The 57,000-nt window shown below is 40.7% G+C and overlaps 1 protein-coding gene across 1 annotated transcript; it reads left to right on the top strand.

Moving 5' to 3' along the window:
• Window positions 1-919: 919 nt before the first annotated feature.
• Window positions 920-50,220, top strand: PNPT1 (polyribonucleotide nucleotidyltransferase 1). Its single transcript, XM_075203846.1, has 28 exons — window positions 920-1,177; window positions 2,165-2,225; window positions 2,543-2,617; window positions 3,287-3,392; window positions 4,226-4,275; window positions 4,439-4,502; window positions 4,990-5,037; window positions 14,302-14,415; window positions 15,876-16,062; window positions 17,771-17,822; window positions 18,643-18,700; window positions 19,553-19,649; window positions 19,749-19,851; window positions 20,067-20,137; window positions 28,196-28,232; window positions 29,894-29,960; window positions 30,219-30,308; window positions 31,027-31,080; window positions 32,300-32,409; window positions 37,056-37,127; window positions 37,211-37,274; window positions 37,784-37,867; window positions 39,593-39,676; window positions 41,375-41,481; window positions 41,570-41,625; window positions 42,013-42,091; window positions 44,091-44,138; window positions 49,968-50,220. Exons 1-28 carry the CDS (start codon window positions 1,008-1,010, stop codon window positions 50,112-50,114), a joined length of 2,355 nt encoding a protein of 784 aa, XP_075059947.1. The 5' UTR covers window positions 920-1,007; the 3' UTR covers window positions 50,115-50,220.
• The last annotated feature ends 6,780 nt before the right edge of the window (window positions 50,221-57,000 follow it).

The following is a 57,000-nucleotide window of genomic DNA, read 5'->3' as shown; positions in this document are numbered from 1 at the left end:
CTGTGAACAAATGACACAAATAAGCTTTTATACATGATACTCCTCCCCCAGCCTTAGCTTGATGGACAGGTGACACACCCACCTTCTCTTTAAGAGAAAACGCCCATCACTGGCTCTGCTTGAACTAACAGACACACCCTGTCTGTTTGCTGAGAGGAAGCAGCTTTCAAATCATGTAAGTTAACCAACTTTAAACTACACATAAGTCTTTACTTGGTCTAACCTGAATCTAGGTGCATAACTGCGCCAATGTGTTACTCTGCTTGTATGTTTTCTTTGCATCTTGTCAGATAAATGCCTCCCTTTGTTACAATTTATATATATATATATATATATATATTGTGAAAAAGTACACCATTCGCAGGAATTGGACACGGGTATGCTGAACCATTTAGCTGTTTATTAGCAGTTGTCTTCCTGCCTGTTCTCATAGGGAAACTGTGGCAAATATATATATATATATATATATATATATATATATATATATATATATATATATATATATGTGTGTGTGTGTGTCTATAATTACAATAAATATTTGATACTATTTGAATGTTGAACAATAATATTTACACTATATAGTAAATCAGTTTGACATGCTGCACTGTTTATCTTTTGTATTATGTTGTCCCTGTTCAATGTATCAACATATTTTGTACTACCTTGTATATGACAATAGTTCCTTCTATAAATACTCTCTTCACCCACCACATTTAAGGCGACAATTTAGGATTTTCATGACACATTTCCTGTTCCAAGACTGCTTGAAATACTTTACTTTGTGTCTATAACAGACTTACCAGAATCTTCTCACCGCGCCCTCTAGCGGCTGCACAAGCGCATCGCCAGCAGACGATGACGTCACAAGTCGCTCTGTGTAACCTCTACAGACTCCTCCCACAAACCTCTGAATCGAAACCGGCTTTTCGCGCAGCGGCTGTAGTGACGAATGTGGCGGCAGCAGCCAATCAGCGCCCAGGTTCTTTGGAGGGTGGTAGACAGCTGTCATGGCCGCCTCCTTGAGAAGTCGGTCTGAAGTGATGAGCGGGTTACTGTATAAGACGTGGGGCTCAGCGCGGTGTCGGATTAGACGCTTTCCCCTGCCCTGGTCTCGTGTAGCACTGACTGGCAGCTGCAGAGCAGCCAGCGGCTCTGTGTGTGTAGAGCTGTGTGGCAGGTAATTCATTGCAGGAGGATCTGGGGACACACGTGTGACCCAAGGAGTGGGGCTGTTAACCCTTAGCTCTGTCCTACTGACATTTCTGTACTGACCTATGTTATTAACACTTTACTACAGTAGTGTAATAATAGTAGTACCACTAGCAGCACCCAAAACAGTCATTATAGATAGGCTAAGGTTTACAAAACATAGGTTCCAGTATTACTGGCGTAGTGTATTGTTGGGAGGATATCCGATTTTATGCTCTTCTATTTTAGTTTGTATATGGTTATATATATTTATTTTTTTAATCGAGACTTAAAATCATTAATACAATATTCCTGTGTGTATTGTGGTGCTATAAAGGTGTCTGATTTTCCTGACATCTAAATTATTATTTTTTTTCTTCTTGCTGGTGGGTAACAATTGCAGTATTTTCCCCAGAAAATTTTGCCAGACAATTTTGCCAGCCGGGTGGCGATAAGAAGAAGCTGGGTGGGGGCAGTGTAATAGTTCACAATAATAATAAAAGGAAACAAATGTTGGATGTTATTGCCAACAGCTATTATTTATATAGACTCTGGAGATTGTTGTCCCCTTGCTGGCTGGACACACTCTTTTATTTATAAAAAAAAAATTTGTGCCTGGTAGCCAAACCTCTGACTGCCTGGACTGGTGGTCAGTGGTCTAACACACACTGCTGGCTACAGTGCTCACACAGTGCTTATTGTAATAGGATAAACAATGGTTTACTCTATTATGATAGGATTCCTTCAGAGTCAAAGAGCCAGGTGGCAAGTAAATACAGCTGAGTGGAGCGTTGGTGCACTGCGCAGACATGTTCCCACGAACTGTGTGTGCATGGGATGCTGGGATTAAGGAAGCAAATGATGACAGAAATGCAATAATCTAAAGGAATATCGGAGGCATGTCCTAGTATGTGATTACAGAAAGTCTGGCACTCCTTGAGTTGATATACACATGTTAACTTTCTTTTGTTAATAGAAAGTTGGAAATTGCTTCAGGGAAACTTGCCCGATTTGCTGATGGGTGTGCCGTAGTGAAGGTAAGAAAGAAAATGGGTTGACTTCAAGATATAATATAAATTAATAAAAACCTTGTATAAAAGCTAACAAAAAACATGTCTATCAAGTTCATTCATGGACCACATATATGGAATTCTGCAGAAAACTTTTGCTTTGCCTCTTTTTCTATTATTTAGATATCTTTGCTGTAAATGAATGTCTAACACTTTTTTATTTTATTTTTGAAAAGCATGTTTATGTTGTGTATATGTTATGTAAAATATGTAAATAATTTAATTTCTGTTTTATGAACGTCAGGTTGAATAGTTGTTTGACAGGATGATTTTTTTTTATCAAGTTAGGTGATACATCAGTGATGGTAACTGCTGTGAGTAAAACAAAGCCTTCTCCATCTCAGTTCATGCCGTTAGTGGTAAGTGAGATTTACACCTTCCAGTTTTACATATTTCAGTGTACTTCAGCTATTGCCACTATTAAAGCTAGTTGTCAGCATAAATTCTCCATTGTTGTATCCATCTTGACCAATTATCCTCTGGAAGGCAGAGGATACCAGCATTTTCTCAGTCAGGATACATGGGAGGAATTCAATGGGCCACATTACTCGTGAAAGTAATGTGGCCCGTGTAGTATTTGTGTTACTACGGTAATAGTGTGCATTATTACTGTTAGTACGGTAATTTCAACGCTGATTTTTGCTTGCAGTTATGTGAGCCGCAAGCAGAAATCTGCGTTAAAATTACTGCACTGTCGGTAATAGTGCGCGGGCCACTATACTTCCACGAGTAACATGGCCTGTTGAATTCCCCCGTTGCTGTAAAAAGTAACGCGGGCCGCGCACTGTTACTGTTGTTACAGTAATAGTGTGCTTAAATACCATTATTACGGTAGTTTCAACGCTGGCTTTTTGCTCGCAGCTCCTATAGCTTGCCTACCTTAGTGATAAGGATTTCATGAAAGCTGCTTTATTTATGCTGTGGTAGTGTTTTGAATGATCATATTCTAAAATATTGAAAATTCTAATGCTGTTCCTTGATTTATCAGTAATTTTACAAATTGCCAATATCTCAATCTGTTTTTCTAGGTAGATTATAGACAAAAAGCTGCTGCTGCAGGAAGAATACCTACAAATCATCTAAGAAGAGAACTTGGGCCTACTCCCCATGAAATTCTTACCAGCAGAATAATAGGTGATTTACAAATAAGCTACTTCTGCAATTCATCAGAAGTGTCAATATTATTAAAGTAAACATTGCACAGTAGTTTCAACAGTTAAGGATGTGGAGCACCTGTTTTTTACAGATTTTTCTTGGGGTCCCTCTTACTAGTCTTGCACTCATCAACTGTACGTGCCCCACCAGTTCACCACTGTGCTACCCCCAGTTTTATTGAAATTGCTCTAACCACCCCCCCCCCTCACGCACACACCCACACCCACAGTCCAATATATCCAAGTGACAGTTTTGATAAACTATTTTGATAGTTTCACCATCATGTCCTTAGACTATATCCCCTCCAGCTATTCCTCAAGTCTCACTCTAGTTTGTAAAAGAGACAGATCACTGCTTTACTGTCATGTACATTCCCCACTGTTTTCAGGCGTTGCAGTGTCGACCGCCGATAGGTCTAAAAATTCAATTAATGTAGAATTACAGAGGGTGCTCCCTAGGGTAAGTTTATTTGACCGTGGCTGGATTACAAAGTTTAAGGGGCGTGGCCCATTGTCAGGCGAATTCCCTGGAATATAGTGTTTTGTTTCCCATCCGCATGTTTCTCCACTTACCTGATTTTGTGGTGGTTTGGTATTTCTATCTGCATTTCTTGTGACATCTGATAAGAAGCTCCCTACAGCGTGTCCATGTACCTGTTTGTAATTATTTATATCCTATGTCTGTCTCTTTACCCATTTGTATAGTGCTGCATAATGTGTGACAATTTTACAGTACAGATGGGATTTTTCAGTACTTTCTATAGGTGACTAACAGTACATAATGACTAACCTAAAATATTTTTGTGTTTACAGATCGGTCTCTCCGGCCCTTGTTTCCCTCTGGATACTTTTATGATACACAAGTGAGTGTTGAATGTGTGTTATAAAGTTAGTGCTAAAACTAATGCCTACCTAAGTGAATGTTCAATAGAACATTTTATATGTTTGCATTCATAATTGTTCATCTGGATATATGTGTCAATTAATACATTTGCAATATTTTCTTTTCTTTCTTCCCATTTTTAGATCCTCTGTAATTTACTAGCAGTGGATGGAGTTAATGAGCCTGATGTGTTGGCCATAAATGGAGGTACTACTGATTACCCTACTGTTCTAAATACTTCATGCTGATATTGGAGTGTGGTTTTTACCCCACTGGTGACCTGCCAATCCCATATTGTTGATCTGCATGTAAAATACATAGGAGAAAAGGGGGGAAGCAAAGATATTGTTGCTGAAAGTAATGGCTTAAATTGTTACTCTGCACAGTGTAGCATTTCATTCCCACCAGTGTTAACATTAGCATAGGATGGATGAATGCAGCTTTAAGCTCTACTTCTATTACTGAACTGCTCCTCCATTGCTTGAATGAAGATTGGCTGGATTGCATAACGGTTGATATATTTGGCCAAGTTGCATCATCTTGTATTGGTGGTTGTTATTGCATTCATGCTCTCTTAATAAGCTTATACTGTCTACTTTTTATGCAATATACGCAAATTGTCTTTTGCCTGTTGCTTCCATATTTGAACTACATTTTTTTATACATTATTTGAATGTTCTATTTCTTGTTTTAGCCTCTGCTGCACTTGCAGTGTCAGACATACCATGGAATGGACCGGTTGGTAAGTAAAGGTTATAATGAACATGACTAATTGAATAACTTGTCTAGAACTAGTAAAAATAAATCATTGAATTACTTACAATACAATACTAGAGCATGCTTAGAAAAGAAAGAGGCTGGGTTGTCCGAAGTAGGTTAGCATCTTTTAACTTAAATACTACCACTTTTTATTCCTTTATTCTTTCTGTGTGATGAGAGGAGGATGTCAGAACTTTGAAACTAGGGTAACTGTGTATATCCAATACAATACAAGCAATGGTAAAGAATATAACCTGTTATAAGATGTACTTTTACATATTCTTAAGTGCTGCCAAGTAGGGGGTCACAGATATAAAGGTACCCCTATTATTGGTACCAAGGGGATGGTTCAGCATTGTAACTGCAAAAACTATATTGGAATTTGTCAGTGAGCCTGAACACAGAGAAGCTCATGGCAATATCCCATAGATTGTACGTTTGCGAGCAGGGCCTTCTCGCCACTTTGTCTGTTTACCCAGTTTGTTTATTACTGTGTTTGTCCCCAATTGTAAAGCGCTATGGAATTGCTGGCGCTTTATAAGTAAATGTTGATGATGAGTTAGTCTTTTTTTTTTTCCCGGCTAAACGCAACGAAGGATGTTATCTGGATCACCACTTTCCAAAGGGGGAGGGCGCTCCACTGTGAGCCTGTCTTGGTGTGCAGTTAGATATCTCTTATGGAATTCCCCAGTGTTAATGTACTGTGTTGAAATTGATTTGAATCTTAATATTTAACAGCAGGAGGTAGTTCTAACCTTGGGAGCAATGCTTTGTCTCATATTAAGTGTGTCATGACTTTTTTTACATGTTCATGTGTCTTGAACAAGAGAGAGCATTTTCCTCTGAATTCCAGGGAAGAAATGAGCTACACATGATCACCTTCGATGTGTTCATTGGCCCAGTCATATCCCATTCTGATTGGCTAGCTCTAGCATGCTACCCCTCTAAGACATTTGGCTACTCAAACACCCATCAGGGTTGGTGCAGATTTCAAATACTATATAAATGATTTTATGGTAGGGGTGGGACAGGCTAAGGTTTATCCAAAAGTTGATTTCAGCTGCAGTGTTCCCCCTGGAAATGTCGCCAGCCGAGTGGCATTAAGAAGTAGCCGGGTGGGGGCAGTTGTAATACTTTGCAATAATATTGAAACATTTTGGAGATTGCCCACACCTGCTAGCACTGGTTAGGCTGGTGGTCAGTGATCAAACACACCCTGCTGGCTGTAGTGCTCACATAGTGCCTGTTATAATAGGAGAAGCAATGATTTATTCTATATAATAGGTCTCTGTTGGGCTCCAAGAGCCGAGTGGCAAGTAAACACAGCTGGGTGGAGCCACCGGAAAATAAGTGCTGGGAAGAACACTGAGCTGGAAGACATTGAGCTTAGTCCCTACCACGTAGGGTAGAGGAGTGAAGAGGGTCCTGAATTGTAATAACTGGAAAAGAAAGGATGCTGGAGAAATATAAGAGGTTGTTTTCTTGCAGTGTGGTCAACTCCCTGGTATTGTTGCGTATTTGCTATTATTTTGTGGTATGTACACACACCGTATCACCCATAAGTTTGGACACCCCTGACTGAATGCTTGTTTCTTGTAATCTTAAAGACATTTTGATCCTCTCTCATGTGGATCATCGTAGGAAAGACAGTCCAAGCGTTACCTGTGCTGCACAGAGGCGCAGGGACAGGTCTCCCCTTTACCTCTTGTGGTACATCTTGTTTGGCTCCGGAGACTTACTGTATAAAATATGTAGTCTTATCAAATATATTCTTCCATTTTCTTCTTCTTCTAGTATGTGTTTTTTTGCAATATTTCTCTACAGCAGAGGTTCTCATGTTGGATAGTTTGGAGTATGTTTCCACTTCTATTGCATCACATGTATTTGCCCTGTACAATATGGTAGAAAGTGACCATTTGATTTGTTTTATGGTTAATTAATAAAAACAAACAATAACATTGTTGGAGTTCAGTCTCTAGAGCCATATAAATATATTTAGTCTACAAATGAAGTGATCTCAAACACCAGTCAACTGTCATCATGGCTATTGACCAAATATCTATCATTTCCGCCCTTGCATGTTTTGGCACATTCACTCTCGGGTGCGATCGAGAATTAAAATACACATTTTAAATTTCACTTGTTTGGGGTTTTACATGTGGTTTGTGCATTTTGTTTATTTAGCTGCCAGGTTACTATTGGCGTACACTAAGTTAATGGGTGGGTCTTGGTGACCTTTATTGGAAATGAGAATGTGATGTGGCTTGAGAGAAAGATATTTATTTTAGCTACAAAATGTTGCATGTGCCACGTTTGGATCGAGCACACCAACAATACTGCTCAGGTTCCAGAGTAACGCGCGTTACCGTGGACCGGAAACCTAATTGAATATGCCCCCAGATGTTACAAGCCTCTATACAGAGAGACGATTGAAGCATTAGATTCATTATTGCAGAAAGTGGAAGGTCTTTTGGACATTCTAAAACTCCTGCCATTTAACTATTTTATATTTGAAAGGGATCACTTTCTACATCTTTCTGGTTCGTCGGTAGCTTCATATTCTGCCAATTGTTATATGTTTAATTGTAAACTAGTTTTTGAGAAGACAGACATCAAAGCTTATGGTTTTTTTTCTTTACAGATGGTATATCGATGATAGATATATAGTTTTGTTGATGTTGATTTTTTTTTTTTGGGACCAGGTAGGAAAAAACAAAAATGGTATTACAATTGAGAGCGTTATGCTTTGTGTAGAAGCCTACAATGTCAATGGAGGGGCTATCCCTGTACCCCACAGAGCAACACGTATTGGTGAAACAATTATTTACTTCAATGGGCGCTACACATTATCAACATAATAGGCGCCGAGGACCCATGAAATTATCAAGTGAATTCATATATCGGTGCATGCATTTTCATCCAGACGGATACCTCAGAACATGTGAAAAAATGGTGCATATATATATATATATATATATATATATATATATATATATATATATATATATATTTTATTATTATTATTATTATTATTATTATTATTATTATTAATATTTATTTATAAGGCGCTACAAGGCATCCGCAGCGCCGTACAGAGACAAACAAAATCACAATACAATGGGAGACAGCACAGTACAGTAAACACAGCAACTCAGTACGCTCAATGCACAGCTAGAGAGGGCGGGGAAGGGGGAGGGAGGATCCGAAAATGACGGGGCCCAAGAAGGGGGGCGTGGAAGACAGGGAGACCCCCAGGGGGGAGGAGGGAGCGAAAGTGGATGTGGGGTGGAGGACCTTTGAGGAGGAGGGCTAAGTAGCTGGAGAGCAGAGTTAGAAGTGGTGGAAACAGGAGGAGAGATGGCCCTGCTCAGAGGAGCGTACAATCTAAGGGGAGGGGTGGACAGACAGAGAGACGCAGGGGAGAGAGGGAGAGTAGGGGGACAGAGGCAGAAGATAAGGTAGGAAGTTAAGTGGGAGACAGAAAGGCTTTAAGAAAAAGGTGGGTTTTTAGGGCCCGTTTGAAGCTGGATAGATTAGGGGAAGTTCTGATGGAGGGAGGGAGCTTGTTCCAGTGGAGGGGGGCAGCGCGGGCGAAGTCTTGGATACGCGCGTGGGAGGAGGTTATAAGGGGGGAAGAGAGGCGACGGTCAGAGGCAGAACGGAGAGGGCGGGATGGAGCATGAATAGAGAGGAGGGTGGAGATGTAGGGCGCAGTGGAGTTGGCGAGGAGCTTAAAGAGGATTCTGAAGGGGAATGGGAGCCAGTGAAGGGCTAGGTAGAGGGGGGAGACAAAAGAGGAGCGGCGATATAATATATATTATATATATTATATATATATATAATATAAATATCAAACATATAATTAAAATTAAGTGAATATAAATAACAATTCTTATTGATCACCATTCATAGGAGAAGACTAACCTAAAGAAGATAAGAAATACATAAGCCTACAGGCAAAAGTGGTCATAATACATTCATTATAAGTAACCCAAGATAATAATCATGTGACCAAAATGAATCAATCACAGGCCATCCTTGCAGAATGTGAGCAGCAGATATGCAGGAATCGGATGTTGTGGTCACATGACCTAAATCTTCTAATTAATATTCCTCCTGTTAAGCTTGTAAAGTTAAATAAAGAGGGCATGTAAAAAGATAATACTATACATAAATTATATTAGGTGGTACAAAGCCCCGTCACGGTTCACAAAATGAACATATTACCGGTAGATAGTTTGACAATTATAGAAAAAAAGAAGTGCTGAGACTAAGTCCTCTATAAACAACAAAGGGTTGCTAGGCAACTACAAACCAATAGGGATTCCTGTCCCGAGGATGGCAAAAAATAAACAATACACAAAATTCAAAATGCATTTGAAATCCAGACTGTGAATTTGGGTTCAAAAAACAATATGCACAAAAAATGAAATATCCATAAACAAAATTATATAATGAAATAAACACTGGAAAGCAGAACTCCTGGAAAAGGAAAGAGCGATGTGCTATAAAAACCATTTGAGCTCAGAATTTAAACCATTAGGGACCAGGGCGTTAAGTCTAAAAATCCATTCCATCTTTGACTTGGATAACCAAGTGGCAATATCCCTACTTCTCCATTGCGACTTTATTTTCTCAATACCACAAAAGAAGATTAGAGATTTAGAGAAAGAAGATGAGTCGTAAGACTTTTTTAAAGTTCTAAGGTGCTCGGACATACGAATTTTTAAATGTCTGGAGATACATCCAACATAGCATTTTTCCACCGGTACATTACAAGATACACAACGTTCTTGGAGTGGCAAGTAATGAACTGAATGATTTTGTATTAATGATTCTGGATATCAAACTTCACTACTTCTTTTTTCTTAACCTTATTAGAGAGAGTAGTTTTGCACAAATGACAAGAACCACATTTGTGGAAACCTTTGGTGCCAATTACACCACCTTTTCGTTTATCAGGTAAGGCACCTTTCACAACCTTATCTTTTAGAATTCTTAACTTTCTAAAAATAAATCTAGGTGTGTCTAGGAGATGTGGCCCTAAAACATTCTTTCTTTAAGATGTTCCAATATTTGGAGCTACATCTTGTAATGAATGCCCATTGAAAGATATCTGACCTTATTTCATTATTTTTACTTTTCTTTATTCTTCCCATTAAGAATTAATAATCTATCCATTTTTGCTACCTGATCCCTAGCTTTACTTATTACCATCACTAAATATCTCTTCTTTCTGAATTGCAGAGACATGTTATTAATCTGTGTAGACAAGATAGTCTTCTGTACAGTTCCTTCTCAAGCAAACAAATTGACCCAAAGGTATATTATTGAGCCAATTAGAATGATGTTTACTAGTCGCAGGCATGAATGTTAGAATCAGTAGGTTTGCAAAAAGTTTTAATTTGAATCTTACTGTCTTGCATATAAATGGTCAAATCAAGAAAGTTGACATTAACGGGACAAATATCAAACGATAAGTCTATATTGTAAGTATTCTGATTTTAAATAAATGCAAAATGACCTCTCCATATAAACTTAATATCAACACTAACACATTATCAGCAAACCAGGTTTGCCCCAAATGAGTTATTCTCCCAAACTCCTTGTTCTTCCCAATATGCCATAAACAAGTTGGCATAACTTGAGGCGAGCCTGGATCCCATTGCTGTACCCATTATCTGTAAGAAGAACTGATTATCAAAACAAAAATAATTATTAGTCAGAATAAATAAAATGTCCCCCGATTAAGAAATCTCTCAGATCCTTCTTTACATCTTCTTTCTCCAAAAAATATTAACTTGCGTTAAGCCCAAATCATGTTTAATGATGGTATACAAAGGCTGAACCTCAGCTGTAACGAAAATACAACTCTGCTCCCATGTGAGACATTGCAATTTAGTCAGGATATCTGATGTATCTTTCAAATAAGACCTCCTATTGATGACCAATGATTGTAAATGGAGATCAATAAAATTAGAGAGATTGGACATAATAGAATTACTTCCGGCTCCAATCAGTATGGCGGGAGGATTATTAACATACTTATGTATTTTAGGTCATAGGTATAGGGTAGGGTTGAAGACTTTTAAATATTCAAAAACTCAGCCTCTACTTCAGCTATAACTCTGAGTTCTCTATATTTGTCAATAAAGACTTCCATTTTCCACTGAATAGTATCTAGGGTGTCTGGTTTAATTTCTTTGTTGGTATTAACATCTTTCAGCAATCAATACACTTCTTCCTGACTCACTACACTATATATATTGTATCTTTTTTTTTTTTTTCTTTTAACATGTTGTGAGGTCTCTGGATGAAATTACATAGAATATACATGGATTGATATATGAATTCTTTTGAAAGTTCAATAAGTTTGTGTGTCCTCAATGGCTATTGTATTGATATTGTATTGCGCCCCTCGAGGTGATTGTTTCAGTTATACAGGTAGGAAGAAACTACTTTTGATTGCAGACAATAACAATTCGCACCCTCCTGTCAAGCTTACAGTGCGCAACAGTGCCAAAGAAATACATTTTCTTGACTTTTTTTTTTATTATATCTGTGAATAATGGCACGTTGTACACTGATTTATATTCAAAACTGACTGATGTCAACAATTTTTTGCACTTTTCAAGTTTTCACCTAGCTCCTCTCAAAAGTCCCGTCGTGATCACTGTTCATTAGAGCTTGCAGACTTTAAATTGATGGAAGATTTGCAAGATGTGGGTTCCAAATTTATTACAAAGCGCTACGGCGAAAATTTTGGACGTGATTAATGAGAGAGCTCAAATTCTTAGAGCCTTGCAGCTTACACTGTAAGATCCAAAAAATAAGAATGTACAAAGTGGTTTTTTGGAGTATTCCTTCCTATACAGAAAGATCCAAGACTATTTCCAGATTAATAAAAAAGAATGGCCTCTTCTACTCTAAAGTCTTTGAATTCATGTAGAGCCATGCTGTGTTACAAAAGAGTGAGAAATTCAAGGACATGGTAGTCCATCCATTAGCTGACATGACATGGGCAGCACGATGGCTCAATGGTTAGCACTCCTGCCTCACAACTCTGGGGTTATGAGTTTGATTCCCAACCAGGGCCTTATCTGTCTGGAGTTTGTATGTTCTCGCCGTGTTTGTGTGGGTTTTCTCCGGGTGCTTCAGTTTCCTCCCACACTCCAATCACATACTAGTGCGTTGGCTGCAGTGCTTCGGAATTTGTGGCGCTATATAAATAAATGATGATGATTATGTCTGAGGGCACTTTCCTAATTGAGGGACCAAACATTAAGTGAAGAGGATATTTTTAATGTATCCAATGTACCACCTGCACATTTTGGCTTGTTAGGTATATTATTATGCATCTGTTGTCTCACAAAAAATATATATATTGTAACAAAGGGAGGCATTTATCTGACAAGATGCAGAGAAAACATACAAGCAGAATAAAACATTGGCGCAGTTATGCACCTAGATTGAGGTTAAACCAGGTCAAGACTTATGTATAGTTTAAAGTTTGGTTTACTTACATGATTTGAAAGCTGCTTCCTCTCAGCAAACAGACAGGGTGGGTCTGTTAGTGCAAACAGAGCCAGTGATGGGCGTTTCCTCTTACAGAGAAGGTGGGTGTGTCACCTGTCCATCAAGCTAAGGCTGGGGGAGGAATATCATGTATAAAAGCTTGTTTGTATCATTTGTTCAGGAAGACCAACGCTGGTGGAGCTGGCTGGTCTATGTCTAGCTAGTGTTTAGGGTCTCCATAGTTGCTGTGAAATTCATACGGTGTCAAATACATTTTAACCATCCTGACAATAAAGCTGCATAAAAAGAAGTTGTTCGCGGGCTCTTGCCACAATATTTTAAGCATTATTTATCTTTACCACCAAGTTGTTTATGTCATACTTTTCCCATGTGGCAAAATTTATGTAGACCAGACCGTAAGGAATCTTACGGCCCTATATCATTCTGCAATTGAAAAAGCTTTTCGTTTGGGACTAAGGGATTTGCCAGTTGCTCATCACTTTGTCTAGGAGATGCACAAGGACAATTCTGTCAGATTCATAGTTATTGACCAAATTCCATTGCTCCTTTAGAGGAGGGGATACAAAAAATTCAGAGATGTGTGTCAAATGGATGCATGAACTTGAGTTGTTGCTGCTTAGGGGTCTCAGTGGTCCTTTATTACATTTGTTTTATTTAAATTACATTGTCTTCCATCTCTATGGCATTGGTTTTAGCATTTCTTTTGTATGTCATGACCTTTTTGATTATGCCAACATGTTTATTTAGTCATTAAGCATTTAAGTGGGTACGTTTTCTAGGTTGCCTAGGTCTCTCTGTCTCTATTAGACGTACTATTTTTTGTTCTCTATTAAAGAAATAATTTGCTTTAATCGAGATGTGTCCCTGGTCGTAGTGAGGGGAGGTGATATGATGCTGGGTTTTTGCCCAGGGACAGCACTGCAGTTGAAAGACAGGCACCCACGACATAAATGCTTCTCGTACACTCTAATGTAAGAATACGCCCCTCTTGATTACATCATCACGGTGAGTGGGGGGGATAGGAGTGCATCTGCCCATTTGCAGTGTTTCATCGGTTTAATACATAAACAAGGTGGATCTGTGAACTTTGTGATACATTTTACACCGTTGCTTTTCTGCATCGATTTATAGGACCCTTCATTTACTACACTTTGATTTTCATTTTGCTGACTATGCTGTTTTCTCAGTCTATGACGTCCTGTCACCTCTTTGCAACCTGACACTGACCCTGTCACCTGCAGCCCTGCTCTTGACACAAGTGAACAGGTCACTGTCTCCCATAAGATCAGCATCAGGGGCGGGCTGGACAGGGGGTTCAGAATCACGGCTGTTAGGGCCGGCCGCCCCCCGGAAGTAATATAAATGTGATGCGGCCGCTTGTGCCCCCCGGGCTGACGTCCGTCAGCCTGCGACTGATCATCATATTCATTTCCTGCTGCTGTGAGCTTTCTGATTAAGTACAGGGTGTTTCCCTTATTATAGGAGAGATAAAATGCCAAGAAAATATATACACATACACAGTCTAATATAATACATATGTGTTTCTTGCCTTGGTAATCTTGGGTATATGTAATGTACATGTACCCTATGTAAGCTCTTGCACTTGGGTGATATACAGCTACATTATTTAAATACGTAATTCGTGTTTTTTTTTCTGTGAGAACAATTGTGGTGGTTAATGTTTTATATTTGTTTGTTCTCCCTCCTTCAGCTGCTGTTAGAATTGGTCTGGTTGATGGAGAATTTATTGTTAATCCCACCAGAAAAGAGATGTTAACGAGTTCACTAAACTTGGTAGTCACTGGAAAGCCCCAAAGCCAAGTAGGTAAGTAGAGGCTTGTTTTCTATGAACGTATAGCTTACTAGAATGTTTATTACTTATTTTTGCATAGATTTAGTTTCTAATCAGTACATTTTGGTGTTTATTGGTTTTTACTGTGTAAAGCCAGACTCCACTATGTCAGCTGTACATCATTTATATCATATATGGAATATTTTTCTTCAACACATCTGCTTCTCTTTTCCCTTTACTTTCCTTGTACACTCGTTTTAGGTTCCTAATAAGCCCAGTTGGTGGTCTAATTGGATCCTCATAGGATCATTCTTGTCTTCTTATTTAAATCCTTGAGTAGCTTTAACCATGGTTGGCACCTGGTCCCGTACTTTGATAGACTCTGCCTCTCATTCATTTTGTCTTGTGAAGACTATACTTTTGTCACACAGAAATCATCTTGGCCTCATTTTTTTTTATCTTTATACATTTGGTATAACCTATATCTTTGCTTGTTGTGGTGTGTTCATTTAACATTTTTATTTAACATATAAGTTTCTATATATTTTTTAAAATTGTGACACACACACGAATCTCTCTCTCCCAGAGGACAGAGCTTTAATATGCTGTTTAAAACATTAGTGGTATTGAAGTGTTTTTTTTTTTTTTGTTTTTGTTTTTTTTAATTATTTGTAGATTGAGGGAGTGCCTGCTCTGTGAGCTATGTTAACAAATAGTGTTTTTCCCCTTATTAAGTGCCTAAAAACTTTTTGTTGCATAACACATTTCATGTAGAATTTTTCATCAGCATTTGACCCAAGCATCAAATGAAAAGTCAGCAACATTTTAAGTAACTGTATAAAACTTTAAAGTGAATATACAACATGATTGTACATAGTATGTCTCTTAACTTAATTGTGATATTAATGTATTTGCCAACCTAACTATATAATTGTGCACAGAGTTAAAATGATTCAGTTGAGTCTGTAATACATATGCTGCAAGAGGAAAGTGTCAAACTGTGTCTTCATTCTGAAGACAAAAGTTGCCTTTCGTGCTTGGTCTAGTGAATGTTTCCACTCTCACAAATCAGAGCATAGCTTTGTTTTACTGTAGTCTAGCATCTGCCGCAACATGGAAGTGCAGTTAATAGGAGCATATAAATACAGGTAAATGTGCCTATTTGATTTTTTTGCACCTTTGTAATGTTTACATTGGCAGCCACAGGATTATATGTATGTGTGTCACAGACGATTGGATGGCTGTTACCGGCATCCAAATGTCTTGTATGAAAGAAGAGTGAATGGTTACCATGTACTGGGGGAGCAACTACACTTTCCTAAACAAAAGCTCTGGTGTTCTGCTAGTTGGGGGAATTGAGGTCTTACTTGCAGAATGTATTTGTGGCTTTAGGTCTTCTTAAATCGAATTAAGTGCCTAGAAAGTATCCGTTATTCAGCAACACTAGTTTATTCTCCTACCTGTACAGTGATTGCTCCTCTATTCTCTTGCAGTCATGCTTGAAGGTGCAGCAGAAAATGTGTTACAACAGGATATTTGTCACGCTGTTAAACTGGCAGTGAAGCAAACAAATCAGATAATTCAGGTTATAGAGGAACTAGCAAGAAAGCACGGGAAAGAAAAACGAGTTGTGGAGAAAATCTTTTCGCCTCCTTGTGAGATTGTAGAGGTTTCAAAAAGGTGAGTAGCAAGCAATCCTAATTGTACCCAAGAGATATTACCTACACCTATTACCTATAGAGTTTTGAAAAAAAATAGAATGTTAAATCTGCACTCCACAAAGTAATAGAACTTTTTTTCAAGAGATTGTAGCTTGTGATTGGTCCTTCTGGCCCTTCTCCCAAAACTCCACCATTTAAAGCCCTAGGAAAAGTGAGTGCCTGTACCAGCCCCCGCGGCTACGGGTAGGGACAATTTATACCTAGGTAGTAGTGCAGCTTTAATATTATAGCCTGAGTAAAAGCCTTATTACAATGTGTCTTATTAACACACACACATGCACATTGAGAGAAAGCCGCTATAAACCCGTACTCCTCAATCTCTTCATAAATGCTTTATGCAAAATAGCTGGTGTGATCAGAAGTTCTAACCCCATTTTAGCATTCAGAGCCAAAGTACTAAAGGCTGCCAGTCTAAGGTGACACAATTGTTCTCAGGAGCACACAACTCGCACTCCTGCCCATACATAGATAGTTCACACTCGTTGGATTATTCTATGGGCAATTAACATATAATTTGCATTATATATAAAATTATATGTTCTATTATACTATATTAATTATACATAAGTTCACTACATGCGTATACTGCCCTTGAATTAATAAGGAGATGAAAATAGAGATTACATTCCCATTGTTTTAAAAATTGTTTTATTAGAGGTATATGAGATGTATATACACTTATTTACGCCTTTTCTGATCTAATTAACTATAAGAAGTGGCATATCATATTAGTTAGCTAACCTTAAGTTTAATTTCTAAATATCAGTCTTGTCTTGCACTCCTATTTTTCCAATTCACACTCGTTAATACTCGTGAATATTCATAGCTGCTTTGAAGATTGCTAACAGGCATGTAAAAAGGAGAAGAAACTATACAGCTGACCAGACAGTAAATGTAAACATATGTTTAGGTCTTCTCAGATATGTTAAGTGTGCAGTTGTGTGTTGGTGACAGGAGTGATTTAAAGTTAACAAATACGTTTTATATAAAGGACTAGGCACACTTTATGCATGTTTTGTTGTGTAAAAACGTTGCTCTGGTCTTGACCTCAACATATACATCAGATACAGTTTGTACAGGATGAATTAATAGAAAGCACCATTGACATTGGAATAATACAGCAATAAGTCCATTGTAGTTGAAGTCACCAGTAAATAGGTTAACATTGATGTTTTGGCTTCAAAGCAAACCCTTTATTCCTTTATCCATATTATCCTTTTAAGTAAGCTTCTTTAAAATATAGGTCTACAAGCCTCTTAAATGTAATGATTTGTGCATGTCTTTCTGAACTACAGCATATGATTCTCCACTAGGTGGTGCTCAGTATTTACAGAGTAAATAATTGTGATACTGTTCTAATTACAAAACCATGTTTGCATTGTTAATGTAAGGTATGGGTCAACTTTGCTTAAACAATGGACTGCTTTGTTAGCAATTTGGTGCATAGGTTGTTTTTTGCTTGTTTGGGGTTTTTTTGGGGGGGGGGGGCTGTTTTTTTTTTATCTCCCCATTATGTATGATCACTGTATATAACCTGTAGCTCAACCGAAAAGAACCTACATCACCATCTAATCTACAAAGGTTTGTGTTTCTTTAAAATGTAAATAAATGTAAAACTCTTGAGTTATTTTTTTGCTTTTTGTTTTCTCCTTCCCCCTACTGGGCAGTCTTGCATCTGAGAAGATATATGCAGTCTTTTCTGATTTCACCCATGACAAAGTAAGTTTCTGGTAAAATTCTCCAAATTTAAATCGATAAGTCATTTTATCGTAAGAACTCTTAACTGGTTTCATTTTATTTTTCATGTAGTCTAATAACTAAATACAATACTTTTTGTTTGCCTTGCCCCCAAACACACTCCCTATTCTTAAATAAATAATAATAAAAAAAAGCACAATAAAATGTCAACCACTTTTTGATCTGTGTTGCACAATGTGCACCTAATGGGAAGTGGCCGGCATTGCGTCTGCTATACCATAGTCCTGCAGTGGTTATTATAGTCGGAATGTTCGATGTATGGCAGTATTTTAATATGTTTAAGTATGATTCACGTACTCTACTTGAGCAACTATTTCACAAGATATTTTGTTATGATACATTGTACGTTGATCAAATGACACAGATTTGTGTCATGGAATACTTATTTTTCCTCATGCCCTCAGACCTGCCCCTTTCATTGCCACAAATCATTTACGCTAAACTCGCTTTAAATTTCCCCATGTGCCTTCACTCACTGAGAGTACCTGTGACCTGCTAGTACCCTAACTAATTGGTCACTAATTAAATTATGTACATTTTATTTATAGCAGCATAAAAATAGCTTGCATTTCTCAATCATAACTCTAGGTCCTGTAACTGATCCTTCCTCCAGTATAGTATCTATGAATCCTTGTAGTATATTGTGTGCTCTGAATGGCTGTGTGTGGACAAGCGTTTACAGTCTACAGCGCCCCTAGTTTAAATTCAATCAAAATCTGATTATTTACAAACTATGATTGTGTAGAATGACTTATCTTTACCATATATATATATTTTCTAGATCTCTAGAGATGAAGCTATAAACAAGATTAGGCTTCAAACAGAGGAAGTATTAAGAGGTAATATTGCAATGTTTGTTTTTCACCCCAATTTGATCAACGTATACAAAGTGTTTTGGGTTGATTTTTGTTAGTGTCACTGCTAGTAGACGGAAATCATACTTTGAGATTCATGCGCATATTCTGCTAGAGTATTTTTAATTTTTTCTTAGTCGTCATATTCCATATTTGAATCCTGTAAGCAATTTGATCTTTTGATTCTTGCTTGTATTTTTGTGTAGTGCTAATAAATTGATACTGATTTTTGCTGCCTAGAGTTTGATCTGATTTACATGCTAACCCCTGAATCAAGGTCAGAAGTATCTATAATTGGGGTTTTAATGTTTAGCCTTGTCACTGTTTGCCCTTTTATAGGGACCAGACATTCCCGTATAAGAAAAAAATGGTCAGCACAACCAATACATAGGAGGAAGGTTAATTAAAAGGCAACTATTCTTTAAGAGAAATACAATAAAATATAGGAAATGTTTTGGTACTGTTTTATTTACTGTGCTAGTCACCTTCACACAGCAAGGACAGCTATCTTGTGGGCTTAACCATTATTCATGTCTGTGCATCCTATCCATTCATTAAGAACTAGTGACATCACTAGATAGTTTATAGCTGAATATTCCTTAGACATTGGTTCAGAGTTCGTTGGTAAGCTGCATGAACATTAGTCCATCATAATGGATTCTGCCCAAACCCTTTCTACTACACTCAAAATCCATTTGAACATATAGATGTTCTAAGAATTGGTTGCTCATAGTAAATCGACAAACTTCACTTCTACCAAACTCTCTAGTAATTTATGCAATTTGTTGTTGAACAGCCACTCACACTGTGCAATCCTATCATCCTGTTCTCTTTCAGAAAAATTCCCCAATGCAGATCAATTTGAAATAATCGAGTCTTTCAATGCTGTCTCAAAAGAAGTTTTTAGGAACATAATTTTGAATGAACATAGAAGGTAATGTATCTGCATTTATTGTCAGTCTTGTAACAAAAAATATAGTGTTTTCTTAAAAAATAAAAAATAAATATTTTTAATTTGGTCTTTTTACTGAAGGTGTGATGGTAGAGACTTAACATCTCTCCGAAATATCAATTGTGAAGTTGACCTTTTAAAACCTCTCCATGGATCTGCTTTATTTCAAAGAGGCCAAACACAGGTAACCTTTTAATGTACTTCATACATGACCTCTCTCCCTCCACCCTTTTAGTTTTTTGTGTGTGTCAATACTACAAGTTTTGGTACGTTTCTGCAAAAGATGGATTGATTATATTTTAAGTTTAAAGTATCTCTTGTGAATGTGAATTATACCCCTTTAAACAGTTGCCAGGGTTAGAATCCTAACTAAAATATGTTGATTTCATCTTTGGTTAGGTTCTTTGTACTGTTACGTTTGACTCCATTGAATCAAGTTTGAAAGCTGATCACATTACAACAGCGTTAAGGTATGTGTTTTCAGTGACCACCTCCCCCCCCCATTCCACCTCGTGTTGCTATGTAAAAAGTGTCATTTAATATGTTTATAGGTTTAAAAGATAATTTCACCCAAAACAAAAATGTAGTTTTGCGTGCCATTATGTGGTACAAATTAAAGAGGAAAATCCCACTTTCCCTTATTCTCAGATTAAGCAGGACACTTGCTTGCTGCTTTAGCTGTTCCGAGGAGGAGTTCCTCTCTGTTGATTGGGCAAGTTTTTTTTTTTCAATTCACCAGAATAAGATACTCTTGGGGGAGTGACTTACAAATGCTAGCAGTTTGGAAGAGCCAATCTGAACAGAATAAAATTACTTGGTCGGGACTGTTGAGCTTCACAGGATCCACCACATCGGCCAGTCAGGGGGACCCCATGATCTTATTTTAGAAGATGGGACCTAATTTTACAAACTTACAAAACTACTTTTTTTTTTTTTTTTAATTGGGTCGAATTATCCTTTTAGGATTCAAATTCATATTGTACTTAATGTAAAACTAAAACAACCTACATTATCACCTTTGTCTGCACATAATGTATCCATGCAGGATACAAAGTAGACACTTGGATGCTGACAAATGCTTACTGCCCAAATTTAACAACAACTCCACTATTAACTTTCGTCCTTATTAAACTTACAAGTTATAGTACATATCTGCTCTTTCCACCATGTAAATAAAAATGTTCAAATGTATGTCTTCATGATATACCAGATTCCATCAGTGTTGATGTTAGGTGTACATGTGCAGCATAGAAATCTCTGAAGGCTGCAGACATGCAGAGCTTTCAATAATGTACAAGTAGTGGATAACAGATGGGGAAACACCAAGCGTATTGAAAGCAAGAGCTTCCACACAGGTGTGGCTAATTGGTAACATCCCAACATGTTCAGGGTCATGTACAGAATTTATTGGACTTCCTTTGATGCCTATAATTGTGGATCATATGGCTTCAAAAGGAGACCTCAGTGACTTTGAAAGTGGGGTGATTGTTGGAGCGTGTTTGGCAGGTGCTTCAGTGACAAAGATGGCTCAACTTGCTAATGTCTTAGAAGAAATGGTGTCTAAGGTAATTTCATGATTAAACTCCCAGGATGGGATATATCCATGCATTAATTTGAAGTGCAAGGACAAACGCATTAGCAATTTCAAATGTCAAACTGCAGTTTTAAGCCGTAAAACTGGTCTGGCAACAACTCACTGGCATTGTTCGTTTGCCAGTTCAGTGTTGCAAAGACAAGGGACTACCGAGCAGCGGAGTTAGGTGATATGCCTTCACCATGTTATCAACAAACAGATGAGTTCATGCATGACGCCAAGTTAAAGAACTCTATAGCTTTTGAGTGGTTGTTCCCACCAGTGAATGATTCTCTTGGTTCAGTAATTTTGGGGATCACATTTTCCTGGCATGGTTTAAGTGCAGTCATTCCCAGGTGATTGCTGATTGCATCTTAATGGTTCTAAGTGATCGTCTTCACTCCCTGTTGCAGAATTTTTGTCCTGCTGGGGGTGTTTTCTGGAATTATGTGTGGTAGCCCAATGGTTTCATGAGCAAGACACTGATGTTATACATATGTCATAGCCTTCTCAGCAACCATATCTGAACCAGATCATTTATGGGATTTAGGGAGACGATGCCTGAGACCGTATTTTCACCACAGTCAGTTGAGTGCACAAAAAGAATGTTGCTGAACCCTCATGTACAATTCTAGACATTGGTAAACTCAATGCCACAGTGAATGCAGACAGTAATGGATGGATATAGTGGTCCAAAGCTGTAATAAGTGACTTTACATTGATGTTTATACTTCTTTTTGTCTACTACCTGTACATAACCATATGCTGAATTCACTGAATTGCATGATATTTTATGATTGGAGCTTGGTACCATATGATTTCTATTTTAAAATATACATAACATTTTGTTTTTAGAGTGAAGTATTGTACTTGAATCTCTGCACCACCAAAAATAAACAAATGGCTTTTACACCACACAAAAAAATTCCCTGTACCCAGTAGTTTTGTGTGTTAACTGCATACATTTCTTGGAAGAGCTGATCTATGCTAGAAAGTGGTTGCTGGTAACGAGATGTGCGTAGATGGTGACAAATCACTATGAGCGAGTCACACATTTGACATTTATATTGCCCTGCTACTGTTATTTTTAAAGTGATGAATGTGAGATAGTTTTGTAATTGCTGCAAATGGAGTGAGTGGGTGCTTTCAAGCTGTGCAAGATGTGCGTGTGTCACATTTCCTTTTAAAGAAAAAACACATTTGCTCCCAATATGCCTGGAACCTATGCCCTCATAAACTGTGCACAGATTTCTCTAAAAGTATGCTTTGCCCTACCATCACCCTGAAACATATTAGAAATCTCACTGAGACTTAGTAGTCCTGTTAGCTTTTCTGTGTTTAAGATCTTCTAGTTAAAATACATATTGAAGACTGCTACTGCTTTCATTAATCTGAATCCGGTTATCCCAGTTATCCCCATAAGCCTTCCTCTTGCATCAGTCCATAACATACTTCTCTATTGTACACAGTTTCATCCTCCCTTGCTTACCTAATCCTTATATACCTACAGCATCTCATTTCCTTTCCTCTTAGTATTACCCCAGTATCAGACCTCCCCTTTTCCTTACTGGTTACCAAGCTGTCCTGACACATCTCCCCGTGATCCACCTGGGTTCCTTTTAATCTATGTGCATCATTTTGTTTATAGCATTCACTTCAACTAACCTCCTCCTTGGTCTGTATTGCCTTTATTGTACAGAAATGCTAAACCTTTTATGTCTTATTCTGTATAAATGCTAATGACTTTCTGTTATGCTTCTACCGAGTGTCTTACCTGGACACGCTCACTGACAGCACCTGCAGTGTTTCAGTGCTGACAGGCGGCTTCATGAAGCCGCTGTCACACTGACAGCCTCCGGAAATACCAGTGTTGCCTTGACAGGCATAGAGCTCCAGTATTGGGAGCGATGGCAGCCGCCATCTTGCTGGGTCATACCAAGCCTCCCTCCCACTTAGAGAGAGGAGGGGGGAATCTTGTTAAGCTGCAAAAACTTCGGTCAGGAGAACGGAGGATACACAATGCGGTGGCCTGTTTAAAATAGAAAACAGCCACTGATTCCAGGAACAGGGGCAGGAAACTCGGGGGGGCGGAGCTGAGGTGTATAGAGCTCCCCCACCTCTACTTGCGTACTTGGACTCTCCCAATATGCACGCCAAAAGATTGCCCGGGAATACAGCAGACTCTCCTCAGCCTGACATTGGGAACACTGCTGACTGACTCTTCTGCATATCTGGCTTAGCTGGAAGGCTGAGTGATAATATTATATACCTTTGTATTGTTTATAGGGATATATTGTTAATGTGTTGCAAGCGATTAAAAAAATATTGTATTTTACTTAGCCAACTTTCATCTTTTTATATTGCTTGTTACAAATTACAACTTTGACTATTTGTAACTATTTGAAGCCTATATCTTTTGTGACAGAATTCCTATTTCATTGTGTTTTCCCTTTAAAAATGTCTGCTAAGGGGAAAGCATCACTTACAAAATATTTCACTTGTTCAAAATGTAAAATTAAGTTGCCAATTGGAGAAAAGGACATGGTTGCACTTTGTGCTGATTGGGATGTGGGGACACACACTACCCAGGCCCAGATTAATGTACTTCCACTACCGGAGAAACTGGCATGGGCATCTTCTCTGGCGCAGTATGTTACTACACTGGTCCAACTGCTTACTAAGCCTTTCGGGGCTAACAGCGGTTTCTGCTGTTCTCCCCGCAGCTTCAGTCGAAACTGTCCTCCCTGCGACAGTAGGGATGCCAGTGACTGCCGGGACATCTGAAGTGGCTCTGGCGGGTCCATCATCCTCTCTCACTAATCCAGGCCTTCCTCTGGACAACCAGCTTGGTCTTCATCCTAGGTCAGAGGGCTAGATTGATTAAACCATTTTCTAGAAGCACCTATACTTTCTAGAAATAAGAGGCTTCGGTCTACAAATCTTCTCCTATCCCTTTGTGATTCTGAGAGATCATCAGAAGAGGAGGGTGAGCCTATTATTGAGATTCTGCACAGGTCACGGACCTGGAAGAATCCCCTAGATATCAGGGCATTGACAATCTGGTCTTGGGAGTCAGACAAGCCCTGGACCTTATGGATTTTCTTCGGATCAGGGTCTTTTAAAAAAATATAAAAAATAAAAAATGAGAAGACGCGCATTCCGTTTTCCACTGTCAGTGGAATTAACAGACATCGCAGAAGCAGCTTGGAAACAACCGGACCGGAAGTTTACTATTACAAGGAGATTCCTTACCCTGTACCCGTTACAGGAAGATGATCTGGCCCACTGGGAACAGATCCCAAAAGTTGACAATCCGGTTGCTCGCTTAGCTCCTCACACTATACTTCCGGTGCTGGGAACAGCGACCCTGCAGGATGCCACTGACCGCAAGTTTGAGGGTCATTTAAAATCAATCTATGTAATGGCAGGCACCTCTTTGAGACCCATGTTTTCATCAGTGTGGGTTGCTAGAGCGATGAAAGCCTGGGCAGAACAGTTAGCCGAGGAACTGCAGAATTCAGAATTGCTTCCCCTTGCCCTGCATCTAAAGGAGGCGTCTGGATACTTATATGCGGCGGGCCAAAATGCGGCCTCTATTTCGTTCTCCATAACGGCTTCGGCGGTGGCTACTAGAAGGACCCTATGGCTGTGGTCCTGGGACGCAGATACAGAATCTGGTAGCAGGGGACACGCTTACTAGGTCCTCCCTCCCTACAAGACGCCCATCTGCCAAAGTTCTGTAAAAAAATGGCATCCTGACTGTCTTACACCCCTTCTTGCGACAGCAGGAGTGGGAGGGTGATTGAGTCTGTTCAGGAAACAGCGGATTGCGTCCTTCCAGACGTTTTTATTCGTGGGATGATGACAAGAGGGTACATGATGGACCTGTCAGGTCCAGCCCCTCGTCGCTTCATTGCAACATCTTTACCCCGCGATCCAGAAAGAAGACAAGCGATGCGACTCTGTGTTGCTTCTCTTCTTTCTGCAGGAGTCATTTTCATGGTACCAGATAACCAGAAAAGACAAGGGCTCTATTCAAACCTATGTCTGGTCCCAAAGCCGGCTGGATCATTCTGACCCGTTTTAAATTTAAAAATGTTAAATCTACACCTACAGGTGGACAGATTTCACATGGAGTCCCTCCGATCAGTAATCAATGGATTGGAGACAGACAAATTTTTAGCATCAATAGATATAAAGGATGCTTACCTTCACGTCCCCATTTGGGAGGGACATCAGTCACTTCTCAGATTTACGGTAAGATTGGCCCACTACCAATTCCGGGCACTCCCCAATGACCTTTCCACAGCGCCCAGAGTGTTCACAAGAATCATGTCCGTAATGGTGCCGTGTCTGCTTCCCAGAGGAGTCAAAATATTACCTTATTTAGGCAATCTCCTCATCAAGGCCACATCAGCGAATCTGTTACAACAGCACTTGACTATTACCATCAGGATTCTGGAGCACCATGGATGGTTAATAAACCTAAAAAAATCACAGTTGGTTCCCTGGTAGCAGATGACCTTCCTGGGGCTCATCATGGACACCAGAGAACAAAAGGTGTTTCTCCCGGAGGACAAGGCCAGGTCGTGACGGGAAGGAACTACACAGGTCTTGGCAACTCCCAGTCCAACCATTCACTTATGCATGCGTCTCCTAGGGAAGATGGTGTCGACCTTTGAGACAGTTCCTTACTGTCGGTTCCATTTCCAGTGGCATCTCTTAACGAAGTGTTCAGGCTCCCATCTGCAGTTAGAATGCCAGAGGGATCCGCTTGTGTTCTAAAGCGAGGTGTGTCTTCAGTGGTGGTTGGGCCAGGATCACCTGGGGGTTGGCAGGTCCTTTGTCCCATGGTCCTGGATAATACTGACCACAGACGAAAGCTTGAGGGGGTGGGGGGCTGTGGCCCTTCACTTACGACTTCAAGACTTTTGGTCGACTCAGAATTCTTCCCTGTCTATCAACATTCTTGTGTTGAAGGCCATGCTAATTGCTCTTCGGGGTGCCCAGACCATGTTTCAGGAATTACCTTTCAGGTTCCAATCCGACAATGCCACAGCAGTGGCTTATGTCAGCAGACAGGGCAAAACCAGAAGTGCAGGAGCAATGGCAATGACAGAACAGATCTTCGCCTGGGCAGTGTTCATCCCAGGCATCCAGAACTGATTATCTAAGCCGTCATCCGGTGATGCCGGGGGACTGGTCACTCCATCCGGAGGTCTTCTAGTCGCTGATCCTGAGATGGGGTCACCTGGACCTGGACCTGGACCTAATGGCGTCGAGGCACAACAGGAAGGTCCCAAGATTCTGCGCAAGGGCAAGGGACCACCTGGCGGTAGCCCTCGACATCATGACAATGCCCTGGGACTTCCGGTTGGGATATCTATCCCCCCACCCTATTCACAAGATTCACCGCTTCCTCAGACGAGCAAGGCAAGGGGGACTCCCATTGATACTGGTGCCTCCTGCCTGGCTGCGGAGAGTATGGTATGTTGACATTATCTCAATGGCAGTAGGTCAAGGAGTGTGTCTACCACTGCTAGACGACCCCTTTCTCCAGCATCTAATCCGACATCAGGACTTGTCTCAGCTGACTTTAAAGGCATGACTGTTGAAGCCAGCCTTTGGCGGTCTAGAGGATTCTCTCTTAGAGTCGTGAACACGCTCTTGCGAGCTCACAAGCCAGTTTTGGCTCGTATCTACCACCACATCTGGTGTACTTATATCAGGTGGTGTGAGAATCGACCCTGCCATACGTCGTCCTTTCATCCTCCCCCGTTTCCTGGCATTCCTCCAGGTTGGCCTGGATGCAGGTCTCCGTTTGGGCTCTTTAAAAGTACAAATATCAGCCCTTTCGGTTTTCTTTCACCTTCGATTGGCGGACATACCGAATATTCGGACGTTTCTGCAGGGAGTCTTACATATCTGACCGCCTTATGTCCCACCTATGGCACCATGGGACCTCAACCTTGTACTTGATATGCTGAAGGTGCCTCCTTTTGAACCATTACATTCAGCAGATCTAAGGTTCTTAACGTGAAAAGTAGCGTTCCTTCTGGCGATTGCATCAGCTCGCAGAGTGTTGGAATTAGGAGCCCTTTCTTGTCATCAGCCATATTTGGTTTTTCACGAGGACAGAGCAGTTCTACGGACAATTCCTTTGTTTGTACCGAAGGTGGTTTGGGCATTTCACATGAACCAAGAGATTGTGGTTCCAGTGTTTTAGGCGGGGGCATCGTCTTTCGGACAAAATTTGATGAAGTGTTTAGATGTGGTCAGGGCTCTCCGAATTTATGTGAGGAGGACCTCCCACATTCGACGCACAGATTCTTTATGCTTTTTGATTCACATAAACAAGGATAGCTAGCCTCAAAGCAGTCCATCGCTAGATGGATTACTGCAACCATTAGGCAGGCTTATGTCAGTGTTGACCGAACTGTGCCAGGTCGACTTACTGCCCATTTCACCCGTTTGGTGGGGGCGTCTTGGGCAGTGAGAAATAGGGCCTCAGTGGACCAGCTCTGCAGAGCAACCACCTGGTCCTAGGTCCATACTTTTACAAAATTCTGTCCATTCCATGTTTTTGCGTCTACAGATGCCAATTTTGGCCGTGGTGCTTTAGGTGCTGGCCTGTCTGAGCGGTCCTACTCTTAGAGGGGCTACTTTAGAACATCCCCATGGTAGCGGTGTCCCCCAGATGGAATCAGAGTAACGGATTTATCATAACTATAAAAATCCTCTTTTATTTGTATATACTAGTATTGTGCAATGACAGAATGCATGTCCACCTTGAATACCATAGAGCAAGCTCATTTACAACTGGATCACTAAGGAATTTAATAGTTGACTTGAATCATACATGTGTTGGAAAATGTCTTGCATTGAATGGAGATAACATGTAAATGATGTGATTGTTCATTCGGTCTCACACATATTCTATTTTTACTTTCTCTAGTGGTGTGAAAGATAAGAACTTCATGCTGCATTATGAGGTGAGACTGGAAGAAGACCTGACATTTACTGAACCTATCCCTAACACCATAACCAAGTTATTTCAACATAGAATTTGTGTCATCCTCTCTCTACACCTCAAACAATTAGAATATGGTGCCAATCTGCCGCTACTTTCTGGATACTCTTGGAAATTTGGTCCATTTTCTTTGATATTAAAGATACCACAAAGGAATAATAAGTATAGGTTAATCTATTGGAAATATTAAGGGATGGATGTATAAAAATACAGGTACAGCCTCTATTATAGAAGCATGCTTTTTTATTTTTTATAATTTGGAACACAGTGTCTAATATGTACTAAAATGTATTTGTTACCCTGGTTTTTCCCTCCTGATTAAACGGTTTAGCAGAACTCCTCATAATATCTATAGGAAGAAACACTTGTGATCATGTCTATATGTATAAAATTAAAAAATATATAAAAAATCACTGAGCACAAGCCATAATTTAACTTGTGGTGTGATAATCCATTCCGAATACAACAGTTTAAGAGTGTGATCTAAGGCATATTTGTGACAACAATGTTGTGTAGCCAGGGCTAGTAAAGTCTGAAAATAGGACAGAACAGGAAAATAAGTGAAAGACACAGGTCCTTAAGTTTGTTAGTAGCCTGCGCAGAGGAATAATATAAAGATATCTCTAGCAACTAAACAAAATTGAGCACAGAAAATGTTTGTCCATTTTATTGATTTCTGTAAGCATCAGCAGTGGCTGAAATTTTGTCATAGGAAAGTCTCTACAAATGTAGACAAGCCCATAACTAGGGTGTTGTACAGTGACAGGACAGTCATCTAGAGAGTCATTTAGATTCCAGCCTGCATGGGGAAGGTTTGGAAAAATTCAGTGCTTACAGCATTCATTGGGGGGTAGTGCAGTATAGGTCAGCCAGCCATTGATGGCTGTTAACTCTCTTCCCCAAGAAGCTTAATATATGAAAACCCGCTCTGCTCCGAAAACAGATTATCACGTTAGTATGTTAGCGGATGTTTTATTGTAATGCAATCAAATGTGCTTAATGGTCCTTTTAACATCTCTAGTTAATGCACTGGCAGCGGATTCGATTGTTTTGATTATATTAGCTTTGGATACAATTGAAAGACAATTTAAAGCACTAATATCTCTTATTTGATTGTGCCTATTACATGGGAATGTAGAAGTAAGATATAGTAAAATGTGAGCATGTCACCAGGGGCAACATATTGGGATTTATTTAAAAGGTTAGGCTTTAGTGAGGCATGTTCTGATAAGTTTACTCTGCATCTATTTACCAAGCTGCCACATTGTAATGTACCCAGTATGCTACACATGCTCTAACCGGTTTGTCAGGGCTATTGACCACTGGTAGGGCTGATATAGATGAGGGAGTCTGGTAACTCATTCAACTCCCCTGAGTTAACCTTCCCGGGTTTCTTACTGGTTTCGAGCAATGAGAAACACAATGAGGACTGGCGGAGGGTAGACTCTGCAAGCAGACTATGTACCACCCTTTTAAAGAAATTAGTGAATGTTCTGCAACGTAAATATTATTATTCAATTATATAGTAATGTAGATTAGAAAAATATAAGGGGATATAAAAGTATGCACAAAAAGATGCAGGTATTTGCTTCATTCTGTCATACTGTGTTTTGTCACTTTCAGTTTCCCCCATATGCAACAAATGAGATTGGCAAGGTTGTGGGAATGAACAGGAGAGAACTTGGTCATGGTAAGTAACGCTAGATACAAAACTTTGTTTATACTGATGTCTGTTGAAGGGGTCAGATGTACTAATATATGCTAAAGGCGAGTAGTCAAGGCTCCGTGTGTATGTGGTATCCAGTTTCTACCTAATTGTAGCCTAACGCGACTCATTATGCACATGGGCATCTGCAGCACATTAATGTGGTCATGTATCGGTAAGATGTAATTCTTGCATTTCTGTGTAGTCCATTAATAATAATGAGGTTTATATGGTTGTTTATAGGTGCTCTAGCAGAAAAAGCTTTAAAAGCTGTAATACCTAAAGATTTTCCCTTCACAATAAGAGTGACTGCAGAAGTATTAGAGTCTAATGGTAAGTTACATTGCAATAATAAATTAACTATTTAAACTTTGTTGTTTTTATACAGTTTGCAAAGCTTAATGTGGCTACATACTGCTGTCAGTACTAGGGAAATGGCCTGATATTGCGCCATGTGGCATGCACATGATCCCCTGTAGCTGGATCTCCTTCACACTACATACAGGTGTAAAATGGATAAGATATGTTTTAATGAATTTAAAAATAGGAACACTCTCATTTGGGTTTGGGAGTCAGAGCATAGCGGTGCCGGAGATCCCCGCTTCTGATGGTGTTTGGTCGCCATATTTTGAGCCTGCACTTACCTCCAGTGGCACCAGACAGGTTCTGTTGCAACTGGTAGGCACCCGGCCCCATGTGATTCCCGGGGGGCAAAGTGCCGCAATGGAGCTTAGAGAGCTCCGACTGCCAACACTTCAGGACTGCGCCAGAGGACCTGAAAGTTTGTCTGGATGAGAGATCTAAAGGGAGCTCTGGCTGTAAAGTGAATATAAGTAAAAATGAAATTACCATCTCATATTTGTAGATATACATACCCTTCTAAAGAAGCTGAAATTGTAATCAGCATTTTAAAGTTTCCCTCCCACCCATTTTCTGATAAATGTGAAAAATGTGTTTGATAAAATGGGAACCATTAACTAATTTATTTGTCTCTTATACATTTCTGTCTGTATAGGGTTTCATTATTTATATCGTATTGTTTATATATTAGGTTCCTCGTCCATGGCGTCTGCTTGTGGTGGCTCTTTGTCATTAATGGATGCAGGTAATATGTGTAATAATTTAATTAGCAACATTTCAGAGGCTTGTATACTAAATTAAGGCTCAAATGGAGATATAGATATTATATTTATATATATATATATATATATATATATATATATATATATATATATATATATATATATATATATAATCTATAATATAAATGTCTAGTGGCGTGTGTTAGTCTGTCTGTGTGTGTGTGTGTAAAAAATAAAACGAAGCTGCAGCGCCACCTGCTGGGCGGAGTTATACACTGACCTACTAAATTCTTAGTGTGTGTGTGGGAAAAAAAATTCAGAAAGGGCTGAAATTTGGTATACTAAGATGTTTTTAATTTGTTACTTGTTAAAAGTGTTTATAAAGATTTTTTAAAAAATATATATATATTTCTTGAAGGAGAAGTGACAGTTGGGAGTGGTTGGTGGTTGCCGGGGGTGACAGTGGGAAGTGGTTGGTGGTTGCCGGGGGTGACAGTGGGAAGTGGTTGGTGGTTGCCGGGGGTGACAGAGTAAGAGGAGTGTGATACTCAGGTCCGCTGAGAGAGATCCCTGTGTCTGGATAGACATCTGGATAGATGTGGCAATGAAAATGAAGGATGAGGTGATGGAGAAGAATGATGAGGTGGTGACATGTGGACAAAACCACGTTAAAAAAGGGCGCTTACGTCGGGAAGTAACGCTCTTCCCCTGAGGAGGCCTGGGCTATGGCCCAAATGCATGACAAGAACCTTTTTAACACCTTAAGTAGCTTGATTTGACTAGAATGCATGAGTATCATGCACGGGTTAACTTGTATGTGTGTATATATATGTATGTGTGTATGTATATATGTGTATATATATGTATATGTGTGTATATGTATATCTATATATATATATAATTTATTTATTTATGGCTATGGTGACAGCACCAGGGACCCTGAGCCCCGCATCCTCACTCTCCAGCTTCTGTAAGAACTATGCAGAGACAGGAGGTGCCGTGTGTACTTATTGTAAGTTTTATATTTTGTGTGATAACTTTTCATACCGCTAAAACCTTTTAATATGGTGACACAGAAAATTGATTAAGGGCTCTCTGCAAAAGTATAATTTCCAAGACAAATAAATGGAGAATGACTATCTGGACAAATGTAATTAAAATGGGTAGTTAGATTTCAAAAACTGTGTGTTAGGGGTAACAGATTTATTTTCATTATGATTTTATTATTTCTCGAATTGCTAGGAGTACCTATTTCTGCTCCTGTCGCTGGTGTTGCAATTGGATTAGTGACAAAATACAACTCTTCAAAGAGAGATGAAATTGAGGATTACTGCATACTTACTGATATATTAGTAAGTGTGATATTTTTTTTCCCGTAGCTCGTATTTAGTGAAAGCAAATGTTTGAATATTTCCTTTGTACAAAATATTTTTTCATGATTGTGTCAGGATGGGCTTACTCTGCAACCTGTCTGGTGAAAGGGTTTTACTGCTTTGTCTTAGGGGTCCTCTTACCTATCTGTACCGCTGGGATACTGTTCACATGGTGCCTTTTTAATACACAGGTTGGCAGGGAATAATCCATTAACCTGTCTTTCTCCTTCATCCTATCTGGGGGACACTGCTCCCATGGGGTTGTATGAGGGATCAGGGAGTAGGCACTCAAATAGTTAACTAATTTAACTTCCTGCTGACAGGCTATATCCCCTCTGTAACCCCCTGCAAACCTCAGTGTCTTTTGAGTGCCAGAGGAGTAGAACCTCTGGTGTACTCTTCTTGCAAAGATAGGCTTTTTGTTTAGCTGATAGTTTATTTGTTTTTAATAGCGGTGCTGGAACAAGCACGCTACTCACATTTTTCAGCTGAGTAGTAGCAGTCATACTCTCCCCTACAGATGCTGTCGGTTAAAAAAAGGTATTTATCGGAAGTATAAAAATTCTCTTTTTTTTAACCAGTCCAGGTTGATTTACTTGTCAGTGGCAATGGATGTGTTTTTTAGTTTTGTTTTTTTCCTTATCTGTCCACACACTGACGGGGAGAGGAGGGGCCCAGCATGGAAATCTATCATTAAATCTCTGATACAAAGTATCTTTCAGGAGAATTGCTCCCCAAGTTTAGAGCTCCCTCCAAGCTGAAGTCTGTTCCAGATGGATGGTAGCCAGATCTCAGGGCTGCAGTCTCCCTGTTGCTGCTACTGAAGTCCGCCAGGCTCCATTGTGGCCCTTTGTCTTCATTTTAATACAGGAGGTGCCATAACAAGCCACTCTAGTGCCACTGTTCTGCTGACAAATTTAACTATAAAAGTCCTGTAGCACATTTGGGATTGGGGAGAGCTAAACCATTATCTACAACCTGTAAGAAAATGTTTAACTTGCTAAGCCTCATACATTATATGAATTTGCCCAAGACATGCAGTTACAGGCATGAACTCTACAGGCTTGTACTATGTTCTGTTTTGTTTAAAGACATCCTGCTCTGTTTACATAACACTTCCTTCTGTTTCCTCCCACGGCTTCTGGCTCGATATTTGTGCTGACATTTCCACTACAGAATGTGTTTATCTCTAGATGCCATTTGTATTTCTGTGTGCTTTAATTCAAATTTTATCTTCTGGTGTACTTGTCTTCTTCTGAGGCAGCAAAATGATGTACTTTTACATATTGATGTGAGATCTATATTCTATTATACATTGAGTAGCCACAACTTCTATACCATCTGTCTAATACTGTTTAAATCCCCTTTGTGCTGCCAAAACAGCTGTGACCCATCGAGGCATGGACTCCACAAGACCTTTGAAGGTGCCCTGTGGTTTCTGGCACCAAGACGTTAGCAGCAGATCCTTTAAACCCTGTAAGTTGCGAGGTGGGACCTCCATGGTTCCGACTTGTTTTTCCAGCACAACCCATAGATACTTGTTTCGACTGAGACCCGGGGAATTTGGAGGCCAAGTCAACACCTTAAACTCTTTGTCATTGTCCTCCAACCACTCCAAAACAATTTTTGCAGTGTGGCAGGGTGCTTTATCCTGCTGAAAGAAGACACTGCAATCGGGAAGTACCGTTGCCCTGAAGTGGTGTACTTGGTCCTCAACAATGTTTAGGTAGGTGGTACATGTCAAAGTAACATCCACATGAATGCCCGGACCCAAGGTTTCTCAGCAGAAAATTGTCCAGAGCATCACACTGCCTCTGTCGGCTTGCCTTCTTCCCATTGTACACCCTGGTGCCATCTCTTCCCAAGGTAATTGACACACATGCCTGGGAGTCCACCTGATGTAAAAGAGAATGTGATTCATCAGACCAGGCCACCTTCTTCCATTGCTCCATGGTCCAGTTCTAGCGCTCACGTGCCCATTGTAGGCACTTTCGGCAATGGACAGGATTCAGTATGGCCACTCTAACCAATCTACCGCTATGCAGGCTCATGCACAGCAAGCTGTGATGCACTGTGTGATCTGACACCTTTTCTATCATAGCCAGCTTTAACTTTTTCAGTAATTTGTGATACAGTAGCTCTTCTGTGGGATTGGACTGGGCAAACAAGCCTTCACTCCCTGCGTGCATCAGTGAGCCTTGGGCGTGTATGACCTTTACACCGTTTCACCCAGTGTCCCTCCTTGGACCACTTTTAGTAGGTACTAACCACTATATACCAGGAACACCCCACAAGACCTGCCATTTTGGAAATATTTTGACCCAGTCATCTAACCATCACAATTTGGCCCTTGTCAAAGTCGCTCAGATTCTTTTGCTTTCTCATTTATTTTTCCTGCATCAAACACATTAAGTTCAAGAACTGACTGTTCACTTGCTGCCTAATATATTCCACCAATGACAGGTGTCATTGTGACGAGATAATCAATGTTGTTCATTAAACTTGTTTTAATTTTGTGGCTGATTTGTGTATACTGTTCTGCTTGCTATATTGCATTCAACACCTGTCTTATGGCCCGTAGATTCAAATGTCATCTTCTATGTTGCCTTCACGAATGATGTCTACTTGAACCACAAGTAGTGAAAACCATTTATTGCTTTATACAAGCTATGTACAGCATGGTGGCTAAGTGGTTAGCACTTCTGCCTCACAGCGCTGGGGTCCTGAGTTCGATTCCTGACCATGACCTTATCTGTGTGGAGTTTGTATGTTCTCCCCGTGTTTGCGTGGGTTTCCTCCGGGTGCTCCGGTTTCCTCCCACACTCTAAAAACATACTGGTAGGTTAATTGGCTGCTATCAAAATTGACCCTAGTCTCTCCCTCTCTGTGTCTGTGTGTCTATATTAGGCAATTTAGACTGTAAGCTCCAATGGTGCAGGGACTGATGTGAATGCGTTCTCTGTACAGCGCTGCGGAATTAGTGGCGCTATATAAATGATGATGATGTACAAACTTTAATAAGGGTGCACAACCCCTTTTTTAAATTCCAGTGGCAGCTTCTGGCAGCAGTTGATATATACGTGTGTAAGAGGTGGTCAGTGCCGTAGTGCTGGGACATCAGGTTAGTTGTGAAGACTTTAGAACCAGTTATATATTCTTCTCTGTACGGCACTGAATGCCCACTTCCCATTTCAGACATTCCCTAATGACCAGTCAAAGTTGATGATTTAAAGCAGGGAAGTGCACAAAGCACAGACCGTTAAAGAGATTAATGGAACAAATTTTCACCACCCTAAGCACCCAGATGTGCTGAGCTTTAATATCCAGCGGTACATCGACTAAATTGTTAAATGAAAACCCGCTGTTTGGCACATTATTTTGAAAAAAATTAAATTATTACTCACTCTACTGGTCTAGGGAATCAGCCGGTGTTGACCTACCTTCCTGAGCCCACACATTAGCTCCATGCAGGGTTTGCTTGAAACTTGCAAGAGGGAATCTTGACAGAAGTGACCTGGCTTTACTTGATCTGCCGCAGCCTGGTTCCCCCGTGTAGGGCTGGAGAACAGCAGCGCCAGATACCTTTCTCGCATAGCCGGTGTGATGGCCTCTGGAGATCAAAGTAACACAGCCAAGCTCAGAGCTCAAGTTGCAGCCACAATTGGACTGCTGCTCCAGTGTCTGGGTTCTATGCTTTTGGAGCCATAACCAGCTTGGACAGGTTAAACAGACCTTGGGGGGTCAAGTCCTTAATGTAGTTTGGGTGGGGTATTTAAAGTTAAACTCTTCCCAGAAGAAAGTAGTTTCATGTGCTAGTGAAGTATGGCGGCAGCGATTATTCACCTACAACTGGTGGCACTACGACAGTTTGCATTTGACACTTGCAGTCAGTGAGCATCTGTTGGCTAAGTTGCACTAATAGGGGAGACCATTAATGACAAGTTACTCACAGAGGAACCCAAGAACAAATTCGTCGTCCTGCCTCCCCTGAGAGTGTGGCAGAGTAAGCTCATCCTGTCACAAGGTCCTTTGTGCATTGTTTTTTGTCTTATTCCAACAGAAATAACAAACCAGCATAACTTCCATGGCCTTACCATTATCCTTTTCAGCTCCCTTATAGGCAGCGTTGACTGTATTAGTACAGTTGCCAAATATATTACTCTCTGTCCATCTTATAGCACTTGTCGTCATGTTTAATGTACAAAGTAAATTTAAACTCTGTAATGACTGCTGATAAATGTAAATTGGGGGCACAATGGTTAGCTTTGAATCACAATGCTGGGGTCATGGGTTCAATTCCAAACATGGATTTGACACTGTGGAGTTTGTATGTTTCCCTGTGTTTGCATGAGTTTGCTCTGGGTGCTCTGGTTTCCTCCCACACTCCAAAGACATACTGATACGTCAATTGACTACTGCTGAAATTAACCCTAGTGTATGTTTGGGAATATAAATTGCAAGCTCCATTGGGGCAGGGACTGATGTAAATAAATAAACATTCTCTACAAAAGCGCTTTGTAATATGTAGACGTAATATAAAGAACTGTTAACAAATAAAGTCTTCTGATAGATGATATGTATCTGACATGAAATATATTGATTCTTTGGTATTTTGTAACTTTCAGGGCATTGAAGATTACAATGGTGATATGGATTTTAAAATGGCTGGTACCAGCAAAGGTATTACTGCTTTACAGGTAAATTTATAATTTCTTGTTTTACTTTTAACTTGGCTTTATCAAAATTTTGCAATAAGATTTATTATTCTCTCGCTTTATAGGCAGATGTTAAAATCCCAGGGTTACCACTAAAAGTTGTTATGGAAGCTATCCAGCAGGGGAGTGGTAAGCATGTCCATAAGTTTTTAAATTTGTGACGTATGTTATACAACAGTAACGTGTACATGTGGTTTAAATATTTAGATTAAAGTAATATTCAGAATAATACATAGTTTAAATATTTAGATTAAAGTAATATTCAGAATAATACATAACATACGGTAAAGGAGCGCTCTTCCTAAATGCCACCCACCATAGAGAGCACCAGACAGCCATACATTACTTTATATAACCATGGTCCATGGATTACTGCTGGGGACTCTGCTCCCAGGTACTGGTTTACTATCTGCTACGCAGCTCCTCTTTCATATATAACCAATTACAATTTTATACTATGATAGTATCATAGTATTCTCTCATAAGAGAAATATGGCTGGTTAAAAAAAAGGTGCTCTACAGAAAGGGGTGATGGGTGTGAATGGGTAAATATTTGGAAAATCCCTTTAGCTTTAAAAGATTATATAGATCTTTTTTCACGGCTTTTCTCAAAACCTGTTGTCATTTATCTCCATTAGTGGCAAAAAAAGAAATTCTGCAAATCATGAATAAAACCATTACAAAGCCAAGAGAAATAAGGAAAGGAAACAGCCCAGTCATAGGTAATGTAATACAGTAGTGATCTTTATAAATACTTAAACCCCTGTAAATATTATCTGTACAAACAATATGTTCTCACTTCGGAGTTCATTAGAAAAAACTCTTGTATTACAAAGAATAATGCATCCCCTACTGTAAATTGTAATGGGTATTCAGTAACCTTGGATTTCTGTGATATGGTATGAAAGCAGTCAGTGATTTCTAATATCCGTATAAGGCTGAGTACACACTACAGAATTTTACGACGCATGTGTTATCTACAACGATTGTACCAACAAGTCCTGATCAGCATTCATGTGTACACACTATAGTTGTTCTACAAGATTTACCTTCACATCTGTGCTCTTCAACTGTCATGACCGGCGGATGAAAAGATCATGACTCTGTAAACTCTATGGATATCGTGAGTGCAAGATTGGAAGGATGTCGTTCCATAGCTGAACGAGATTTATAGTTCTGCTGAACAATCAAATCAAATGATCGTGCATCCTCTGTACACACTAATGCGATATCGGGTTGAATAGTCGTTTATTGGGTAATTGGCCTGATAATCGGCTGAAAAACCTGTAGTGTGTACCTAGCCTAGGGGTGTGTGATATCTATCTCATGTAAAAGGTATCTATTGATACACATGGTAATAGTAAAGGAGTATTTTAAAATGCCTTAAATGGGAAAAAGTTCACAGTCCTATCCTGTATGGCAGATACAATTGTGTTATAACGTGCTTTGAATTGTTTTCTTTTTAGTTTAGTTTTTTTAAATGGAAGAAACAATTTCTGCTGTAGTGCACATTGCTGTTTACTGGGTGGTTTTTGTTTTGCACCTCTTTAAGAGTACTTCAAACTTAGCTACATTGGGGGTTTCTTTTTCCTCCATACATATAGTAGGTAATAATAATGTTATTATTAACATTGGCTCATTTGTGGGTTTTTGTTTATCACAAAAAGATTTTGCGGTACAGGGCAACCTAAATAGCGCATGAGAGCACACGGCCACCCCAATACATGATATGAGGCACAAGTATAACCAATGTGTATGCATCAGTAATCCAGATGTATTTGAAAGAAAAGTCCCATGTCTTTTAGATTCTTTTTTTTTTTTTGTTGGGGGGGGAAGGGGGGGTTATATGTATAAAATAGACCCATATCTATATATTTGCTAGAGAGTGTATATTAGCTTTCCTGCCACCTCTCCATATTCTGGGGGCTAGATATTTTTAAATTCCCTGTCTACACTACTCTCCACTGTTGTGTCACAAACATAGCGTGATCTGGTTTACACTTAGTAGAACAAATAGTTTCTTGCGTTATGGCTAAACCCACTGACATCAGTCAGATGACATGGAGCTAGAGACCCAGTGTAGACAGAGGACTCTATAAACCTGTCCCTCAGATGGAGTCTGCAGCAAATTAGAACTAAATCCATCTCGCAGATTGTTGAGTTTTGCAGCCCCCTCCCGCCCAAATAAAAACTCCACTGTATAAATTATTCTTTTATTTTAGTATAGGTTAAATAATGTAGTTTATTCATTGTTATCTTTTGCTTGCACATGTGCGCGCGTGTGTGTGGTGAACGACATACCTTATAGAAAAGCACTGTGGACTCTGGGAAATGTTTTGTTGAAGAGTTACTGATTGTCCTGGTAGATATTTAGTACGGATGCTGTGTTTGTATATAACACATTAATAAGTTAGTTAATGTGTTTTGTTTTTTTTAATGACTTTAAGAAAGCATCAAAGTGCCTTTATCCAAGAGAGCAAGATTTGTTGGCCCAGGAGGATACAATTTGAAAAAACTTCAAGCTGAAACAGGTTAGTGTTAAGTTTTTTATAGGTGAATCTAAAGTATGCTTTACATATAATCTTCCTTCTATATAAATACCTTGGCCATGGTTTTAAGTGAATTGCTCACTGACCAACTGATTGTGGCTCACTTAACAAGGCCCTTCCATACATCACCATTCCATGGCCGCACCTTTCCTTTGCGGCCAGGCCACACCCGCACCTTTCCTTTGCGGCCAGGCCACACCCGCACCTTTCCTTTGCGGCCAGGCCACACCCGCACCTTTCCTTTGCGGCCAGGCCACACCCGCACCTTTCCTTTGCGGCCAGGCCACACCCGCACCTTTCCTTTGCGGCCAGGACACACCCTCACCTTTCCTTTGCGGCCAGGCCACACCCGCACCTTTCCTTTGCGGCCAGGACACACCCTCACCTTTCCTTTGCGGCCAGGCCACACCCGCACCTTTCCTTTGCGTTCCAACCTAACCTGCTGATAACAAATTAACAAGACCAAGAAACAGACTTAAATATTACTTTATACTTTTCAAATGCCCTTTGTTAATGGCCCATATTTATAATTCTCAAGCAACCAAAAATAATTCTCTAACTCGATCTATAACTAAAAACTGCCCAGAATTTGTCTTGCCCTTCTTACAAAAAAAAAAACACACAAAACGTGGAGATCGGGGGATTCCCAGATGTTAGCATATTTTTTTTGTTGAGCAGCTCATCTCAATCAGATTACAGCCACCTTCTCCTTGCCATTCCAACTTTCTTGGCTGGACTTGGAGACCACCAGGTACCTGAACCTACCCTCCTTTATTAACCTCTGGGGCCTTCCTAGACAGAATAGAATAAACCTTATACAATCCTTTCCCACCCTGCAATTTTCAGCAAGAATATCCAGGTGGCATCACAGTCTGCATATTCTCACATTGTTCCTCTATGAAAGAATCCTGAATCCCCTATTATTGTGGAGTGGAAATGTCTAGGAGCAACAACAGCTCAGCTGTGAGATGGTGGACCACACAAGGTCACAGAATGGAACTGCTGAAGCATGTAGCACGTAAAAATAGTCTTTAACTAGGTAGTGAGTATTGAAACTGAGGACAAACAGCCTCTGGAAACAACATCAGGACAATAACTGGTCGTTGGGAGCATCATGAATTGGTTGAGCAGGCATGTACAAATATCAGATCACCATGTGCAATGTCAGCTTCCACCTGGAATGGGGAAAGTACATTGGATTCTGGAGCAGTGGAAATGCGCTCTGGAGTGACGCATAATGCTTCCCCATCTGGTTATTTTCACGGAAAAGTCTGTGCTTGATGGATTCCAGGAGAACACTTCCTACCCGAATGCGTACTGCCAAATGTAAAGTTTGGAGAATGAGGAATAGTGGTCTGGGGCTGTTTTTCATGATTTGGCCTGGGCATCTTAGTTACAGTGAAGGGAAGCATTAATAATACAGCATATAATGATATTCTAGAGAATTGCATTCTTCCAACTTTGTGGCAACAGTTTGGGGAAAGACCTTTCCTGTTTCAGCATGACAATGCCCCCATGTACAAAGCAAGTGATCATTTTAAAGTAATACTTTCTATGGATAAATCAGACTTCTCATTGAGATTTAATAATGTACATAATTGGGGATTTCTTTTGGGGGGGGGTATAGTAGAATGCTTTAATTTCAAGTATTATTTACATGGGGATTTTTTTTTTCTGCAGGAGTAACAGTTAGTCCGATAGATGAAGAAGCATTTTCTATTTTCGCCCCAACGCCCAGTGCAATGCAAGAAGCTAGGGAGTTCCTTAATGAAATGTGCAAGGATGATGTAAGTTATATCTTCTTGTTTGTGCTGCAACTGTTGCTTGTCTTGTGCTTTATGCTTTCTCCATGCTAATGCATTTTATGTTCTGCAGCAAGAGTTTAATTTGGAATTTGGAGCGATTTATACAGCCACCATAACGGAAATCAGGTAAAGTGGAACTTTTATCGTGTGTTCGTTTTTTATTCTAAGTACTTAATTGCAGTTGTCTATAAAGCTAAGTTATAAATTACATTGGTCTCCCTCTCCAACTCGGTTTGTTATAAAAATGCTTTTTTTATTTTCTTTATCTCTTTCAATTCCTTGAAACATCTACTTGTATTATTGCTCCATATGTTAATCTATTGAAGCCAAGCAGACTATAGCTTTCTGTTATTATCTGTATGCATCCCAAATAGACATTGAATATTTCTTGCATTTTTACCCTAAGATAGCTGTGAATAGTTGTGACAAAACCACTTGTTAACTAAAGTGGTTTAATGCATTTGGAAATACTGGTATAATGTTAACTTTCGTACATTTGTTTTTATTTTCCAGAGAGATTGGAGTAATGGTGAAACTGTACCAAAACATGACACCTGTTTTGCTTCATAATTCACAACTTGACCATCGAAAAGTAACTATATTTTATGTTTTTAGTGCTAGAATTCATCAAGATTTATGTCTGATTCTATTGCGCAATATGATTTGAAATATATGGGTTGATGATATTGTATCAAATTCGTATGACTCTCACAAAGTGTTTCCAATGAAAGCAGTTTGGCTAAAATGGACCTCCTGCTTTTGTCTCACTGCTGGAGGTTATAGTAAAATATATGTGTGGCAGTGCGGGGTGTGAACATGTCCACTACTGTCAGGTTATATTAACACACATACATTGTAACAGGATGGACTATTCCTTCTGGAGGAGGGTTTTCACAGATTCGCCCTGACATTCCTCTTACTGTCGCTAACCTGCCATTACTAACTACTCCACTTGGTGTTACTCAGCCACCAGACACTTGCCGATTGTAAGTGTCAACTGTATGTCACCGTTGTGCTGCCACTTTTAGGAGAGTAGTCTCTGCCACCACTAGGCTCCTTCTGCTGCACCTGGAACAGCTTAGTACTGGATGGTGTGTGTGTAGTTGCTGGTGACTGTGGCTGGTTCCTCCTGACAGTGGTAGCTCTTATCTGTAGGTAATAGAATCTCAGCAGATAATAAACCTCTTTCTGGAATAGAGCAGCATCTTTAGGAAGATTAGTGTTTATTGTTCAATTATACTTCTAAAAGAGCTGTTGCCAGTAGGAATGATACATGCAAGGTAGCAATGATACACACATATACAGCCAGATACAGGTGGAATCTTCTTTACATGTTGCCCATTTTTATGCAGTACAAACGACTGTCCCATTCATACTGCATGAAAAGCCGGGGAAACACATCACAAGAGGAGCCAATCGGAGCTGGGCAGACCTGTGTTCAGTATGAACAGGGTCTACCCGGGAATTTCTCTCCGTGGGAGCCTCTGTCCCCCGACAATATTCTGGGTTCATATACCCGGGATATTGCCAGGGCTGCAGTATGAAAGCGGTATTAACCAGTCCAGGTTTATTCACTTTTCTTGAACGTGACCTGGACTGTATTCACACCTGTTATATTGCAGAAAGAGGTGGGGGGGGTCCCTTCTGTCCACACACTGCCAATATCGAGGGAGCTTTGCCCCTCTACACACTGGTGCCATAAAGCCTGGGAGATTTTTTTTAAGTCTACCGCGCAAAGTATCCAGGAAACCTGCCCTGTTGCCTAGTGCCTCCACCAAGCCAAAATCTGGTCCAGAAAGATAGCAGCTAGAACCCAGGGCAGCAGTGACCCTGTTTCTGCAGAACTCATAGAGTGGGCCTCCATGGGGCAGTGCACCAGCAGTTATTAGAATCCTGCCAGCTCTGCAAGATAGGGGTCCAGCACTGCAGATATACAGTCCCCACATGGATAACCAGGTTGCAACGGTCCAAAACTCTTCCGGATCCCTACTCTCACGTTGGCTCCTGCAGCATTCAAGCAAATTCTGCAGAGAGCTGTTATGGGGACTCCTAGCACTGCCTTTCCCCAGTACCAGCATACAAGAGTGGGAAGGGGAAGCCCAACCCTACCAGTCCTGTTGGAACACTAGAGTGGAGCCGCAACCTAATGCTGCATTTTGCCCCCACTAAACCACAAGGGTGAGTTTTAAATCCTATTTCTAAATACATTTTTATTAAACATTTTAACTTTACTTTAACTTGTAATGTGCTGTAGCATTGGAACTTAACCATCACATGTCCAGCAGCATGTGCAGGGTTTGGTACCATTAGCCTTAAAGTTCACTTGCAATTTTTATAGACGTTAAAATCTTTAGTGAGTTGTGTTATTTTGAATTACATTTTTTATCATAACACTTTCAGAATCAAAAGTATGATCTGAGGTTTCTGAAATGTAACAGTATCAGTATTTTTAAATGTTTTGCAAAGTAAACTTATTTAATAAGAAGTGGTAGTTTATTTTTTTATTTTGTTCTTTTCCTCTATGAATTGATTGTATTTATGTAACTATTCTTCCTGTACCTTTACAAACTTAACTGTAAATATTCTTTCAGATACAACATCCAAGTGCATTGGGCTTAGAAGTTGGCAATGAAATCCAGGTAAAAGGTTTTATTTTTTCCAGATGAAAATGTAATTGTCACAATGCCAGCCAGCTGTAAAACCAAGATTCACTTTCATTTTGTGCAGCTTATGCCAAGATAAATCCAATGTTTTTGTGTAAATATATATGTATTATAGTATCTGTGACCACCTAATGAAATATAATTGAGATCCAGAAATCACTGGTCATCTACAGTCCACTTTCAACGCTTTTAAATTTGTATAAAGGTATGGGATTAAGAATGCATCCAAAAACCTATTTGTGCTTCCCCTGTGCTGCTGACTTATTTAAAGCGGAATAGATGGAATAACAATGTATCAGAAATAGAACATTAGCACGCAATGGTTTGCACTACAGCATTGATGATAACATGCATTTAAGTGTTTTTAATGCACTTTTTAAGCGGTAAGTTATAAAGCCGTTACTCAAAATAAAGACATATTGGAACTACTTACACAGTAGTTTAGAGGACCTGTCTGTGTGTGAAAAGTATGTTTAAGTTTGAAGAGCGCATAATATATAGGCACTTGCTATATACGTCACAAATGCAGATGAACAGTAGGAAGATGCCAACTCCTGTAAGCCTGAAAGACAGCCTTTACAATTGCTAAATCCAGTGTTACTTTAAAAAAAAAAAAAGCAAACTTTTTCCTATAGCAGTCATTTCGTGAGAATGGAAAAAGCAGTTTTAGCAGGTGTTGGAGCATCTGAGTCTTTGCACACTCCTGCCAGTCTCTCTCTTAGCTTCAAATGACTGACATCTTGCACTTGGCTGCATAACAAATGTAAATTTAGTGTAAAATATCACAGGTTCTGTGAGGGTATTCTTTACATAGCTGCTTCATGTAAGTAACCTGTCTTAGTTTACGTGGTCCTGTTAAGATGTTACAAACTGTGCCTAATATTATCTACTTGATTGGAAAAATGTATTTTGTTTTCAGCCACTGTATATACCAAATAGGTTGCTGCAATGTCTTTCAGTAAACTTAGTGAAGTTGACTGACTGGGAGATTTAGCAAATCTGCATACCAGGACTGTCTGGGCAATCAATGACAATAAACAATGCCTGCATCCATTGTTTGCTGACCTTCTATAGGATCCGAACACTGGAAGTGGGAGGACTAATTATTTCCTGAGATGGGATCCCTCTAAAGGGCAGTGTTGAAACTGAAGCCTAGAAATGATATGGAGGTCAGCGATGATTTGGACATGTTATAATCCAGCTTAGTGGATAGTGAATTGGAGATGGTGAATATCCTGCATGCCTTCAACAGGATATCTTCCAGATACTGATCATTCATGCCGCCTCTTTGCCACCTTCAGCACTCTCTTGGCCCCCTCCCCTCCCCCCACCCCCTCCTCCCTGACTGCCTCTGATTTCGCCTCCTTCTTCTCCTCTAAAATCGAGGCCATCCGACTTGAAATCTCCTCCTCCACTCTCTCTTCCACCCCTCCCACTCTTCTGTCCTCCCCCCCCCCCCCCCCAACCACCTTCCCCTCCACTCCTTCTGTCCCACCACCGGCGAGGAAGTCCACTCTCTCATTTTTTCCTGCCCCCTGGATCCCATCCCCTCCCACCTTCTTCGCTCCCTTTCCCCCACCACCTGCTCCCACCTCGCTCACCTCTTTAATCTCTCCCTCTCCACTGGCATCTTCCCCTCCTCCTTCAAACATGCTCTCGTATCCCCCATTCTTAAGAAACCTAATCTCGACCCCACTTCTCTCTCGAACTATCGCCCCATATCTCTTCTACCCTTTGCCTCCAAAATTCTCGAGAGGCTCGTCTGCAGCCGTCTCACCTCCTACCTTTCTGAATACTCCCTCCTTGATCCTCTCCAGTCTGGTTTCCGCCCCCTCCACTCCACTGAAACTGCCCTGGCTAAAGTCACCAATGACCTCCTCTCTGCAAAAGCCAGGGGCCACTTCTCCCTTCTCATCCTCCTTGACCTCTCTGCAGCCTTTGACACCGTTGACCACCCCCTCCTCCTTCACACCCTCCAGTCTTTCGGCCTCTCCGGCCCAGTCCTGTCCTGGTTCACCTCTTACCTTACTCACCGTTCCTTCTCTGTCACCACCTCTGGGTCTCTCTTCCCCCCTTCCACCCTTCCAGTCGGGGGTCCCTCAGGGCTCTGTTCTGGGACCCTTACTCTTCTCTCTATACACCTCCTCCCTGGGTGAACTCATCAGCTCCTTCGGTTTCAGCTACCACCTTTACGCTGACGACACTCAACTATACCTCTCCTCTCCTAAACTCTCTCCCTCCCTCCTCTCTAGGGTGTCCGCCTGCCTCTCTGCCATCTCCTCCTGGATGTCCTCTCGATTCCTCAAACTTAACCTTGCCAAAACTGAGCTCATAGTTTTTCCTCCCTCTCATACCCCATCCCCTTCTGACCTCTCCATCACTGTCGACAACACCTCTATCTCCCCTGTCCCCCAACTTCGCTGCCTTGGTGTCATCCTCGACTCCTCTCTCTCCTTTGGCCCCCACATCCTCTCTCTTGCTAAATCCTGCCGCTTCCAGCTGCGCAACATCGCTCGCATCCGGCCCTTCCTCTCCCAAGATGCCACCAAATGCCTTATCCACTCTCTGATCATCTCCCGCCTGGACTACTGCAACCTCCTCCTCACTGGCCTCCCCCACTCTCACCTCGATCCCCTTCAATCCGTCCTTAACGCTGCAGCTAGGCTTATTTTCCTCTCGCCGCTCTTCTTTTGTCTCCCCCCTCTACCTAGCCCTTCACTGGCTCCCATTCCCCTTCAGAATCCTCTTTAAGCTCCTCACACTCACCTACAAGGCCCTCGCCAACTCCACTGCGCCCTACATCTCCACCCTCCTCTCTATTCATGCTCCATCCCGCCCTCTCCGTTCTGCCTCTGACCGTCGCCTCTCTTCCCCCCTTATAACCTCCTCCCACGCGCGTATCCAAAACTTCGCCCGCGCTGCCCCCCTCCACTGGAACAAGCTCCCTCCCTCCATCAGAACTTCCCCTAATCTGTCCAGCTTCAAACGGGCCCTAAAAACCCACCTTTTTCTTAAAGCCTTTCTGTCTCCCACCTAACTTCCTACCTTATCTTCTGCCTCTGTCCCCCTACTCTCCCTCTCTCCCCTGCGTCTCTCTGTCTGTCCACCCCTCCCCTTAGATTGTACGCTCCTCTGAGCAGGGCCATCTCTCCTCCTGTTTCCACCACTTCTAACTCTGCTCTCCAGCTACTTAGCCCTCCTCCTCGAGGGTCCTCCACCCCACGTCCACTCTCGCTCCCTCCTCCCCCCTGGGGGTCTCCCTGTCTTCCGCGCCCTCCTTCTTGGGCCCCGTCGTTTGCGGATCCTCCCTCCCCCTTCCCCGCCCTCTCTAGCTGTGCATTGAGCGTACTGAGTTGCTGTGTTTACTGTACTGTGCTGTCTCCCATTGTATTGTGATTTTGTTTGTCTCTGTACGGCGCTGCGGATGCCTTGTGGCGCCTTATAAATAAATAATAATAATAATAATAATAATAATTCATGACCCATTTACAACGTGGAAGCACCATCATACAGGCCTACAGACCACGGTGAAAATCCCTGGAGCTGACGACTAATTAGAAGGGAGCACCTGAAATGGAAGGGGGTTACCAAGTAAATAAAGTGGAGGAAGTGCTGGTGGTTCTTCCATATTGGTATATGAAGTTTGGCACCTTTGATATCCTCGGACACTCAAAATCCCCCTTCCCTCACTGCTTAAATCTCTGAATGAATTGGCTTCCGTTTAATTCACTCACACAAAAGGAATTTGTTGAATGCCTACATATCACACACACACTGGTCGAAAGGAGCCATCCCGCTTGGCACTAGAAAGAGTTTAGAATACCCCAACCTTCTTATGAGCTGGGACAGGATAATTTACTGTAGCATTCAGCAGCCATTAAATGGTCAAGTGTAAAGTATTTCTGTGCTCAGAGTATTTAGAAACCAAGTAAATGATAAAGAAAATTTTTGCAGGAAGCTTAGAAAAGGATATTCAAAATGAAAGATGATGGTAAGTACCAATTGGTTAGAGACAGAGTTTGTCTTGGGGTCACCATAGAGGAGGAAGGTCACATTGGAGGAAGGTTACAGTGATCATAGGTTCCTAGTTTGTAGTTGGGAGGAATTTCATCTATCGCCAGCTTTGCAGATTTCCTGTTTTACAAGTCCTGATGGCTTCTGTTTGGCCTGTGCTGCCCCATCCGTGGGCCTTGAAGGATGGTCCTATGACTGTTTTGCTCCTGTTATGAGCTTTTTCAGTTGATGTTAAGGTGTTTGAGTTTTTTCTGTGGAAGTAAGGAACTCTCTTCTCCCATAGCGTCCTTGATTATTTTCTCAAGGTCTGGTTCAAAGAGGGCCTAGCATGAAAAACGCAGGTACCTTTTGACAATATTGTCCACTGACCAAGATTTGAGCTACCTCACTACACTCAATTGGCTGAGGTTCTGGCCACTAGTCTGTCAGAATCAACCTCCAAAATATTAGAGACCAGCTGGACAGCTTAATTTGGGGAGTCTGTCTTGTTACCCCTCTCACTTCTTCTGTTTAAGTGAATGTATCTTTTGCCATACAGATTGCTGCAAATGCTGGCCTAAGCACTGATTTTGAGGTGAAATGTAGGCCATTTAGCAGACAGTCCAACCTGAGAATCCTTCAATGTCCCTTTTTGAAGGATGCAGTATCAAGAAGAAAAATCACGGGTTCTCCTTTTGTTGTGAAACTGGAGTGTCAACAGCTGGAGAGGATTTTCACAACCTCAAGCCCAAAACCTCCCTGGGTAAACACCAGCTTCAAACTGCTCTAGGACATAACAACTGCTTCCTCTTGTTTTGACCCAGTATTTATCAGTTGCCAGGGAAGCACCCACCTCCATATCTTGATCATTTTCTCAATCTAGGGGACGACTTTGGAGATGAATCCTATTGGTAGTCTGTTCGATTTGAGATATATATATATATATATATATGTATGTAATGTATATATAGATTTATTATATTGCTCGTTCTGTCCTGAACCTCTAACTATTGAGATTTGCCAGTGTGAGTCCAAGCAGTGCGCTACACATATTAAGTAATTTGGGATTTATCCATTTGGCCCCTTATTTTGGACACATTGAAGCATATTTTGATTCTAAACAGTATACAATCAGGTTTACATCTCTATAACAGTCTTGAAAATTTTACATAATATGAACTGCCAGTCTCTTCCCTCTACAGAAATGTGCAATCAGATAAAGAAGTAATCACAGGATAAGAAAGATTTTGGGATTAGTTCCCGCTATCTGCCATCCTCTTTATACTGGAATACTTCATTCAAAAAGTTCACCTTTTGAGACAATTCTGTCTTGTGAGAGCAAGATATATATTTGTGGCTGCTTTGTTCAATTTAAGAGGATTTATCCCATCCCAAATCATAGATTCACTACTAATAACAGTGCAATTTAATTTTATGTGATGCTATCTGTTTGCTCATTGGATTTTGGTGTCCATATAAGATTTCATACATCAGTGTGTTTGTACGCTCAACATATGGTACCAGAATTGATTGTGTATTAACTGAGAAAACATACACGTGATATATATTCTTGGATATTTCTGTATTATACATGTGATTGATAAAGATATATTATAATATAAAGTTTTACATTGAGTAATATTATTATATATGTTTATTATTATTACCCATTTATTTCCGTAAAAATGTAGATGATTTAAGGTTACTCAAGCACTTAATGAAATTTTTTATTACTGCAAGGTAGATGAAGCAACTTATTTGAATTCTACATTTCTGGTCTGCAAAAAATAACTGCTATATTTTTCTGGACAGGTAAAATATTTTGGACGTGATCCAACTGATGGACGAATGAGGCTCTCTCGAAAAGTTCTTCAATCACCTGCTAGTACTGTGGCTAAAACCCTGAGCGATAGGAATAGTATTACCATGAGTGGAGCGGACTCTTCAACATCGCCTTAGACACCTTAAACTATTTCCCATCCATGTGAATGAACAGCTCACTCTCTGTTTGTACATTCTGTATATATTCTATTTTAAATACTTGATAAAAATGTATTTGATACAACCTCATTAAGTGGCTCGTACTTTTACGTCGGTTTTTGCTGTGCATTTTGGGTCATTTAGGCAGTTTATATAATTTAAGCAAAATGCAAAAGCTAAAAACATGCCATGGACTGAGATTTGCTTGTTTCACAAGACTTCCCACAACACCCGTGTGCACTTGCTCACTGGCTCTCCTTAGACCTCTCTACCTTTGCCTCCCCAAATTGCTCTCCCTCCTCCCCTTTATTTATTTAAAACCTCTGCTCCTAAACCATTCTCCAAACCTAATCACTACTTTGAAATCAGTGCCACCTCACCTGCCGTCTTCAATACTCTTATCTCTTAGCGTGGTGTTACTAATTTAAGCTGCAGTTTGGTCCTACCTATGAGCCGCTGAGGTAGGCCAAACCACAGGCTAAATTACTACTAAGATCCCAGCTGCAGAACTACCCCAGAGGCTGAGGTCCTGTTTAGTATAGGCAATGGATTGAGTCTACAAGACAGCAAAATGAGTAGGCCAAACCCTGTCTTGCATTACTATTAACACTTTTGCAACTCTACACCATCAGCCACCCAAAGCCCCTGAAGTTACCAACATTGTGCTGCCACCACCATACACAATCCTGCCACTCTACAGCGAACAGCCACAACATTAAAACCACTGATAAGTAATGAAAAACATTGATTATCTTGTTACAATGGCAGCTGTCAAGGGGTGGGATATATTAAGCAGCAAGTGAACAGTCAGTTCTTGAAGTTAATGTTTTGGAAGCAGGAACAATGGGCAATTGTAAGGATCTGAGTGACTTTGACAAGGTCCAAATTGTGACTGGGTCAGAGCATCTCTAAAACGGTAGATCTTGTGGAGGTGTTTCCAGTATGCAGTGGTTAGTACCTACAAAAAGTGGTACCTACAAAAAGGGGTACAAGGAAGGACAACCAATGAACCAACAATAGGGCCATGGACGCTCAATGCTCATTGAAGCACGTGGGGAGTGAAGGCTAGCCCGTCTAGTCCAATCTCACAGAAGAGCTACTGTACCACAAATTGCTAAAAAAAAAGTTAACATCGGCGTTATAGAAAAGTGTTAGAACACACAGTGCATTGCAGCTTGCTGCGAAGCTGCAGACCGGTCAGTGTGCCCATGCAGACTCAAATACACCGCCGAAAGAACCTCTAATGGGCACGTGAGCGTTCGAACCGGGCCATGGAGCAATGGAAAAAGGTGACCTGGTCTGATAAATCATGTTTTCTTTTACAACATGTGGATGGCCAGGTGCATGTGCCTGATTTATCTGGGTCAGAAATTGCACCAGGATGCACTATGTGAAGAAGTTAAGCCCCCTGAGTCAGTATGATGCTTTGGGCAATGTTCTGCTGGGAAACCTTGGGCACTTGTGTTCACGTGGATGTTACTTTGACATGTACCACATACCTAAACATTGTTGCAGACCATCTACACCCCTGCCTGGCAGTGTTACCAGGCAGGGGTGTAGATGGTGTACCTGTTGGCAATGACCTCTTTCAGCAGGAAAATTGTTCAGGAATGATATGAGGTATATGACAAAGTGTTCAAGGCATTGACTTGGCCTCCAAATTTCCCAGATCTCAATCTGATCGAGAATCTGTGGGATGTGTTGGAAAAACAATTCCAAGCCATGGAGACCCCACCTCGCAACTTACAGGATTTAAAGGAACTGCTGCTAATGTCTTGGTGCCAGATCCCACAGGACACCATCGACATCTTGTGGAGTCCATGCCTCGACGTGGCAGAGCTGTTTTGATGGCACGAGGGGGTGCTAAATAATATTGAGCAAGTGGTTTTAATGTTGGGGCTGATCGTGTGTATATTCAATTCTAACACCGCACACTATACTGCCACCCACACACAAGTGGGCATTAAAGTACATTAATGCCCATCACAACAAGTTTACTGAATTACAGAAAGATTAATTTAATTATACTGTTGAACAATGTTGTCAAATTGGAAATAATTATTTGGGATAAATCTTTAAAACATGTTCGTTTTTTGAAATTAGGGCCACTGGAAACTGTGCAGTACTGATACCCACACTATACAACCACCCACAGTACATTGCCTTTGCACCCAACACAGAAACCCACACTATACACCCACTACAAGACACTGCCACCACACACAATACTGATGTTCACACAACACTGCCATCCTATCCAGGGCCCTCTTAAGACCATCTTGGGCCCCTGGGCACAGCAGTGCACCGGGGCCCCTATATATACAAAAATAAATAAAAAATGATTATATATATATATGGGCCCGTCGGAGAAAGCAAAAAAAAAAAAAACCTGGAAAAAGAAAAGTAGAAAATACTTGCCGTGCTGTCAGCTGGCGATCCGGCTCCCTCGATGGTCTCCTCCTCTGTCGCGCTCCGCAATGGATGTCGGGCGGGCGTAATGACGTCACGCCCGACATGCAGGTTTTTTTGGGGGGGGCTTCCTCCGACGGGCCCCCCTGGGCTGCAGGGCCCCCGAGCACCTGCCCATTGTGCCCTATGAGAAAGACGGCCCTGACCCTATCCAGTACTGATAACCACGCTATACAACCACCTACACTACACTGTAATTGAATATCTTGCCGACATATAGGGCAGCACGGTGGCTTAGTGGTTAGCACTTCTGCCTCACAGCACTGGGGTCATGAGTTTGATTCCAGACCATGGCCTGTGTGGAGTTTGTATGTTCTCCCTGTGTTTGCGTGGGTCTCCTTCGGGTGCTCCGGTTTCCTTCCACACTCCAAAAACATACTGGTAGGTTAATTGGCTGCTACTAAATTGCTCTTAGTCTCTCTTGGTCTGTGTGTGTGTGTGTGTGTGTGTGTGTGTGTGTGTGTGTGTGTGTGTATGTGTATGTTAGGGGATTTAGATTGTAAGCTCCAATGGGGCAAGGACTGATGTGAATGAGTTCTCTGTACAGCGCTGTGGAATTAGTGGCGCTATATAGACGATGATGACAACATATACACTATAGACCTACCACACTACAGTCATGGCCAAAAGTTTTGAGAATGACACAAATATTATTTTTCACAAAGTCTGATGCCTCAGTTTTTATGATGGCAATTTGCATATACTCCAGAATGTCATGAAGAGTGATCAGATGAATTGCGATTAATTTCAAAGTCCTTCTTCGACATTGCATTGAACTTTATCCCAAAAACATTTCCACTGCATTTTAGCCCTGCCACAAAAAGACCAGCTGACATCAGGTCAGTGATTCTCTTGTTAACACAGGTGAGAGTGTTGACGAGGGCAAGGCTGGAGATTACTCTGTCATGTTGATTGAGTTAGAATACCAGACTGGAATCTTTAAAAGGAAGGTGGTGCTTGAAATCATTGTTCTTCCTCTGTTGACTATGGTTGACTGCACGCGTTTCCTTGCAGATATCATTTCTTTGCACAAAAAGGGGCTTCACAGGTAAGGATATTGTTACAAGTAGGATTGCACCTAAATCAACCATTTATCAGATCATCAAGAACTTAAAGGAGAGAGGTTCAATAGTTGTGAAGAAGGCTTCAGGGTGGCCAAGAACATCCAGCAAGCGCCAGGACCATTTTCTAAAGTTGATTTGCTGCCGGATCGGGGCACCAACAGTGCAGAGCTTTCTCAGGAATGGCAGCAGGCAGGTGTGAGTGCATCTGCACCACAGTGAGGCTTTTGGAGGATGCCCTGGTGTTAAGCAGACCAGCAAAGAAGCCACTTCTCTCCAGGAAAACATTAGGGACAGACTGATATTCTGCAAAAGGTACAGGGATTAGACAGCTGAGAACTGGGGTAAAGTCTTTTTCTGATGAATCCCCTTTTAGATTGTTTGGGGCATCTGGAAAAACGCTTGTCCGGAGAAGGAAAGGCGAGCGCTACCATCAGTCCTGTGTCATGCCAACAGTAAGCATCCTGAGACCATTCATGTGTGGGGTTGCTTCTCAGCCAAGGGAGTGGGCTCACTCACAATTTTGCCCAAGAACACATCCATGAATAAAGAATGGTACCAAAACATCCTCCAAGAGCAACTTCTCCCAACCATCCAAGGACAGTTTGGTGACGAACAATGCCTTTTCCAGCATGATGGAGCACCTTGCCATAAGGCAAAAGTGATAACTAAGTGGCTCGGGGATCAAAACATCGAAATTTTAGGTCCATGGCCAGGAAACTCCCCAGACCTTAATCCCATTGAGAACTTGTGGTCAATCCTCAAGAGGCGGGTAGACAAATAAAACCCCACAAATTCTGCAAACTCCAAGCATTGATTAGGCAAGAATAAGCAACCATCAGTCAGTATGTGGCCCAGAAGTTGATTGACAGCAGACCGCCATCACATAAAATACTGCCACCCTGATCACTACTGCCACCCGTGCTGTACTGCATCACACAACATTGGAATTGTAGACAATACTGATACCCACCGCACAGTTTTGCAATTGTATTCATTACCCTATACAATACTGACACCCACACTGCATTGTTATAGCAGACATTGAAATGCAGTTTATGGCAACAAGACTATAAGCAGCCATACATTGGGAAGTTAAAGAAAAACTAAATAATTATTTTGTACAAAAAGACCATATGAAAGCTATATATTTCAGCAGGCACCAAAAAAGTCGGCTGAAGCTCGATGCACGCCACACCAGATTATACCTGCTGGCACAACAATGATTCCTCATTGAAAAGGAGATAAAAACAGAAATAATACACCGCTGCAATATGAACTAAGGCAATGTGAAGTGCCTTTAAAGAATTTACCAGACTATGGTCAAACTCTAGTGATATCTGATAACCTGCAGGTATTGAGAACAGATCCAAGCATTGATCAGTGTCCTGTGAATTAGATTGATGAATCTGGTGTCAGATCACACTGTATTGGGAATAAATAGGTGTTGTTTATTTCATGCAGGAATTTTGTGGCTCTTACACACACACATATAAAGACTGGGCCTGAGTCATTAAGGCAAAAAAGGAGTAAATGTTATCTGGGACAAACCATGTTACAATGCAAGGGGTGCAAATTAGTTTATTATTTTGCACATAAGTTAAATACTGGCTGTTTTTTCATCTAGCACACAAATACTTGCTAGCTTTTTTATTACACTGAAATTTAAAGTTGATCTAGGACATGTCCTACCCCAACTATAAATCTGTCCCCACATTTTAAATTTACCTCCCCCTCCAATGCAACATGGTTTTGCCCAGGTGCAAATGTTACTACTTTTTTTATGCTTTGCTCTCCTTAATGGCACAGAGGGCCTGTACAGCATAAAGGTAAGTGTGCAGAGCATGAGCGAAAATAAGTCCCTTTGCAAAACAGTGCAGGACACACTCTCACACACTAAAGGAAATAACTGAGTCCCATCCCAGACAGAGCATGACTCTTCCAAGGATGATGATATGTATTTGTGGCAAGTACCTATTGTGAAACTAAACAGTCACAAGCTAAAATAATCCTTTATCCTGCCAAAATCATTGCTATGACTCCGGTTCTGCTGTATATCTATGGTTGATGTGCTTCCATGGCCACAGATATTGCAAAACAATATTAAAAACCAGCATATGGAGCAAATACACAACTGTATATACACATAAACAAAAACATGGTCAGCCAAAGGAAACTAATTGTCTTGGATTTTGAACCATCATTTATGCAGTCTCTGCTGTTTTAAGCACCGTAGCAGATCAGTTAATATTGCAATAGGATTCACCTGTTTCTGGGAATAATAAAATAAAGGACTTTCAAGTAAGACTGCACTGTCAAGTCTGCATTCAGCTCTGTAATTCAGCCAGGAGAGAATCCCACTCCACTTAAGAGGAAAGAATTAGAAAGCCTTAAATCACCGGACATAATTGAACTGGATTGAAAGGATTACAACCAAAACCTGAAGACCCTGACAATATATAAACCAGTGAGAAGCTGACAATTGAGCTGTCTCCATTACTTTCTCCACACACACCGGACTCAAGGTACTTCATGAGAAAGGGTTGACCTTCATTCTCATCACAGAACATAAGCTGTTGGGCTGGCTACAAACTAGAGAAAATTTCCAGGCCGAACCGTCGTTTACCATGTGATTGGTCCAATAATCTCGTGAAAAACCTGTAGTGTGTACCCAGCCTTACAGTTGATTTAGAATAATCCCAGATTCAAGCCTCCAGTAGGAAGAGAGGTCGACCCTACAACTAAAAACTTACAATTTTAAAATGGTTTATATATCTTGAAGGAAGAACCAACCAGTCTGTCACACATCACCCTGCATGTGAGTGGGTCATTGAAGATTTCTCAAGCTTATTAAATATTATGTAATTTTTCTCCATAACTATACAGTCCCAACGGCACTCACAGTTCATGGGGCTGAAACAAGCCACATTGAGACACTTTGTCTTAAAAACACTTTTACAACTGGTACGCAGTGGTTAATGGAATACTATTAACAAAAATATGAACAGGTAACAAACATTAAAGCATTCTCAAGGTTTTCAAAGACGTTTGCTAACGAGTGATAACAGCATTCTCGGGCAATTGAACAATTTAGCTACAAACACTAGAGACGTTGGTCCCCAACTGCATTACATATCAAGCAACAATGCTGGATACCCACACATAACCTTCACAAATGTCTTTTCTTTTCTTCTTTTTTTTTTTTACTACCAACAGTACTATGGTGTACTGTGAACATTGACTTTTATGGTGCATTCCTGTTATATAGTGGTTGAATTTGACAGAAGGTTTCCTCTGCTGTTGTGCAGTCATATCTCTTCTGCACAAAGTTTTGT

Source organism: Mixophyes fleayi, chromosome 3 (genome assembly GCF_038048845.1).
Source record: "Mixophyes fleayi isolate aMixFle1 chromosome 3, aMixFle1.hap1, whole genome shotgun sequence".
In the NCBI taxonomy this organism is placed as follows: Eukaryota; Metazoa; Chordata; class Amphibia; order Anura; family Limnodynastidae; genus Mixophyes; species Mixophyes fleayi.
This window is presented reverse-complemented; position numbering and strand designations above follow the sequence as displayed.

Coding starts and splice junctions, on each gene's coding strand:
- PNPT1 (XM_075203846.1), top strand. CDS start 1,008: ATGGCCGCCTCCTTGAGAAGTCGGTCTGAAGTGATGAGCGGGTTACTG. Junction 29,961..30,218: donor CAGGAGAGAACTTGGTCATG/GTAAGTAACGCT, acceptor GGTTGTTTATAG/GTGCTCTAGCAGAAAAAGCT. Junction 44,139..49,967: donor AAGTTGGCAATGAAATCCAG/GTAAAAGGTTTT, acceptor TTTTCTGGACAG/GTAAAATATTTTGGACGTGA.